The sequence below is a fragment of the Camellia sinensis genome, chromosome 6 (assembly GCF_055761805.1).
Source record: "Camellia sinensis isolate YWXY chromosome 6, ASM5576180v1, whole genome shotgun sequence".
Classification (NCBI taxonomy): Eukaryota; Viridiplantae; Streptophyta; class Magnoliopsida; order Ericales; family Theaceae; genus Camellia; species Camellia sinensis.
Genome location: NC_138966.1, coordinates 120969736 through 121041824, shown reverse-complemented (window position 1 = coordinate 121041824; position 72089 = coordinate 120969736).

Below are 72089 nucleotides of genomic sequence, written 5' to 3'. Positions count from 1 at the left end.
ACCATTTGGGTGGCGTAGACGGCTGTGTATGAAAAGAAGAAAAGAAAAGAAAAGAAAAAGTCAATTGCATGGACAAGAACAAAGTGGAGGAGGGGAAATATGAGAAGCTACGATTGCAAAAAGATCAATTAAGACAAACCTTAGAATAGATATCTCATTGCAGAAGTCTTCGATGTTCTCAACAGTTAAATCTTGTTCGAGAAAAACTTTAATGGCAACATCTGTCCCATTCCAAATGCCACAAAAAACTTCTCCAAAAAACCCTTGAAGATTCAGGAATTTTTTTTTTCTCTAAAAGTCAAGTACCTAACACAAATGTCGCATTTTGATGTTTATAGGTTGCCAAAAATCTATTTATGGGGTTAATGTGGCAGCCGCCAGGCTGTCTTAATATATATGATGTACAAGTATTCTAGAATAAAAACATGGACAAAACTAGAATACAAACATGGACATAAATGTGAAGTTCTCCATTAAATTTACTTGGTATAGTATGATTACAACTTTATTAACAGAAGGTGATTTAAAATTGAAATGTGAAGTGGAAAGGTGGTCTTCGTAAAAATAATGCATGAGTTTCTAAAATGCATTTTTGTGTGCAGTATGAAGTATAATGTAGTCTCATCAGTTGTACACTATACAATAATAACAAAAACAGTGTATTTAATATAAGTGTTTTCTCAAATTTTAGATTTTCTTTGTGGACTTTTGATAGGCAGTGCATACCAAATTTTTGTGTCTGATAAATAATGAATAAGTGGCATTTGAAGCACATACATGCTATTAGCAATGAACTGCTCACACTGGAGAACCAAAACAAAGTAAATAACATGACAGTATTTATAATCATTGAGAACACATATAAATGGTTGCCGTAGGTTTTTAGCATGGAATATATCCAAGAAAAGCTATTCTTACTAGTATAACATATCATTTTCTTTGGGCCAAAACTTATTCTGTTTTCATAGCATTATCCAAAATGAACCACCTCATCTATAATGTACATTTCTGAATCATACTGGGAATTTAACATATATAGCAATGAACTGTTTAGGTGCATAGAAAACCAATCAATAATTTATAATTTGTTTAGGTGCATAGAAAACCACCTCATCTATAATGTACATTTCTTAATTTCTGTTTTCATAGTATTCAGTTTCAGCTTTAGGCACAAAGAGATGAGAAAGCGAGAAGGAATAATTGTCATAGTGTAAATTTATAATTTAAGGCATAAAACTCTTATATTGATAGCATACCTCTTCACAACCTGATTCCATCATCACTTTAATAGATCTGGTCACAAGTTAGACAGACAAAATAACATTCAGAAAAAAGCGGAGAAAAAACAAACCCCAAAAATAGAGAGATGGTTGGGAGGTGGAGGGAGAGTGGTGATTAATGATGTGTTTCACTCAAGTAATGGCATGATCGAGATAAATTAGTTGGATATTTCAAACTTACTCTTCAGTAACCTTGGCAAATGCAGGTAAATCAGATTTTCCCAAGTGCTTTGCATACTGAGCTGCTATTTCCTGACGGGTCTGCTGATCTAGTAAGCCAAAGGTGATCATAGAATCAAACCGACTGACAGAAATGAATGAAACGTATGTTAGTAAACCTTGAATCAATTCTGCATATAACCGTCATATAAGAAAATGTGCACTGGTATACCTAATCAAAGCAGGATCAAGGTCTTGCTTTCTGTGGGTTGCAGCAATGACCACCACTTTTTTCTCCTGCTTAAATCCATCTATCTGCACCAGAAGAGTAAAATTTACTAAGGCCACAACAAAAACTGTCTAATGCAGCTATATCCTATTTAGTTTAACACATGCTACCAGAGAATGATTACATCTATCATTTCTCCAAAGTATTCAAAGAACATGACAAACAACGAAATTTGAGAAAAAGACAGCACAATCCCACTTTTGAAGGGAATAGTAGGCAGTAAGTTGCAAGGTGTTCGAGGTTCCTTGGATAGTATGAACTGGGAGAATAACATTTTAGACAGAATAGTGAAAACTTCAGTGACAATAATATCATTCAGGAAAATTTAGAAAAATTGTTATACCTGCCGTAATAACACTGATAAGATTCTACGCGTAGCTTCATGCATTTCATTGTCATGAGCAACAACAAAAGAATCAATCTGTAAATCAGAATGAAAAAGAAGTAGCAAGGTAATTTCATTTGCAAGAAACTTAAGTTAAACCAGAATAGGATGCATAAGAATCAACCTGTAAATCAGAATAAAAACCCTAACCTTGAGCCCTAGATCGATTTAGATCATAGGGATTCTAACAATCACGGAGATATACGCTCATTTTCAATCAAAGTTTGGGTTCAAAACAACAATGATACATCCCTCTAAAATTAGAGCTCTAATTGAGCTCTAGTGAGGTCGAAAGTCAAAAAAAAAAAAAAAAAAAAAAAAGGCCAAACATCACATCAAATGGGCCTCACATACACATTAGAGCTATTAGAGCTCACAAATTAGAGCTCCAAAACATTTTTTGATTGAAGAAATAGAAGATAAACAAAAGAAGAATGGACAATGGAAACAACATAACTTAGCACACAGATATTAGCTACTTATGTTACTTCCAGCTTGTTAGTCATGGACAAACATCATGACTCTCTGACATTAGCAAATTGTCATACCACATAAGTTGAAGTAATACATATGAAAGCGATTAGATACAATGGACCATTGACTTGGACTGAAGCAAAGCCCTGCCCAACCACCCTCTCCAACACCACAATCTCGAGGTGATACTGAAAATGTGAGCCTATCAACATCTGAAATAAGTAGGGAGAAGCGCAAATCAAACGTTAACCCAGAAAAGAAATCTGAGGGAAGCTACTAAGGCACAAAACTTTAGCTATTGTGTTGTAATTCAATTTCTAACATGGTACAGATGTCCATGAATATACATTAGATATTGAAAGATGAAGGTAATACAGGACAAAGGTAGTCGGCTTATTAGCTGTGTCCCTAGTGGACTAATGGAGACATATATTGCATGAGCATTACATTTCTTTTGATTCACCAATAAGGGGATTAGTTGTGCGGACAGATTAATACTCCCTCAAAACCATGGGTTAAATTTCTCAGTGCCTCGGCATAATTAATTTCGTACAGGTACTCGTCGGATTAACTTTCCTCTATCCCAACTCTTACTAAACATAGTACTGTAATTTCATAATAAATATAAATCCATCCAACATCCCATGGTATGAAAAAAAATCGGATCCACGGTATTAGCTAGACCATTATCCTTTCCCTTAAGAGTAAACATGACTGTGAACTTGCTAGCACAATGGGAAAAGAAACTTCAAACTGAAAAATGATGAGCATACAAGGTAAGTCCAACTTGGCTAAAATAAGATGTGCTACCCTGTCTCTTCATAAAAAATCAACTCCAACTTCTAAAGGATGGTATATACGGTAAGTCCTTGTACAGCTTGTGGCTCCTTTAAGGGTACTTTAAAAATCTCAGGAATTTATAATCTATTAACCAACTAATTTGTTCGGAAATCAAATTCCAAATAACTTACAAAAGCACCCAAAGAAATTTTATTCTCATTAAGTATATTTCCCAATATAAACAGGGATACTTAAAAGAAATAGGAGCAAAAAAACACTACAAGAACATCACAGATTGGGGAACTTCACAAACAACATAACGAAATCCTATAATCCACATATCCCAGTAGCAAACATCAACACAAACATTGACAGGGAGAGGGAGACACAGGCAGAGACTGAGTTCATGAGAGTGATACAGAGGATTTATACCTGAAATTGATTTTAGGGCGAGTTGAAGATGCTCCGACAAATCGCGATGGTGAGGGCCCTGGTGGGTGAGACATTGTAGAACAAGACGAGTATGAGGAATCAAAGAGAAAATGAGACAGAGATATAAACGGAGAGAAACTATTATAAGTTGCAAAAAATACCTAGATGAATCAGAAATCCCCAAGGGTTTGTGACAGAAATGGCGAAGAGGGACGGAGGCGCAGACGGTGGAGAGGCGCTGACGGCGGACGGCAAGGTTAATGGTAAGGTCAGATGATTGGCGCGAATGAGCTTTTGATCGAATTCGCCTGAGGTCTGAAAGAGGCGCGTAAGCATTTCTTATGTGTGTTTGAATTAGTAAAGTTATCCCCTACGAAACTGATGGTCGGCTAATGAATTTTGATACCAAAACGACGTCGTTTTGGTATCAGCGACCAAATTTTTTTAGTCGCAAAAATAACATACACAGCTCCCTTTTAAATGTCATTCTCCTGCCCATATTTTTGGCTACCAATTCGGTAATTTGGTCGCAAAAAATTACTTAGTTGCGACCAAAAATTTTGGTCGGTAATAGTATTAATTTTTAGCTACAACATTTACTTTTGGTCGGCAAATGGCATTTTTTTGCGACCAAAATTTTTTTGGTCGGCAAAAGTGGTCGGCAAATGTGTAGATTCTTGTAGTGCCTACATCCACAATATTGATGGATTTTTATATAGACTAAATGATTAAAGGTTCCAAAATTAGATCCACCACTTGATTTTAAAGTTGAAGAACCCATGATGACTATAGTTAAGATACTTAACCGCCATTATTAATGAACACAGCTTGGAAGCTCAGGAACAAATTGAAAATGTGTTAGACATAGTCTATATCTGTCTAACACAAGATCAGCTCCACTCATCATCCATTTGAATCACTTTTTCAAAAATTATTAAGTGAGATATATGAAGATAATTTATACAATAATAATAAGATAACCTAAATGAGAGTTTATTTGTTTCAAATAAAATATTTTTATGAAAAGTGATTATTTTTGTTTAATTAAAGAGAAGTCCCAAAATTCAAAAAAGAAGAAAAGAAGAGAGAGAGAGAGAGAGAGAGTTCTCATTAATTAAACACAAAAATGGCATTGAAACTCTTTTTTTGGATCCTATTTTCATGGAACTTTCTCTTTGGTAAAACACAAAAACAAGTAAGAAACATTTTTTTTTTGAACGCAAGAAGGAAACATTCATCATAGAAGAAAAACCACTCTCATCAAAAAAGTGAAGCTGTGTAATGTGCTCATCTTATTATAATTAAGGTGGTATTTGATGCAATTGAAAACTAAAAATTGAAAATTGAAGATTGAAGATTGAGAATTAAGTATTGAAAATTGAATGTTAAATTTTTTAAGTTGAAAAGCTATTTGATAAAAATTTAAGTACTGAACTAAAAATAAGTTGTTTGATATGTATAATATTAATTTAAAATTTATTAGTTTTAAATGATATATTTTAATTTTTATATTGTGATGGTGATGGTGATGGTGATGGTGATGGTATGATGATGGTGGTGGTAGTGGTGGTAATAGTAGCGATAGTAAAATAATAGTGGTGTTTCTGGTAACAACAATTATAGTAATGAAGGTGGTGATAGTTGTGGTGGTGGTGGTGGCAGCGACATAATGGTGACAGTAGTGGTAGTGGAGGTAGTGAGATAGTGGTGATTGTTGTGGTATTGGTAAGCATTAATAGTGGTGGTGTGGCGTCGTGGTGGTGGTAGCAGTAACAATTATAGTGGTAGTAAAATGATGTTGGTGCTTAATAATAATGATAAAGATAGTGATAGTGATAGTAGTGGTGGTGGTGATGGCGGTAATAATGATAGCGATGGAGGTAGTAGTAGTGATGGTGGTAATAGTGGCGGCGGCAGCGGTAGCATGGTGGTGGTGATGGGTTTGTAATAGTGTATATTTTTTAACGTTTTGTAATAATGTATATTGATACTTATATTTAATATTTATACATTCAGTTAGAATTAAATAAATTTTATATGACTTAATTTTTTTTAAAAAAATTTAGTCTATATTTTAAGAGACATTTAAATTTTTCATTGATATCAATTATGATTATTAAATAGACTTAATCGATTATCACTTAATATATTCATTTTAAATACTGAACATCAAACATTCCCTAAAGCAACTTATTAATCCAAAACTTCATATTTCAAAGATTTTGTTCATTGGAAAGAGACGACTTAACTAACGCTAGCCTAACAATTGGTGTTTGGAAAAGCTATGAAACAATATTGGAAAAAGAAAGAAAAACACAAAAGAAAAAGGAAAAATAATGGGGTGATTTAGTGCATGTCACAATAGGTAGATTTATATTTTTCAATAGGTCTTATGTTAGTTAGTGGCGTTTTCATAAAAGATAAATAAATAAATAAATAAATAAATAAGTTGCTAATTATTAGTTTTTAATGACAATTTGAAAAATTCATCACAGAAAAACGTCGTTAATTATCAATTTTTAGCGACAGATTTAGAAAATCATCACAAAAATGTCATCAATTGTTAGTTCTTTGCAACAAATTCAAAAAATCATCATAAATATTTTTTTAGTGACAATTATGGTAGGACCAACTTTTAGCGACGAATTAATAGGGACTTAATTAAGTCCAACTATTAGAATTTATTGATAATTTATCTTATTTAATTGTCACGTATTAAATGTCTCCTATTTAATTGAACATTTACTTATTTATTTATTTTTTAAAAAGATGATAAAAAGATGAAGAATAAGATAAACGATAATCATATCTTATCCAAAGTAAAAATCTTCCTTACTTTTTTATAATTTATTGATTTTTGCTTATTTTTCATGCTAATCAAATGAAGAAATAATGTCCTCCACATTCCCAAACAAAAGGCCTAAGATAAGTTTCACGATGTTTTTCTTTCTAATTTGCATTTGAATTACAATGAAGCTGCAATAACCAAAAATAAGAGAGAAACGAAATAATAAAACAAATCATTAACCACTGTGTCACGGTTTCAACTTACACAATTTCAATTATTCAAATTAGATATATTATTAATAGGTACTTTTAGAACTTATTACCTATTAAGTTTTATTGATAAATTTATTTATTAGACTCTATTGTTTTTATGAATAAATTTATAGTGACAAATTTATCAATCAGAAACTGTAGATAATTAAGTCTAATTAATTAGACTGATTGATAAGTATTTCTTACAAATTTTTGTTGGCAAAGAGACGAAAGTAGTGGCGGAGGCATAGAAGGTCCAGGGAAGTCATGTGCCCCTCCAGGGTTTTGGAATAATTTTTTTTTTTTTTTTTTTTTTTTTTTTTTTTTTGTAAACATAAGAAAATATTTTAAATAAAAATATTATAAAATAGTATTTAAAGTGAAATGTCAATGACATTTTAAAATTATAAGAATTGAAAATAAAGATATTACGATAAGTCATATTATTATTTATAAAAATTTCAATATAATGATAATTTGATGGTAGGAGGTGGTAGTAGTGAAATAAAGAAATATGTGATATTTAACATATAAATTGTTGAATGAGTGATATGTATCACATTTTAATAGATAGTTAGCTTGATGAATTTTAATAAATAAATTGATTTTAACATATAATTGTAATTTTGGACAAATAATATCATTATGATCCAAAGAAACTAGAATTTAACCCTAATAATCCAAAAAAATTTAGAAATAAATTTATGACCTGAATGCTCTATCATTTAAACCCAAATATTTTTAAGCTTCACAAGAGTCAAATATGAGACTTTTTATAAAAAAATGTTGGAAAATTGGTTTTATATAGGCTTATTTTGGGTTATCTTTGAGTCCAAAATTAAGTAGGGTCCACACGTCTTTTGATGTGGATCCAAAAAGGTGACGTGTTCTTTGCCGCATGGCAAGCCACACGATGAAGACGGTTCGTCAAAATCATTTATGAGTGAATGGAAAGTTAACGTTGTTTTCGGGCTCGTGGAATGAACATTTAAAGAATTAAAAAGGCTTGTCCCATATTGAAAACTTAAGAAAACTTATATGTGTATATGAGTTCTAGGTGACAATACTTGGGTTGGGCCTGAGAGGCACCCCAAGTTTGTAGAAAGGAAGAGTTATGGACAAAGTGAACCTTAGCCCAAACCACCACATACGCGCGCGCCGCCGTCCGTCTAACCGGCCAGCCGAGCCGTGCCGGTTGTGGGTCGGTTCTAATATTAATTTTTTGGACAAGATTTATTTGAATTTTTTTCCAAATTTCTTGCTGAAAAAATTAATATAAATTTTGCACCAATATAATTTGAATTTGAATTTGAATTCAAATTTTGTGTCCAAATATTGTGCCTCTTTCCAAATCCGAATTCCATAATAATTCAATCAGTCCAAACAATTTTTCACCCAGACAGATTCAAAACTACTAAACAGATTCAAATCTGCCAGCAATTTTCCAACAGATAGAAACTGCCCAACAGTTATCTGTTGCACCTGTTCATTCAAAAAACCCACATGTTCTGTTTGTTTTTCAGACCTGTTTGGGTTTATTTATACCAAGGCATTCCAGCAGATTTTCCATTATGAGAATTCATTTTCTGTGCCTTCATTTTTCTCTCTTGCATTATTATTCTTCATACTGGTTTTAGAGAAAAATTCAGAGAGTATTAGAACAAAGGTTTTTTGTTCGCCATATAAATTGTATGGAGTGCTACTACAATTTGTGAAGATCATTGTATGCTGTGAGATAGACGCCATTAGTTCGTAAGCACTGAAGCGGGGCCGAATCTGTCTTAAGGACAAAGTGTTGCAAACTAAACTTGATCTTTTAAATATTCATTCAGTTCGGTAAAATAAATCCAGTAAGTTATTTATTTTATTTGTTTGATTTGGTTTTAATTTATTTATTTTACACAGAAGATTGTTCCAACAATTTTAAGATAGAATCGAATTATTCTGTTTATAGAATTTTTCGTTTGTTTCTTTTTCTCTTTTTTCTTCTTACAAAAATTATTTTCTATGATCTTACAAAATAATATTATGGTTGAAAAAAAAAAGTAGTAATATACTGTTTGACATATAGGAGTAATATACTAGTGTCATTAATAATTCAGAATATTTATTTGTGGAGCTTTTCAGAAATTAATTTTGGTTTTCAGAAATAATTTTTGAGTGTTCATTAATTAAAATTCTGTTTCAGCATTTTAATTATTGAAGTGTTACAGAAATTTAATTTTCTGTGTGGAATTAATTTGGTTAAAATAAAATTTTATTTTATTTCCAAATTAATTAAAAATAAAAGTTACAATTCTTGTTTCTTTATTTTTATAGAATTTAATTATGTGGCTTTGATTTAAATTTTCGGTGTTGTATAAAATTCTAATTATAATTTTATTTTATAATTTAGAATTCATGGCTACTGAAATTGGTCAAACTAATGCTCAAACAAGTACTAGTGTGATGGCTGCAATTGCTCAAACCCCTATTGTTATTGTGACTATGCCAGTCAATCACGGGAGAAGCTAGAGAAGTTCTCATGAATTGATTTTAAAAGATGGTAGTAGAAAATGCTGTTCTATTTTACAACTCTGAACTTGACTCGTTTTCTCCGTGAGAATGCTCTTACTCTGAACAAGGATGAAATTGACCGGCAACTGGTTACTGCGGTCGATGCCTGGAAACATGCTGATTTCATTTGCCGGAACTACATCTTAAACGGACTTGACAACACATTATACAACGTCTACAGTCCTATCAAGACAACAAAGGAACTTTGGGAGTCTTTGGAGAAAAAGTACAAAATAGAAGATGCTGGCTCAAATAAATTTGTGGTTGGCAAATTCTTGGACTTTGTGATGGTTGATTCTAAGACTGTGTTCAGTTAAGTTTAAGATCTCTAACTCATTCTGCATGACATTCACACAGAAGGCGTGTCTCTTAATGAATCCTTCTATGCTGCTGCCTTAATTGAAAAATTACCACAAGGCTGGAAGGAATTTAAGAACTACCTTAAACACAAGCGCAAAGAAATGTCTTCAGAGTTTGAGGATTGAAGAGAACAACCGCAATTTTGAAAAGTGGGCTGGTAAGCATTCAATGGAGTCTAAGGCAAATGTGGTGGAACATGCTCCAAAAGCAAAGAAACGGAAGTTTTCTGGAAAAAGTTCATCACAAGGCTCTAAAGGAGGGAAAACTAAAAAGTACAAGTTTAATGGCAACTGTTACATTTGTGACAAAGAGGGACATCGGGCTAAAGATTGCCATAGCAAACGCAAAGGCAAAGGAAGATCAAGTAAGAAGCCTGCTCAAGCCCATATGACCGACGTGGGCAATATTTTCAATGGTGTAGATGCCATAAATCTTTCTGCAGTTGTTTCTAAGGCAAACCTTGTCGGAAATCCTAAAGAATGGTAGGTGGACACTGGTGCTACTAGCCATATTTGTGCCAATGAAAAGATGTTCACATCTTATTCAGTGGTGGACAATAGTGAACAATTTTTTATGGGTAACTCTTCGACTTCTAAAGTTGAAGGACAAAGAAAGACTATTTTGAAGATGATATCTGGAAAGAAACTCACTCTCAACAGTGTGCTGCATGTACCGGACATTCGCAAGAATCTTGTTTCCGGATCTTTGTTGAGTAAAAATGGGTTTATGCTAGTTTTTAAAAGTGGCAAGTTTGTACTTACCAAAAATGGGATGTATGTAGGAAAATGTTACATGTCTGATGGCCTTTTCAAAATCAATATAATGACTGTTACACCCTCTGTTATTAATAAAAATACATCTTATTCTTACTTGTATGAGTCTTCAAATTTATGGCAGGGTAGATTTGGACATATTAATTATGGATCTTTGCGTAGGTTAATTAATATGAAATGTTTACCTAAATTTGACATTGATTTAAATTATAAATGTGAAATTTGGGTTGAGCCAAAATTATCCAAAACTTCTTTTTATTCAATTGAAAAAAGTATGGAACCACTTGAATTAATTCATAGTGACATTTATGATTTTATATCAATTCAAGCTAGAGGTGGGAAAATGTATTTTATCACTTTTATACATGACTCTATTAGATATAGTTATGCTTATTTAATTCGAACCAATGATGAAGCTTTGGAAACTTTCATTCAATACAAGAATGAAGTTGAAAATCAACTTGGTAAGAAAATTTAAAAAAAAAAAAAACTTAGAAGTGATAGAGGTGGTGAATATGAATCACCTTTTGATGAATTTTGTAAAGAACATAGAATAATTCATCAAACTACCACTCCTTACTCACCTCAGCAAAATGAAATTGCTGAAAGGAAAAATAGGACTTTAAAAGAAATGATGAATGCCATGTTAATAAGTTTTGGATTACCTCAGAATTTGTGGGGAGAAGCAATACTTTCTGTTAATTATATTTTAAATAAAGTACCCCAAAAGAAAGTGAATCAAACACCTTATAAATTGTGGCATGGGAGAGTACCATCTACAAATACTTAAAAGTGTGGGGGTGTTTGGCTAAAGTGGGTATTCCTAGTCCTAAAAAGACTAAGATAGGTCCAAAAACTATTGATTGCATTTTCATTGGTTATGCCATGAATAGTAGTGCATATCGGTTTTTGATTTATAAGTCAAAATATTCCAAAATGCATATAAATACTATTATTGAATCTCGGAATGCATCATTTTTTGAAAATATGTTTCCAAATAAGACTGGACAAGGGACTAGTTCTAATAAAAGATTTTATGATGCCATTACTAGTTATGATCAAGAACAATTAGATCAAAATGAGGAAGAGGAACTTAGGCGTAGTAAACGTGCTAGAACCTCAAAATCTTTTGGTCCAGATTTTCTAACATTTTTGTTAAAAAATGAGCCTTTAGCTTTTAAAGAGGCTATATCCAGTCCTGAAACTCCTTTATAGAAAGAAGCTGTAAACAACAAAGTTGAATCCATCCTGCAAAATCACACTTGGGAATTAGTAGATTTGCCACTAGGTTATAAACCTCTTGGATACAAGTGGATTTTCAAAAGAAAAATGAAAGTGAATGGATCAATTGACAAATACAAGGCAAGACTTGTGGTAAAAAATTTTAGACAAAAAGAAGGTCTTGATTACTTTGACAAATACTCACCGGTTACTAGAATAACATCCATTAGAATGCTAATTGCTATTGCATCGTTGTACAATCTAGAAATTCATCAAATGGATATGAAAACCGCTTTCTTAAATGATGAGTAAGATGAAGAAATTTATATGGAACAACCAGAAGGATTTTTTGTTCCAGGAAAAGAAAAGAAAGTGTGTAAACTGGTTAAATCATTATATGGTTTAATACAGGCGCCAAAGCAATGGCATGAGAAATTTGACAAGGCAATGATGTCAAATGAATTTAAAATTAATGAGTGTGACAAAATGTGTTTATATTAAAAACATAGACAAAGATTATGTCATTGTATGTCTTTATGTGAATGATATGCTCATCATAGGTAGTAATAATGAAATGATTAAAACTACCAAGAAAATGTTGAATAAACATTTTGACATGAAGGACATGGGCATTGCTGATGTAATTTTTGGTATGAAAATTACCAAAACATCAGAAGGTTATGCTTTGTCACAATCTCATTACATTGAGAAAATACTTGACAAATTTAACAAAGATGATGATCATCTTGCTAGAACACCTGTTGATGTTAATTTGTTTCTTTCTAAGAATGTACAGGAAAGTATTTCTCAATTAGAGTATGCCCAAATTATTGGAAGCTTAATGTACTTAATGAACTGCATTCGCCCAGATATAGCTTATGCAGTAAATAAATTAAGTAGATATACGAGTAATCTAGGAGTAAAACACTGGAAAACAATTATAAGGGTTCTAAGATACCTCAGATTTACTCGTAACATTGGGCTTAATTATACTAGATATCCAGCAGTACTTGAAGGATACTACGATGCAAATTAGATATCGGATACTAGAGACACAAAATCCACCAGTGGGAATGTCTTTACTCTTGGTGGGGCAGCTGTATCTTGGAAATCTTCCAAATAGACTTGCATAACTAGGTCTACTATGGAATCAGAATTCATAACTTTAGATAAAGCTGGGAATAAGCAGAATGCCTTCACTACTTCCTTGAAGATATTTCAATGTGACCAAAACCGGTGCCTGCTATATGCATACATTACGATAGTCAATTAGCAATAGGTAGAGCACAGAGTTATACGTATAACGGTAAGTCACGACACATTCGTTGTCGACATAACACCGTAAGACAACTACTCTCTAATGGACTTATTTTCATTGAATATGTGAAGTCTAAAGACAACATAGTGGATCCACCAACTAAACGGTTAGCAAGAGAGTTAGTTGAGAGTTCATTGAGGGGAATGAGACCTAAGCCTATTAAATAAGAGTTATCACCATGGAAACCCAACCTAGTTGACTGGAGATCCCAAGATCTAGGTTCAAAGGGACAACCGAGTTGTGTATGACTCATAAGGATCATTGGAGAGTCAAACTCCTACCCATTAATTCTATGATGAAATAGTGATGTCTGCAGCGTTTTAGGTTACGTAATACTTTTAATGATTCTTATATCTAGGCACACCTCGTGGAGTATGGTAGAATACTCTTCATAAGAATCACCTATATGAGTGTGAACTGGGCCGGTTCTATGAGATTTGTGAAGGGCTACAATTCTCTAGAGCACTCATGAAAGACCAGGTTGTTCAGGGCCAAAATGAACACAATAGTGAGAATTAAATTGTGTCTGGTAATATACTGTGTGAGTTCTATTGTTTTGGTTTACACAAACGGCTGAACAGTTCAAGACATCATGTTCACTAGTTAGCTAGTAAATCCGATAGTGTCTCACAAGGGAAGGTTCAAAGCCAAAAGCTACCTATTATTTTCAGAATATTTCCAATTTATGTACTCTTGTAATTAGATCATGTTGCATTTTCTCTCCGTCAAATTCCATTCATGTGGGGAATTGTTGGAAAATTGATTTTATATAGGCTTATTTTGGTCTATCTTTGAACCCAAAATTGAGTGGGGTCCACACGTCTTTTGAGGTGGGTCCAAAAAGGTGACGTGTTCCTTGATGCATGGTATGTCACACAGTGAAGACGGTTCGTTAAAACCATTTATGAGTAAATGAGAAGTTGATGTCGTTTTTCGGGTTCGTGGAATGAACATTTAAAGAATTAAATGTGGGTTTCCTTGTAAGGCTTGTCCCACATTGGAAACTTAAGAGAACTTATGTGTGTATATAAGTTCTAGGTGGCAACACTTGGGTTAGACCCCATGGGGCACCCCAAGTTTGTAAAAGGAAAGAGTTATAGACAAAGTGAACCTTAGCCTAAACCCCCACACACACGCGCGCGCCACCATCGCCGTCCAGCAGGCCGAGCCAAGCTGTGCCGAGCGTGGGTGTGGGTTGTGGGTCAGGTCGATTCTAATATTAATTTGAATTTTTTTCCAAATTTCTTGAGGGAAAAATTAATTTAAATTTTGCACAACTATAATTTGAATTTGAATTCAAATTTTGTGTTCAAATATTCCAAATTCCACAACAGTTCAATTAGTCCGAATAGTTTTTCACCCAAACAAATTCAGAATTGCTAGACAGATTCAAATCTGCCAACAGTTTTCCAACAGCAGTTATTTGTTGCACCTGTTCATTCAAAAAACCCACCTATTTTTTGTTTTTCAGACTTGTTTGGGTGTATTTATACCAACGCATTCCAGTAGATTTTCCATTCCGAAAATTCATTTTCTATGCTTTCATTTTGCTCTCTTGCATTATTATTCTTCATACTAGTTTTAGAGAAAAATTCATTGGAACACAGGTTTTTTGTTCGCCGTACAAATTGTTTGGAGTGCTACTACAATTTCTGAAGATCATTGTATCCTGGGAGATAGACGCCATTAGTCCATAAGCATCGAAGCGGGGCGAATCTGTCTTAAGGACAGAGTGTCACACACTCGACATGATCTTTTAAATATTCATTCGGTTTAGTAAATATAAATCTTGCAAGTTATTTATTTTATTTGTTTGATTTGGTTTCAATTTATTTATTTTACACAAAAAATTGTTCTAACAAAAATAACAATACTGACACAGATAATAATATTGAAGTTCTTAACCACACCGTGCGGGTTGTCCTAAATCAGTCGACAAAGGGATGAAGAGGGCCCAACACGTCTCTGGTTCATTCCAACTAGTAATAATTAAATAGGTTGAAAAAGCAAATCTTAATTTGTTGGATCAATTAATATTATCTTACTTCAGTCGATTTCATATAATCAGTATAGCTCCATTGGTTTGTTTATCGATCTTAAGTTCAGATCGAAAATTAATTTAGTGTGAGTTACACTCAACTAGTTAATACTAATCATGTTTGTGTACGGTTTGAAAATTGATAACAAAAAGCAAAAAATTTGGGTCAATAATCAAAGTCAGTTATCTTATTAAATATTATTTTATATTAAATATATAAGACATTGTATATTATTTAAAAATCTAAATAAAACAGTTATCCAATTACTTAAATAAATAATTAACGAGTTGAGTTTTACAAGCTGAGTTTATCTTAACTTGAACTTGACTCATTTATTGAATGAGCCTAGAAGTCTAGTCCATGTTTGATTATATATGTAATGAAATGAACTGAGCCGTCCCAAACTCGCAAAGAGTTCGATTCATTCGCAACTCTATCAATGACAATTGTATATTCTAGTGTCCCAAGAATATGCTTCTCAAGGAAATAAAAAAAGTTCTTGTTTTCTTTGAAATTTCCAAACCATTCATTAAGGTCCATTGAGTGAATCATCCATGAAAAAAAAAAAATTTAAGTTGATCAAACATTGTTAGCCACATGATTGGATTAGATTTTTCTTTTAAAAAAATTGACAGCAAGTTTGATTTATGGAACAAATTGTCCGTTACTTTTTAGATAAATTTTTTTTGATCATATTATTACCAATATATCCGATTAATTTGATTTTTCTAACTGTTTAAATGAAAGGTTTTAAATCATCATAATGAGATGATGGTGGATCCCACATATCAGAAGAATAATTTGTGTTGTCTCATCTGACACAACAGACAACTCGTACTCATTATATTGTATTCTAGTATAATAATACGGTAAAAAATATTGCAATTCAAAATTATCATTTTACCACACAAATGATACCGAGATTTTGATGCAAATGACCATTTGAGGAAGTCCAGGGGCAAAGGATGTGAATACGATTCTTCTTTTCAATTGTCATTTGATTCCATCGTGACCATTGACCATGACTATCATATATAACCTTTTGATGTCAGATATCCTATGATTATTATTAATTGTGGTCTGTCAAAATAATTTGGATATAATTTTCATGAGGTTGTTGATTGTAAACAGAATCAGTCCATACCACACCTTAACTAATCTGCAATTTCACTTTATTCTTTTCTCTTGCTGGGCTTATGCAATTTCACTTTATTCTTTTCGGTCCATACAAATGACCATTTGAGGAAGTCCATACCCCACACACCCCATAATTGAACGCCAATAGTTCTTCTAAAAACATAAAATATAAATGAATGCATTAGATCTTACGAAATTTATTAGTGGGTCCAATTTTTGTAAATTTATGTATATTTTATGTTTAATTTTGTAATTAACTTTGTGTCCTTAAACTTGGGAAATTTTATAAAGGATTGGATTCTCTGAAGTTGATCATCTAATTTGAGAAGGTGTTTGGATTCGGTGGACTCATTTGAGGCTCACTTAAATTACAAATTAAGTGGGGTGTGAGAGAAAAAGTAATTAATTGATGTATAGAATGTGGGAAAAGAAGTGATGAGAGAGAAAAATACTAATTGATGGATGTGCAGTAGAGACAAAAGTGATTTTAGAATTATTATTATTATTATTATTATTATTATTATTATTGTGTGTGTGTGTGTGTAAATTTCAACCAAACAAATTTTTGAAATTTTTTCTCAAAATTTGTCTCTCAAGAGACAAACCAAACAAGTTCATAGTCATTGATATCCGATTATTTTAATTTTTTGTATGAATATTCTATTCAACAAGTATTAAAAAGTAAATGGTTCGACTCACCAAAGGGAGCCTCAAATGAGTCCACATTCTATACATCAATTAATTTTATTTTTAGTATCAAAATTGGACATTTAGTGATGAATTACTAACCTTTTGGAATTAAAAGTTTTGTCTAAAAAAATAAGGGTAAATGACATACACACCCTCAGAGATTTACTTAAATTACAAATCATCCCCTGTGGTTCCAGAAATTACATTATGCCCTCTAAGGTTTCTAATTTCATAACAAATAGGTCTTTTTATTAATAAATCATCAAGTTAATTAACAGATTTTAATAATGTTAAAATTTTGTTTCAATTAATAATTCAGATAATTTTATTATTGTATAGGTGAACAGTTAGAAATTTCATTTTTTAAATTTATTCTGTTAAATAAAAAATTCTGACAATGAGGTATTTGTAATTTTTCAAACCATATGGGACAATTTGTATTTTAAGCAAACCTCAGAGGGTGTATTTGAAATTTATCCAAAAAATAAATCTTTTCGTGACCAAGTTATTTTATCTCTAAAAGTAAATTTATTAGTGACATTTTAAAAATTGTCTCCAAAAGCCCATTTTTTTTACTTTTGGGGATGATCTTTTAGTGATTGTCTTTGCTACAATTGAAATTAGTTCCTAAATTTTTTGTGCAACAAAATTTATACTTTTAGAGAAAAAAAAAAAACTTGGTCTTTAAAACTCTTATATCTTGTAGTGCCCATCTATTCAACTATAAAAAAAAAATAAAAAAATCCCAAACTTCAAAATTATTTTCAAAACATACAACCAAATAAAATTTTAAATTTTATAAACTCTTTCCAAAAATTATTTTTCAAAATTATTTCACAAATACAAACCAAACATGTCTATTTTTTTTTTTTTTTGGTTAATTATTGCATTACACTTTGCCCCATCCACTAGTCAACCATTAGTTGACTTCGTCGACAATACTATTTTATAAAATGCCAATTTTACCAGTATTGGATTGTTTATTTCTTGGGAAAATTTTAATTTATTGTATGCTTTTAAAAAAAATAGAGAAATGATAAATTTCATGCACATTAAAAATTAAAATTATAAGTTTTTTTCATGAATTTGTAATATTTTTTTTTGATAATATGACTGACTGATGATTTTTCCCTTATTTTTTCTTCTCTTCAATTGAAAATTCATCAGCTAGGAAAGAACTAACAAGCATTGAAAATATTTGAATTACATTTGTTTTAAAAAAATGAAAGACAATTATAATTTAAAAAATAGTTATTTATTTTTTATAATACAAATGTGATTCAAACATATAATTTTTGATATTTGATCATCTTAATTTTTTTCTTGAAAATAGAGAGAGAAAAAAAAAAGAGAGAACGAAAGATGAAAAAAATCTGCATAAATATATGTGCTAGTGAGAACAAAGATATACTCTTATGTATTTAGATTTTAAATTTGAGGAGGCATTTGTAGAGAAAAAAGAAAAAAAAAAGAAAAAGAAAAAGAAAAGCATAGTTAAAGAAAAAGTGAATGAAATAAAAATAATTTTTTATTTTTTATTTTCTTTTTTCTTTTTTCTTTTCTTTTGTAAATCCTTACATAAATTTAAGAATTAAAAACATAAGTAGGTATTTTAATAATAAAAAATTATTCACAAATTGAATTCGTATATAAAAAAAATCATATGATATTATGTATTTATAATATTTTTAAAATTATGAATCATAATAATGAATGTTTTGATATGAAATGAAAACATTACAAAAGATAAAAAAAAAAAAAAGAAAAAAAAGGAAAAAAAAAGGTATTCACATTAGGGAAAAGTGGTTACTAGTTAAATTATTATACAAAAATGTGTTAGTGGTATTTTTAAAATTATGAGCGAAATATTTTAATTTTAAATTAAATCACATAAGACATAATTTTGTATTGGAAGATGGCATATATTTGATCTTTTTCAAAGAAATTGCGGGCTCAAGTCGTATGAAATTTTATACTTTTTCATTATTTTTTTTCGCATTATGAGAGTGGTGTTGAGTAATTATGGGACTTAGTAGTTCTTTCTGTGATGATTGTTGGGTTGGGCCAGGTAATATTGTTCAAGTATAAGTATCAAGTTTCATGTAATTATTTCTATATTTATAATTAATTTTGAGTAAATTACAAATATACCTTTTGAGATTTGTTTAAAATATAATTTGCCTACTGTAGTTTGAAAAATTACATCATACCTCTTGAAATTTCTAATTTCATAACAAATGGCTAAATTTTATTAATAAATTATCAAGCCTATTAACAATTTTTAATGATGTTAGAAATTTATTTAAATTAATAATTCAAGTAAATTTATCAATGTATCGGAGAACAGTTAGAAATTTCATATGGATTGGAAATTTTTGGATTGGGTTGCCTTGTAGTTACTCATATGGATTGGAAAGTATTGTTCGGGCCTATGAAGTTTTGATCATTCAAATTGTTAATTTTGTAAAATTGTTTGTGTATATCATTTATTAAAAAAAATTAGATCGATCTGATAATGGTAACTTATTCAATTTATTGTGTTTTATCACCAAAAAAAAAAAAAAAAAAAGATAGTGTATTTGTTATCTATTCCTATGATACTTAGGATTCTTGTATTCTTGTACATTTAGATTTCTTATACACCTAGGTTTCTGGGCCTATATATATAGCTTCTTTTATTGTATTGATTGATTGATTATATACAATACATATTATTTTCTTTCTCTCTACTATTCTAACAACACTTATCATTCATTTTTTGGGAGGTAAATATTATAAATTGAATATGTTACTATTATTAGATCTATTTAATTTTTCTTTTTTGTAAATGATATATAGGAAAAAATTTATAAAATAAATTGTTTGGATCTTCAAAACTAAATCCATAGTAAACCTTATGGACCTAGACACCACCTTCCGGTCTGGAGTGTGAAAATAGCCCGTACGCCGCCAAAAGCCCGCGGCTTGGGCCCTAGGTCTAGGCTCTTTGTTTGGATGCCCAGACTAAAAAATTTTGTGCCTTGCAGGCAGCCTGACGTGACTTGACCCATGGCCCACCCCTTCAAACGGCTCTTTGTCTCTTAATGGTCAGAAAATTCAAAACAAAAAAAAAAAAGAAAAAAGAAAAAAGAAAATTCAAATAGTCATTTGATTGTTTAACACATCCAACGGTCAATTTTTTATTTTTTATTATTTATTATATAAATTCACCTCCTCATCCCAAACTCCAATAAATACCACCATTCTCCTCTCTCACAACACCCAACTTTCTCAATTTTTTGAAGTCTCATACCTAAGTGACAATTACAATTATGCAAGAAGAAATTTTTATCAGAAGAAACTAATTTTTGTATCACATTCACCAATCGATAACATTAATTATTTGAATTAAATTTATTATTTACACATTTTGTTACGTTAATTATTTCTTAACATATATTAGTTGTTACTGTTTACTCATTATTTAAATTAATTGTTAGTTTTATATATTATTTTACTTACATTACTATGGATTCTAATATTCTTAATATTTATATTGATATTGATGCATATACTGCACAATATGAATTTGTTAATTCTTTTTCTAATATACCTAATATCCTTCTTTTAACAACTAGATCATCATCTAGGGGCATGACTAGTAGTGTTTGGGATCGTTTCGAAAAAATATCTGTAAATAATTCTAATGGTACAAGTATATTTAAAGCAAAATATAAATATTGTGCATATTTACTTAGTGTTGCATCTACAGGGGTACCAGTTATCTAAAAAGGTATGTTAACAAACATTTACAAAGTCAACAACCTGATATTAGAAGTCAAATGCAATTAGAGGTTTTATCAACTGATCATTTGCAAACATTTTTATATAATCCTATATTTACACAAAATTCTATAGTTGATTGTATTATTAAAAAAGAACAACATTTTACTACTAGTGAATGTCCCAATTTTTTACAAATTCACGAAAGTTTTGCACCGCAATATCAAAGTCTTTGAAGAAATACTACTAGAAACAGAGTTTTAAAGAAATTTGAGAATATTAAAAGTAAATTATTTGACATATTAAAAAAATTGAATGGAAGAATTCGTTTAACATCTGATCTATGGTCAAATAATGATTTAGAATATTAATGTATCACTTCATATTTTATTGATAATGATTGAAAATTAAATAAAAGAGTTATTTCATTTAGATTAGTTGAACTTTCATACATTGGTCATTCGCTTAGTGTAGAAATACGAAATGTATTATATGAGTGGGGTTTGCAAAATAAAATATTTACTATTAGTTCAGATAATGCAACTATTACAATCAGACTATAATCCATTTGAAATCAACTTTACAATTACTTATTGATAGTGATTTATTTCATGTTCATTATTGTGTTTATATTTTAAATTTGGCTGTTACAGAAATTATGCATGTATATGAAGCTTCTGTACTGGTAATAAAAAATACAATTGTTGCTATTATGTCTTCTGCTAATTGAATTTTGAAATATAGAAAAATTTATCAACGAGAAGGTATGCCATTTAAAATATTAATTTTAGATATAAACAATAGGTGGAATTCAATGTATAATATGTTAAAGATAGTTCGTAACCCTAGAACTGAATTGGCGCCAAGTAGCCTTAAATAAAGATTTCTAAAATTTTTTAATACTGCAACAAATTTATTTTCTTATATATATATATATATATATATATATATAGCTGTGCAAAATATCGCACAATTCGTTAAAACTGTACCGATCCGCATCAATCCGCACTGCTCTAATTGCTAACCACAGTTAAACTTTAAAATGTATAATCCGCCAACCAAACCGCTCTGCTATAGTTAATACATATACATTTTTTAACTTCTAAAGAAATATCAATGTAAAAATAAGTGTGAGAGAGATTTAAGACATAAAATTTATTATAAATTAGTGGTTATATATATGAAACATATTATGTAAAATTACTTTGTGTTATATATCTAAAAAATATTATACAAATTAGTGTTATATATTATGCAAATGTATGATAATTAGTTAGAATATTTTTCAATCCGCCAAAAACCGCCCAAACCACAATTTGTCAATCTGCTAACCCGTCATTCGGTTTGTAATTTTACTCTCAAATCGCCCGAACCGCGCACACACACCCCTATATATATATATATATATATATATTCCTATTTCACAATTTGTTTTACATATGTTAGCAGAAATAATGAAAGTTATTATAAAATATATAGGTAATGAATATTATGTAACTATTATTGCTAAAATGAAAGAAAATTTTAAAAAATATTTTGATCTATTACCTCATCTTTTATGTTTAGCCATAATAATTGATCATATGATGTAAAGAAATTGATTTATAATAATTTTTAGAACATATTTTCGATGAATCAAGAACAATTTGCCCTTATTATGAAAATATGCAAAAAATTATTTGAAGAATACAAATACACTTACACACACTACATCGGCCTTATCTCGAGGCAGAAGATTAAGTGTTTTTTCAACAATAAAAACTAAAAGAATATCTCAATATATAAGTATAAGTAGTTCTGAGTTTTAACATTATTTGTATAGCCCGCCAGTGGATGATACGGAAAATTTTGATATTTTAGATTGGTGGAAACAAAATGAACCTATGTGGCCTATCCTTTCATAATATACTAACAATTCCTATTTCTACAGTTATTTTTGAAACAGCTTTTATTGCAATTGGATGGGTGCTGAGCTATTACTGCAGCAGGCTTTCACTGCAAATGGTTGAGGCATTTATTATATCTAGAGATCATATGCATACGCGTACGAGAAGATAAAATTATAATGAAAATGAGAGAATTCAAACCCATTTTATTGACATATTCTCAGGCAACGAGAGTGAATTGTCTACATCCTCCGATGATTCAACAATTTATTTTTCACTATTTCATTTCGTTATTTTTCTGTATTAGATTATTGAGGTGGAGTATAATGCAAATGATTGACAGGATAGTAGATGCTAACCTAGTTGGGATATACTTGACTTATAGTGATACAATTGTTCTACAATCATCAATAATCTACATGTATTTTATTTAATAATATAAATTTTTGTAATATTTTATTTCATTTTGAAATAAAAATAATTCATTCAATAAATGTTATCTATTTAATTTAATGATTGTAATATTAAAAGTTTCATTTTGATATATATAAAATTATTCATTTCAAAAGAAGAAAATTACATAATTTCATACTTTGTTAGTCATAACCCCAAAAACATAAAACATATATAATTAAATTTAAATACCACTACATGAAACATAATCAAATATCTCATTAATTTTAACTAAAATACTCTAGTATAATTTTTCTTTTTTTATCCCTCATACATAATCTATATTTATAATATATTTATTGTTTATTTTTCACAAAAAGCTCGGCTCATAGTCCAAGCCTAGTTCCTCTGGCCCGGCCCTAGACCCTAATCTGAGTAGGCTTGAGCCTGGGCCTAGGCCCCACTTTTCGGCCCGTGGCCCTGCTCGGCCCGTAAAAAGATAGGAGCCCGTGCGGCCTAGTGGCGGGTCGACTGGCTCGGATGGGCTGGGCTGAAATTACACCCCTACTCCAATCTAGATGGAGGGGAGCCTAATCTGAAAAGTTTTGTCAAGGGAACACCCACACCCACTGCATTACACAACATTGTGACACACTGAATTATACACTAGATTGGACGTGGGAGTGTGTAACTGTTAATTTAACTAGAATTCAAACACACACATATATGCAGAGCCGCAGAGGTGGGTTTCAAAATTTAGGTGTTAGAAATTAATGTACATGTAACCATAATAATAATGTGCAACTCAAGAATAAAACGAACATACCTTTGTTAGCCATTAAATTAGAGAAGTTGAGAAAATACCCCTAATAGTTGAACCTTGAATTCTTGGCTCACCTTCTTCTCTCCATCTCTCTTAATTAGGATGACTATAGAACTTAGAGTGATGGAAAAATACTCATATCATGTGAGGGGAGTCACCCATCCTTATATAAAAGAGATAAGAGGGCCAGATAAACTCTATCAGAAGAATTCTTGTCCATCAAGGTTTCCTTTTTATCTTAGAAGAGTAATTATCCTATATTTAAAATTCTAATTATTGAACTTTGTCAAATATTGGCTTTATCTAGTTGAGGAGTCCAAATAAAATAAAAATGTAAAAGATATATAGGCTATTGGGCCACACCAGAAAATAAATCCAACATTCTTTCACTTGGCCCATTAAGCCGATTATGATGCAACTATGAGGTTTTTACAAAATATGCAATTTATAAAAAAAATTCCTCATTGGATTCCACACTAAAAACTTTGACACGTAATCATGAAATTTAAAAAATAGCCAATAAGTTCAAATATATTAGAAACTATAATACTGTGATTACTTCATGTCGCCAATGTGAGTCACAGAGGTTACATAACATTTATGTCATATTTCCTTCTATGCACCACACTAGCGATAACCTTCACTAACCTAGTCCATTATCGGCATATGTAATTATTTGCCTGAAAGGCCCCTGTAATTTGTCTTGTTAAGACATTTCCTGATGATCAATATTCAAATTAATGTGTACACACACTTTTAGAACAGGAAAAATAGAAACAAAATTATTATTGCGCAAATAGTGTCAAAATAAAAATAAGCACTCAAGATTATCCATACACATCATGGGTTGCTGTAGACATCCCATTTTTGACCGACCTTAAGACTCAGATGTCATCGATTGAGCGCTCAGTGATTGTGCATGTTGTGCTCGTTTCGAGGTTTCGGGGTTCTTAGCTGAGAGCCTCACCTTCGGACCTCGGGACTCTTTTCTACTTTGGCTCGGTCTGCGGACTAAGTCTTGTTTTCTCTTCCCGGAGGGAGGGAGAGGTCTTGTAGACCATCTCTCAGTGGTCGTGGAGTACTTTTCATGGTCGTAGGCCACTGTTCCCGTTTGGAGACTAGTTTTCGATTTTCGGAGCCATCAGCCGTGCGCCACGGTTCAGGACCGCTTAACATTCTCCGTTTGGCACGGTTTTTGGAACACACCTTGTTTCCTCTGTTTAGAGGGACACTGTGGTCCGGGAGACCACTTTTGTGGTCGTACGCCACTTTTTGTGCTCAACAGCCAGTTTTCGAGGCCTCCGGCCGCGCGCTTTGCCTCCCGAACTCTTGTTTTGCATCCGTATTGGTTCATTTTTGGCATGAACCTTGTTTTCCTTGTTTGGGAGGTGGTACAAGGGTGGGAGACCACCTTTTCTCCTTGGAGACCACTTTCTTCCCGCCAGCTGATTTTCTTGTCAAGAAGCTGGTTTTCTTGGTCTTTGGGCCATATTTGCTGGTCTCTCACCACACCACTAGCTTGCTTTCAATGTGGAGACCACCATTTGCGTTGGTCGACCAGTTTTTATCTGGGAGACCACTTGCCTTGGTCGGCCGACCAGGGAAAGTGGTCGGCCGACCACCTCTTCTGGTTGGCCAGCTTCCTCTTGCTTTGTCTGTCTGAGTGCATGCTAGCTGTGCCAGCTGGAAAGCATAGACTGGATCCTCCATACACGTGTATGGAGGATTTGGAACCAAGTTTTTAGGTTCTTGGAGAAGCTTTGGCTTTGAAACTCTATAAGAGAGGCCCTCCCTTTCCTTATACCATGTTGAAAAATTGCTCTAAGGCAAAGCTTATATCTCTTTCTTTGTCTCTATGTTTTAGGCTTAGAAAGTGCTTAGTTCTTGGCCTATTACACACCACCTCATAACCATACACCTCCACCATTGTTACTGAGTTGCTGGAGGGTTTTGAGAGGTCTCAAAAGCTGGTTTTTGGTCCCAAAGTTGGCTAGTTTTGCTGAGCTCCAAGGGTAATCACTTTTCTCTCTTTTAAGCATTATTTTGATCCTTCTCTTAGCCTCATTTTCATGCTTATTTGAACTTTGTTGTCAACTGAAAAAAGGGTCATGTTTAAGTGATTTTCATGTTTGTTTAAGGCCCTTTTGGTGTTGAGGGCCATCTTCCCTCTTGCATGCCCTATTTGGCCTTGTTTTGTGCCATGCCATAAGGCCTTTGACTTGATCTTTGCACAGCCTTTTAGACACTGAAATCCAGTGGATTTTCAGTGGCTGGCATGTGGTTTTTTGGCCCTAAATTAGAAAGGGGTGACCCTCTTTCTTTTGGTTTTGTTTGCTTGCATTTTTAGCCTGTCAAAGGAGCATATGTTTTCATACTTTCAAGGCTCAGTTCAGGAACTTTTTGGTGACTTTTAGGGCTTGCCTAGACTCTGTCTATGGCTGGTTTGGTCACCTTGGGTTTTCCTCTTGCATGTGTCGAGTAATCCCTTTTGTGGCTTATCAAAGTGGCATGTCATTCTTGCATGTATGGACTCCATTTCAGTAGGTTTTTGGCCATAATTTGGCATTCCTTAGATCTGTTTTTACTAGGTTTTGTCACTCCATGCATGTATAATATACTTGTAGTGTAAATCTCTTAAACTAGTCTTGTATGCTTCATGTTTGAGCATGTCATTCTAGCTTGTTTTCTTTCCATTTCAGTATGTTTTTGGTGATGTTTTACCATGTCATGACTCTATTTTGATTTGGTTTGGTTGGCACTTGCATGCTCCATGCACTTGTAGTGCAATTCCATAAAATAGCCTAATGTGTCTCATGCTCTAACATGTCATTTTAGCATGTTTTTGACTTAGCTCTGAGAACATTTTGTTCATGTTTTAACATGTTTAAGGTCTGATTTGTATTGTCTTGGCCATCCATGACTTGTTTTGCATAGCTTCGGTTCAATCTTGCTTGTAAGCTTTGTGTATTGAGTCATCTAGCATGCTCTACTTGGCTTATTTCAATGATTTGGCATCATTCATAATGTGATTTCAGTCCATTTTTCATGGCCACGCACTTGCATTTATCACTCAATCAATGCGTCGGAGGGTTCCCCTTTTATGCCTTAACATGAACCATTGTGTATGCATTCATGCCATAGCTTGTGAGCCATCATTTCAGTGATTATTTGGGGTTATTTTGCCATAATACAACTCTGATTTTTGGTGCTTAAGTCATATCAGGTTTGGTCCTAATAGGTGTAGTGTAATTCACCCTATTTGCCTTACATATTCCATGTCTTATGCCCCTTCATGCTAGCACATTTTGGCTTCTATCCATACATGTTTTAGACTCATTTTAACATGTTCTAGGACTGTTTTGGGTCGCCTTTGTCATATGCCTCATGCTTTGTATAGCTATAGTGCAATTGGCCTTGCTAGCTTTGCGTTTCGATGCTTCACGCATGCTATCTTTGAGCTATTTGGATGATTTGGCATCATTTAATACTTGATTTCAGAGCATATAGACTTGCCATGTCCTCACTTCATTCATGCTTTGAATGCCTCTAAGTGTTGTGCATTATTGCCTAGTTTATGGCTTAGCTTGTATGCCTGCATGCCTAGGTATTTGAGCCATCATCTCAGCATGTTTGGGTCCTTATTTTGACCTACTTGAGCTCTGTCCATACTTAATTCATGCATTTGTGCCATGCATTGCATGCCTCCTTTGTAGTCCTCTTTGCTAGCTTCCATGCCTTAGGGTCCTAGCATGTCATAAGCCCCGTTTGGTGTAGCTGTTAAAACAACTTATAGATTATAGCTTAACAGATTATAGATTATGACTTTAATCAGAAGTTGTTAATCTGTTTGGTGTAACTGTTGGATTATAGATATAAGTTACCGAGTAGTGTTTGTTAAATAAGCTGTGAAATAGCTTTTTCAATTAATTTTTATTTTTTGTTTGTCTACATTTCTCATAAATAATAATAATAATAATCTATACCCCATTTGAGTCTTTTTCTATTTTTTAAAAAATAAAAAATAAAAAAATTTAAGAGTATAACCATAAATTAACATGTCCACAGCAGAAGCTGATAATCAGAAGCAAGGGGTGAGCAGCTTCTCAGAATTAGCTTTTTTGAGTTAAAATAAACTGTTAGAATCAGAAGCTGTTTGAAATAAGTTTAACCAAACAGTCCAAAATAACTTTTTCAAAGCTAAAAGCCATAAGTTGGCTCTGAAAAGCTGAAACAAACACCCCCATACTTGTGTTGTTTGAATGATTTAGCATCATTTCTTACTTCATTTCAGTGCACTTAGCGTTGTTACACTTCCACTTTTATCACTCCTTGAGCACTCTTGAGAGTTGTGCTCTTTGGCCTACTTGATTGGCCATTAATGCATCGTGCATGCATGCTTTACATTTCGGTACTTTTATCTTGGTGTTATGGCCACTGATTTGGGTGTGGCTGAGGCCTATCCATTTTGGTTTCAGTCCATTTTGCATCGAGTATGCCATTGTAGTTCATAGCATTGAGTATGCCAAGTTGTCATATGATTGATCATTGCATTGTGCATGCCTTGTTCATCTCATTGTGCATGTTAGTTTCTATGTGCATTGTGTATGCTAAGTGTCATGTGCATTGAGTATGCCATTTTTAGTTCATAGCATTGTGCATGCTAGTTGCATGTTTGCATGTTATCCCTTGCATGTTTGCATGACTTAGTCGCATTGCATTTAGATTACATGCTAGAGTCGTATTGGTGCATACAATGTTATGTGTTGCATTGTGTTTGGAATAGGAGTTAGTCCAAACATGGGAAGCGAGGGATGTTTCATACTTGAAGTGATGAAACGTGCCTCAATTCCCGATCGCCGACACTCTTGACTACTCATGACGGAGTCGTTGGCTTTAGGTGCTTGTGTGTGCATTCATTTCACATTGAGTCGTGCAATTCGGCCCTTCGGTCATCAGGCATCGAGATGTGTGATTGGTGGCCTGAGGGTCGAGAACTACACTCCCTTGAGCTTATGTAATGATAGGGAGGGTGGTTGTGCATACACGAGTAGCAAATACTTTGCCATGCCCTCTTCTTGCTCTCTGTGCAACAAACCAGAAATCAGCAGTAGCAACTGGTTGACCGACCAAATTAAGTTGTAGGCCGACCACTTTTTCTGGTTTTCACCACAGAAAGTGGTCGGCAGGTGGTCTCCATTGACAAAAACTGGTTGGCAGCCCTTCTTCAGATTCCCTTAGTGGACTTTCAGCCTTTTGGAGCTTTTTGCAGTGTTCTGAGACCAGTTGCAAACAGAGGCCAGTTGGGGGCATCGCGATGGATTTCTGAGTGAGGCGATTCGAGCATGCATGCATCCTTTATCATCCAATGCAGAGTTGAGGCAGCCCACTTCATGTAGTTTGCATCCTTATTTAATTGCTAATTTAGTTAATTTGTTAATTAGTTAGTGTTGTGTAATAATTAGCTATAGCTTATTATTCATTTCGTTGTGTAATAACTAGTTTTTAGATTAGTTTAGATTAGCTAGTTGGTTCTGTATTATTCATTTGGACCCTCCGTCAAGAGGGCACAACTGTTGTAAATAAGTGTGCGTGTGTGCGATGCATGTCTTCCAACTCCCATTTCTTTCTCCCTTTTAATTACTAACTTACGATGGTTAGTTTTACGGCATGTTTCAATTAGCATCTTATGCTTGCATGTTCGCATTCATTCATCTGTCTTGCATGCACCGGGCTCGGTGTATCATACTAACTGCATTGTATTTCAATTCCGAGTTGAATACATGTTATATGTAGCATCTCATATGCCATCTTAGAATAGCCGAGACTATCTTAGTTGCATTTTGCATGTGTTGCATTAGCCATCTTAACATGAACTAAGATCATGCATTGATTACTAACTAGTTTCTGTTTTGGCTTGGAGTACTCGGTGAGTGTTTATGCTTTAGCATCCTTGCATGTGTGTGAGTGACAGCCATGATAACATGTTTGCCATGGGGCTAACTGTTTATGTGATATAACTACCTGAATGTCTATGGGTGAAGGTTGGATTACTTGAATTGGGATGATTCATTGAAATTCGTGTTTTAGCCTACTTGCGAGTAGCAAACTTCAAGCCATTCCCAAACAAACGGACATACAATGTTTTGTTCCAAATTAGGCGATCTAGTCTATACTTGTATTTTGTGCGCATCACGTAGCAATTCTAGGCTAATAAACCGAAATAAGAGCACATATGTTTTCAAAAACAAGATATCATGTTTAGTAGTGGCCGATCTTTGATCGGGCGAGCGGGGGTGCTCATTGCATGACCTTCCCCAATCATACCCAAGTTCCCGAGCCGAGGCAACTTTGGTGATGATGGACACGTAGCCTTAGGCACGAGTCACGGTTTCCTAAATTTCCCCAAAAAAAAAAAATATTTAGGTGGTGACTCTGTATCTGGCAAAGCAGTCCATGTTTGACACTTCTTTCTAAAAATCAGTTTTTCAAAACGATTTGCCGGATTTGTACTCTTTGGTGATTTATCAATCTCATATTGCACTTTGCAAGATCAGATTAAGAACCGTGACATGGAGTCTGAACTGTAGTGAGCCCAATGAACAAAACGGGATTTTCTCAAGACGTTTGGGGACGTCTACAGTTTTTGGCGACTCCGCTGAGGAGTTAGAGAACTTAACTCGAACTCATGATATCTTGTTTTGATTACACTTATGTGTTTCTTTGCATTGCATCTTGCATTGGTGCGCCTAGGACACCGTGTTTGCTATCTGCTATTCCTGAACGGTTTGCCGGAGGCTCGCTTTGAGAAGCGTGCCATAAGGCTAACTGGTTATGGGCTCTGCCACGATGGGAACACAAACCCCGGTTTTTACCGTGGCACCCTTTTTGACCATTCGACCTAGTGCATATCGGAATCCATAGTGACTAGCCCAAACTAGGACAGGTTGCACACCCGATTATAGGTTGTTTGAAACCGCTGCGTGCGTAGTGAAACCCTAGCTCCTGACAAAATAGGACAGGGAAACCCTACCCCAACATAGGGGTGTTTTGGATCTCATTTGCTTGCTATGTGCTGTCAAAGTGTATCTTTACAGGTTGTATATATCAGTTTACAAGTCTGGGTATCAGGCCTACGGGCATCAGTATTTTGAGAATTGGTTATATCTGCAGGTATCAGATACAGTTTTGGGGCAGTAATTTGGGGAACAGTGATCAGTGGTCAAATACAGTTATTCAGCTATTGATGAAATTGAGCTGAGATGCTCCATGTTTTCTCTTTCAAGGTTCAGAGATTCAGCTCAGAGCAACCAATGTTCTCCTTTGCCGAGGCAAAAAAGGAAAAAGGCTAGTCAAGGCTCACCGGTTCATCAGATTCGTTAGTCACCAGTCACATCACCTCTGTTCGATTCAACGAATTTATGATGACACAGAATTCGGAGGAAATCGTGGTTATGACAGCGGCATTAAACCAGGGAATCACCATGCACAGTGAAACTGATGTTGAAATGCAGGACCCTCCTAGGTCACCGGCCGCACATCTAATCTGGGAACCCCAGCTATTTCAAACCCATGAGCCCACTACTTTTGAGCTGATGGGAATGATTGGCGATCTTCAGAGATTTGTGGCTGATTTAGCCTACGAAATGTTGGCTCCACCACCGACTGCATCGTATGCCAGGAATTTCATGCCAGAAAAGCCCTCGCTATTGGGGTGAATTGTAATTGAACTCAGCCAACCTGAAGCCATCCCAATGACAGGTCGACAATAACCAGGCTTCGCTTCGATGTAGCAACCCAAACTTTCAACCAAGCTGAGGCTAGTGGTAAGAACAAGGTGGAGGCAGACACTGATCCCTATGAACAACTTCTGCAGGCTGTTGAGACTCTGAAAGCCGGAGGATTGAACAGACAACAAGTGCTTGCAGTCACCGCAAAGAATGTGGATGATACTTTTCCCACTCAGAACGAGGGTAGTTCGAGCCAAGGGGAAAATCGGGAGAAGGACTGTCGTATCAGAACTGCTCCTTTTAACCCTAATTCTGCACCCGGGAAAGATCAGCATGCCAAACCTGCACCTGCCGATCCTTTTGCTAGTGCATCCAGTAAAAATGCACAAAACTCGAAGTATCTACCCCGAGGTCGTAGGGTTTTCCATGCCTTCTACATGCCTTTGTCCAAGGCTCTTCAAATCCTTGCTGAAAAGGGGCATTTCAAACCCCTCGAGCCTTGGCCTCTCCCTAGTCATCTTCTAACTAGTCATGATGCTACCCAGTACTGTGCATACCATCAACAGACCGGTCACACCACAGACAATTGTTTCTGTCTTTGCCATGAAGTACAAGATTTGTTTGACAACGGGGTCGTCCTCCCACCTAGCTCAGCAAAGTCTATCGTCATTAGATCAGTGAATCTAGAGGATAATTTGATGTGATCAGGGGATGAACCACCTGCAGGCGGCATTCAGTTTACTTTAGATGTGGCGTATGGCATGCACTATTTTGAGTATTTGCGAATGCTAGTTTTAGTACTTTCTGACTTGGGTATCAGTCAGTTATGTTGTCTTGTATATAGTCAGTCTTTTTGTACTATATCAGTCGGGTCTGTCTTGTTGTATCGAGTCAGTTCCGTTGCGCAGAAGTTGGGAGATTCCGGGGGTGTTACCTCGGACATCACTCTCTTGTTTTGTGTTTGTCTTTTACACTCTTTTGAGTCTGTTTTTGCCTTGGAGCCAGTTACACCAAAAGATCTAAATGAAACAACAGTGATTTTCACACTCTTGTGTTTGCTTCTGCCTTGCACCAGTTGTGCCAGAAGTCTTGAATGAAACGGCAGTCCATTTCACCTGCTCTTTTGTGCTTTGAAATCATTGCATTGACCTAAGTTTTTTTCAAAACTTTTTTCAAACACTGTGGTGAAAACAAAGAGGGAGGAATTCCTCAGGTTTTGTAAAATTTGATCAATTGAAAGAAAGAGAGACACGCTAAGCCCTTAATGAATGAGATCACACTTGTTAGTGTGAGTACTGAGAAGGATCCTGGCTTGATCTAGATTGGTTCTACATTGTCTTCCGCGCGAGCGATTAGTTGCTTTCTTAAAAGATTTCAAAAAATGTTTTACACCGTCCTGCGAAGACCTGTGTGGAATCACTCTTGAGATTGTGCAGCCTAGGATCGCTCTCAGCCTCGAGATTCAACCCCTTTGCTCTCAAAACCCTGAACTTGGGTTCAGAATGCTCAACGGTCAACCACAATGTGAGGCCTGTGTGGCCAGATTTGATGCAACCCTCGAACTAAGGGCAAGAAAGTCAGATCAAGAAGGTCAGACGTTGTCAAAAGAAGCTTGCAAAGTTAGATCAAAAGCACCCCTCGAACTAGGGGCAAAAAATATCAGACGTGCTCGAAGAGCCGAAGATGGATCATTCTGCAAATCAATGAAGACTGGCAAGAATGCCAAATCCCAGAAGGGAGGAAAGAAGAAAGTTTGTGCTGAAGGACAACTGAGTTCCTATCCACAACACTAGGGGCAAATTCAGCCCCCATTGGATGGACTCCTATATCATCGATGAACATCAGCCATTCTCCTGGATTCAGACGGCTTCAGGATCTCAAAACCATTTTACATGGACAAAGCTACACTTTTACCCTTGAGAGGCTCGCTGGGCCGAAAACCCGGAAGGGCAACCCAGGCACAAGTTAGAGCAAGAAAAAAAGAAAAGAGAAAAGAAAAAAAAATACAAAGAATGAAAAAGAAAAGATGAAAAAACATGAAAAGAAATGAAAAGAATTGAAAAGAAAAGAAAAACATAGCTTGCAAGGTTGAAAACCCAGAAGGGCGGCCTTGGCAAAAGTTAGAGCGTAAAAGGTGAGGGTTAATACACGAGTGTACCTTACCCTGAACTACGTAAGGTTTGATTTCCATCTTTGGGATACGTAGGCAACTTCATTCTGAAGTCCAGCCGTAAAACACTTCAAATTTGACTGTGTCCATGCGATGGTTCTGGTCATCTTTGTCTTCTCTGTATCCGAGAATTTTGTTGTAATTGTCACTGTGAGGATTGGTTACCACGTGCTGTGGCGCTATTCAGACTAGGGCAACTTTCCATTGCCGTGCAGTGCTGAGGTGCTATTCAGACTAGGGGCAACTTTTAGTTGCCATGCAATGCCGTTCAGACAAGGGGCAATTTTCCATTGTCTTGGATTTGAGGTTGTGCATCTCAAGAGTAAATCTGGCGTTGCTCGAGCAATGGCCATTTGCAAAAATAGTTTTTGAGAATTTTTAATGAGGTTGACTAATTCTCTTGAAAATTATTCCATTTTTCTAAAACTGGACCATTTCTTGGACCCAAAAAAAGAAAATTTTCAGTGCTCATAGCCTGACTTGCATGATTTCAAATAAAAAAGTTGGACAAGTATGTTAATATAACTCTCATATTGGTCAAATTTGGTTTAGTAAAAACCAAAACAAAAAATGGTCAAAATAATGAACTAGGGGCACAGTTGAGTCAGGTGTTCTGTCTTTTCCCTGTTGTCAACATACTTGCCAAAAAAGGGCACTCTACCTGCCAGAAAAGGGCATAACTGAAGCTAACAACAATGGGTTGAAAGCTCTCAACATCCTCCAAGCAACGAGGTATCGAGCCAAGTACGAAGCATGAACTGGAATGGATCAAGATACTCCATTCCCTTATCTGGGGCATCGACTAGACGTCGCCTGAAAAAATAGCTGTGAGTTGAATATGCTGGGCATGAGTCTACAATCTTCAATTTATCCATCAACCATTTTTGGGAAGGGATTAAAAATGAGAGATTGAAGAATAGAGAGATGTGTGTTGAGAGAAAAAGTGAGAAAAGTATTTTTGAAAGAAAAACAAAGCTTGAGGGCCGTGTGATGTGAGAACCTCAAATAAGAAAGGGTGGGAAACAATACTCGAAGAAACTGGCTCCCTGTGAACTGAGAGGTCTCCGGCCTTTGTGTTACGTCTGTGTGTCGTATCTTTTATTTTGTTCGTCTCAATTCTTGCCTCGACTCGTTTTGAGCATCAATACATGTGTTTAGGTTGTGTACCTTTTGGTTTTCTTCGTTGAGTCGTTTTAACTGTGATCTGTCATAGGCTCAATACCCGGTCGAGAACTCATTTCTCCATTTCAAAATGATTTGTTTTGTGCTCAGAATGCTATGCCATTCTCCACATTTGCGCAAAACAGGATTTGTTCTTTCATAGAACCGCAGGGGTTCAATCCAGGTCATGTCAGAATAGTAAAACCAGGACCTATCTGAAGCTACATGTGTTCCAGGATGTGACGCGAAAGAAAAGAGGGAAAATTTGGAACACCTGAGTTTTTCTCAACTTCTGCATGTTCCGTTATTGCATCACGTATGTTCAGATTAAACTGTTTATTCAGAATAAGCATGTAGACGTCCCCGAACGTCGCGGGAGGAATGAATCCCCCCGTCTTGTTCATTTGGGCTCACTACAGTACGGACTCAATGTCATGGTCCTGTATCTAATCTCGCAGAGTGCAATGCAAGACCGATGAATCATCAAAGAGTCCAAATCCGGCAAATCGTTTTGAGAAAACAATTTTTTAGAAAGAAGTGCCGAACATGGCCTGCTTTGCCAAATACAGAGTCGCCACCTAAATATTTTTTTATGTGGGAATTTAGGAAACCCTGACTCGTTTGCCTAAGGCCACGTGTCCGTCATCACCAAAGTTGCCTCTGCTCGGGAACTTGGGTATGATTGGGGAAGGTCAGCTATGAGCACCCCCGCTCGCCCGATCCGAAGATCGGCCTCTACTAACCATGATATCTAGTTTTGAAAACGTTATGTGTTCTTATTCCGATTAATTAGCTAATCTTACTATGTGATACGCACAACACAAAAGTATAGACTAGATCGCCTAATTTGGAACAAAGCATTGCATATCCGTTTGTTCGGAAAATGGTTTGAAATTTGCTACTCGCAAGTAGGCTAAAATACGGATTTCAACGAGTTGTTCCAAGTCAAGCAATCCAACCTTCACCCACAGGCATTCAGGCAGTAATATCACATAAGCACATAGCCAAATATAGAGTCGGCACCTAAATATTTTTTTTATGGGGGAATTTAGGAAACCCTAACTCGTTTGCCTAAGGCCACGTGTCCGTCATCACCAAAGTTGCCTCTGCTCGGGAACTTGGGTACGATTGGGGAAGGTCAGCTATGAGCACCCCCCGCTCGCCCGATCCGAAGATCGGCCTCTACTAACCATGATATCTAGTTTTGAAAACGTTATGTGTTCTTATTCCGATTAATTAGCTAATCTTACTATGTGATGCGCACAACACAAAAGCATAAACTAGATCGCCTAATTTGGAACAAAGCATTGCATATCCGTTTGTTCGGAAAATGGTTTGAAATTTGCTACTCGCAAGTAGGCTAAAATACGAATTTCAACGAGTTGTTCCAACTCATGCAATCCAACCTTCACCCACAGGCATTCAGGCAGTAATATCACATAAGCACATAGCCACATGGTAAGCATGCTGTCATGTTAACATTCACACTCATGAGAGATGCTAAAGCATAAATACTTACAGCGTACTCCGAGCCAAAACAAAGATCATATTAGTAATCAAACGTATGGTCCAAGTCCATGTTAAATGGCTAATGCATCACAGGCAAAATGCAATCTAGAATAGGCTCAGCTAATCCTGGGATGGCATGTGAAATGCAACAAGTAACATGTATTCAAGTTAGATTTGAAATACTATGCAGTTAGCATAATGCGCCGAGCCCGGTGCATGCAATATTGATGAATGAATGCACGCTAGCATAAGGTATGCTAAATTAAATATGCCCTAGTACTAACCATCAAAAGCAGGTAAGTAAAAGGGAGGAAGAAGTGGGGGTTGGTAGACATGCACACACACACCCACACTTATTACACATTCGCCCTCGGTCGGAGGGACCAAAAGAATAATACAAATTAATTAACCTACAAGCTAATTAATTATTACAGACCACTTAACTAGTTAAGCAAATTAACTAAGCTAAGAAAGCAATAAAATAGCATCGGAAAGAGGGTCCAATGCATGCGTGCTAGGGTTTGCTCGAAAATCCGTCACCATGCATAAGCTGCCTCTGTTTACCCTACTCTGCTCTTCTAAAAATTGCACAAGTCCCAAGAAACACTCTCTGAACACTGTGGAGCATCACCGACCAAGGGAAAACATCACCGACCACGGTAGAAGGGTCATCGACCATTGATATGGCTCTCGGCCTCAAATGTTTGGTCGGTCGGCAATAGAGATGGTCGGCCGACCATGTATGCCTGCAGAATCTTGTTTTGATAGCAGCAGAGGGCAAACATGGCATGGCAATGCATTTCAAGCAAATGTGTGCACCAACACCCTCCTTATCATGTTCATGACTCAAAGGAGGATGATCCTCGACCCTCGGGCCACCAATCACGCATTTTAATGCGTGATCGCCAAGGAGGCCAAGTATGCATTTTGATGTCAAAAGTAATGCAAACCAAACAAACAAATGGACCCAACCTCTATCATAATCGATTCAAGAGGCAAGGCATGCATGCCAAATGCAACCTAAGCATATAGGCTAGTATGCAACATGAACATGGAGGCAAGTATGCAAACATGTAATAAGTATGCAAGCTAACAAGCATACAAAATGTAATGCCAACAAACAAACATGCAAGACATGTGACATGTTAAGCAACCAAAGCAAAAGAAATGCATGCCAAATGCACTACCACCTGAGCATGCAACAACAGACAAGGGGGTCAAGTGTGTGACAACATGCAAGGCGAATGCACACACAAACATTCATGCACGCACGGTCCAACACTTATGCATCAAAGAGCAACTTTTAAGCCCAAAACAGTGGCTAATATGCTAAGCACATGAAGGCAAATGTACATACAAGCATACATAGATACATGGTTCAAGACTTAAGCATAAAGAAGCAACTTTTAAGCACACTTAAAAGGGACAAATATGGGCATATGGTAAGCATACCAAGCTTTGAAAATCGTGTTAAGGATGGTGCCAAACCAACTAAACAAGACAAACAAGGCATGCAACTATGTCCAAAACTCAAGGCAAGCCAAGGGGCTTAAACCATGGCTATATGAAGCAAATCCCAAAGGGCCATGGGGACTTAAAACCACCCCAAGGCAGACCAAAACAAGGTCAAAGGCACACCTAGATAGCATCTAAATGGCCTAAGTCTAAAGGCATGCAAAAGGGTTCAAACATGGAGCATGAAACACCAACCTTTTAAAGCATTAAAGGATCATCAAATGCAACAAGGACTGAAATGATGCTATAAGTGGTGCCAAACCACTGAAACAAGCCAAGTAATGCATGCTCAACACTCACACACCCAAGGCTAACAAGCCAAAATGCAAGGTGGCTATACAAAGGATGTCATGGATGGCCAAAACAACTCCAAACAGACCTTAAGCATACTAAGACATGCATAAAAGCTTCACAAAGCTAGGCCAAATACATGCTAGAAACAAGGCTCAAAGCACAAAGCATGTTAAGGCAATTCATGGCATTACAAGACAAGTATGCAAAGCAAGCATGATGTGTCTAAACCAACTTAAAACAGTGCTATATAATGGAAAAATAAGCACAAATACTAGCTAAGACATGGCCAACATGAACTTGACAATGGTGCTCACACATGAGGCTAAAATGACAACTTTTGAAGACAACAAGGAGAGGGGATGACCCTCTCCTTCTTAGGACCTCAAAGCACCATCCCCACCACTGAAATCCCTCTAGATTTTAGTGGTGAGGAGGGCCAAACAAGGTGGTCCCAGAGCTCACCAAAATAACACAAAATGGGGGCCAAACAAGGCCTAAGAGGGGTCAAACAACCCCAAACACCAAAGCAACCTTAAACAACTATTTTAAGCACTTAAAATCAGAAATTTTATATGTTATAAGTTAATCTTAAGAATAGATGCAAGGATGACTAAAAGCCTATGCAAAAATAGGAAATAAAGGGATAAAGTTCTTACCCTTGAAGACCTTTTTCACAAGGACCACTCCAGCCCCTTCTCCAAGCTTAAATCCACTCAAAAACTCTAAAATCACTCCTTAGTACCTCAGTAGCCAAAGGAAAGTGTAACTCTAGGTGTTTGTGTGCAAAACTATGAACAAAACACCTTAATACATACACAATATGGAAGAGAGGGAGATATAGAGATAGAATAGATACAACTATGCTAACCCTAATCTAGAGCTCTGGAACTCAACCCTCTAACACTTGAGGAGGGAGGAGAAGGCCTCCCTTTATAGAGGATCACTCTTGCAAAGCTTACAAAACAAACTAGGCAAGAGTGAAATCCCTCCATACACGTGTATGGAGGGGGTGCAAAGTGGGTGCCAGCTAGCACAGCTGGCACAAAATATCTGCCAAAAGCAGATGCACAGTGGTCGGCCAGCAAAAAATATCAAATTGACCAAATAAATGGTCGACCGACCAAACAGAGTGCCAACCGACCAAACATTTGGCCGATGGAAACAAAACAATGGCCGGTGGCCTTAAGCCATGGCCGGTGAGATGTGGGGATGGCCAACAAGCCTTTCCCTGCTCCTCAAAAGAAAAACACAAGTGTTTGGTGCAAAACCAAACACAAAACAGGCAAGTCGAGAGGTCTTGAGGTAAGGCGCGTGGCCGAGACCTCCGAGAACTCAAGACGAACACGAACATGGATGATTACCGAGTGTTCAAACGATGACATCCAAGTCTTGACGACGGTCAAAAATGGGGTGTCTACAGTTGCCCCTCTTTGACAGAACTCGAAAGTCATAACAATGACGGGAGTGAATGTCAAAGCCCAGAGACGACCCATTTTCGACAAGGCCGAAGACTTAGGCAAACATGCAAGACAATAAAGATATGCGCCCGAAGGCGGGGGCAAAATGCAACTGACAATGCAAGAAGCCGAACATAACTCGTGATCATGCAAAGAAAGCTGTAACGAAGCATAACATGCAACAGTTTTAAGCAAGAACCAAGCTACATTACAATGTAGAAAGGATGTAAGAGAATTATTCAATTCTCGATACGTCTCACACGGAGAATACAATACCTGTGCGGCTCGTCTGGTTGCACCAGCTTCAAATGAACCGTACATACAATATCGCGCCTGAAAGAGAAAGAAAACTTAACAGGTACGATATCGTTAGCAACATGCATAACAATGCAATCTAAGCTGCGTAACAACGCAAGTGAAGGAGTGCATGACAATGCAACCTATGTGTGGCAACGCATAACAATGCGGAATGGATGCAAAATGATAATGCATTATATACAAAACTATGTATAAACAATGCAAATGATATGCAATGCAATTGAAAAATGATCAAACCATAAGCAGTTCAAAACCACACAAATATCATAAAGATGATGGAGATGCAAAGTCCGTCTACCATAGAAAAGGTGTTGACACCCTCAAACCACAATACCAGCAGTGGAATAGGCGCATACACATGCAAAACTATGAGTGTGTAGACGGAACACAAGATACAAGTAATTGGGTAGGATGATATAAGTGAGGCATGCTCTGCTCAGGAGAGATCGTGATCCTAAATGCTGGATGCAAAACACTACACTACAATGTAATGAATGAAATGGATATGGCACGCGACCAAAACATATCTTGCCTAGGAAAGGCATGGACACAAATAAACCACGTTTAACACAAAAACGGTGCCGTCACCCTCAACACTAGGTGCGTACACATAATATCATAACTGTGTTTCAACGCGAAAAGTATGGACACATACCAGACCAAGCTCAACATGGAAAGGCGTAAGCCGTAAATGGAGGTGATGCAATGAATGCATGCAACTACAATGCAGTATATACAATATGCAATGTAATGTAATATTTACAATGAAACCTACATACTAAATGATGCAGTAGGGAAATGCATGACAATGCAAAGTAAGGAAAAATGCACTACAATGACAATGCAAGCTATGTACAATGCAATATTTACTAGCTAAAATGCAATGGATGCAGTGGATAAGGCCTGCGGCCAAACCGTATCTTGCCTAGGAAAGGCATGGACACATACAGGCCACGTTTAACACGGAAACGGTGCCGTCACCCACAACACTAGGTGCGTACACATAATATCATAACCGTGCTTCAACACGAAGAGTACGGGCACATACCAGACCAAGCTCAACATGGAAAGGCGCAAGCCGTAAATGGAGGTGATGCAATAAATGCGTGCAAGCTACAATGCAATATATACAATATGCAATGGAATGTAATATTTACAATGGATAAGGCCCGCGGCCGAACCGTATCTTGCCTAGAAAAGGCATGGACACATACAAACCACGTTTAACACAGAAACAGTGTCGTCACCCACAACACTAGGTGCGTACACATAATATCATAACCGTGCGTCAACGCGAAGAGTACGGGCACATACCAGACCAGGCTCAATATGGAAAGGCGCAAGCCGTAGATGGGGGTGATGCAGTGAATGCATGCAAGCCACAATGCAATATATACAATATGCAATGGAATGTATGTAAATGCAATATTTACAGTGAGATGCATGACATATGCACTATATATAGTGTAATGCATGACATATGCACTATTTACAATGTATGCATGACATATGCACTATTTACTGTGTAATGCATGACATATGCATGTTTGTTTTTTGTTTTGTTTTTTTTTTTGAAAATGCATGATAATGCAGATGAAATTGAACGCGCGACAACGCATGTCTTTTGAAATGCATGACAATGCACATGAGTGGCGCATAACAATGCGAGCGAGGGATGCATGGCAATGCAACCTAGGATGAAACCCACCAAGTGTCGTTCGGGCACGACAAACACCAAAGGACTTGCACCTTTAGAGGATTTAAGGTCTCCTAGATCGATATTAAAATGCATAACAATGCAAGTAAGATAAGCATGACAATGCATGATAGAGAAAATGCATGACAATGCAACTGGAATGTGCATGACGATGCAAAGGGGACTCAAATGCGCGACAACGCATGTTCTCTTTGAAATGCATAATAAATGCATGTGAGGTACGCATGATGATGCGTGACAAGGACCATGCATGACAATGCGTGTAAGGTGCGCCTGACGATGCGGCCTAAGATGAAACCTACCAAAAGTCATTCGGGCACGACAAACACCAAAGGACTTGCACCTTCAAAGGATTTAAGGTCTCCTAGACCGAAATTAAAATGCATAACAATGCAAATAAGATAAGCATGACAATGCAACCTACCAAAAGCCGTTCGGGCACGACAAACACCAAAGGTCTTGCACCTTCAGAGGATTTAAGGTCTCCTAGATCGATATTAAAATGCATAACAATGCAAGTAAGATAAGCATGACAATGCAACCTATGTATGCTAACCGTTAACAAGGTAAAACATTGTAATGCGACGCATTCAAAGCAGTTACTGAATCTCGTAAGATATCAAAGGATACGAAAAGGATACGCCTCGCACGTATTCGAGTGCTACGTATAGAAGACACGGCATAAAGACCGGTTAAGCTTCGGAAATGTATTTTCTTGCACTGTGTTGAGAAATGGAGGCCCCAAACCACATCAAAGACACAAAAAAAGGTGTAGGAGGTTCACCGGCCATTGGGGGAGGTCACCGGCCATACACCGGCCACAAAACAAGGCCATCGGCCAACAATGTGGCCGACCGGCCAAATATGCCCGAATCGGGGCAGTTTGGTCAATTCGGCACGGGTCTTTAAATATAGGGCTTCTAGCCCTATATTTCTCACTTCCTCTTGCTCGAAAAATCCTTCCCTCTTTCTCTAGGTTATTTCCCAACCCTCATTTCCCCATTTTCCTCGATTTTCGAGCCCGTTTCAACGTTTGATTTGCGAAACCCTTGCCGTTTCGAACATTTTGAACCGAACAAATCTTTGTTTCAGTGTCTTTTTCTCGATTTCCACCACTCAGGGTTTGTTTCCCTTGAGTTTTCCTTGATCTCTGTGCCTTTTTCGCACCCCGACTTTTTCGGCCATTTTTCACCGTCCCGGGGTTGACTTTTTTAATTGACTTTTCATATTCTCGCCCAGTTTTCACATTTTCGGCCGTTTTCACGCTACCCTTGAGATGGAAGACGATATTCCAGGCGGTGGGGCTCCCCCGTAGATGGATGTGCACCCAGAGGCCGAGCTCTTACCTCTTCACATCCGACCGTTCGATCCGAAGGCCTACAGGCCAATGATTCATGTGCTACCTCCTGATGGTCTTTGCCAGTTCAGGACTTTTGATAGGGGCGTGCCACGAGAGCTTCTTCTGCGCGAGCCAGAGTCACATCTGTCTTACGGCACTTCTGAGGTTCAGTCTTCCCTCTGTTTTATTTTCTGCAATGTAGAACATAACTGCAATAGTTGATTCTGTTCTTTAACTGCTTAGCCCGGATACATCGATATATTACACACTGTAATTCATCTGTGAGCACACTAATACCCAATATTTGTTTGAACTTGAAAACGTGCACACACGCTGTATTTACGCTGAACCACTTGAACACACTAATACATCATATGTTGTAGTTCACTTCGAGCATACCGGCACCCACCCGATATCTGTTTGAATCTGAAAATGTGCACATACGCTGTATTTACATCAATTTTGATTGTTCTTCAAAACTGTACATTTAATATTGCTTCGCAACTGTTTGCTTTTGAATACAGGGGGATTCCCACGCCTTCTGGGGGTATGGAAATGTTGCCGCCAGAGGATGGTATATGGAGCTACCAGACGCGGTCCGTCATATCGTTGACCAGGCCGGCTTCGGCACTTTCTGCAGGGGACTGTCGCGCCTTACTGGGAGCAGGCCTTTGCTTGCCGCTCTGGTGGAGAGGTGGTGGGACACCACCGATTCCTTCCACTTTTCCGCCACGGGAGAGATGACGATGACTCCCTTCGACTTCTCGATGCTCACCGGCATCGGGGTAGGGGGTGATCTGATCCCCTTCGACACAGACATGGACGAGTGGGAGGCCGCTTAGATGTACTTGCTTGGCGACCTATCGCCTCTTGCCCGTCCAGGATTTGTCAGATATTCGTGGTTCGAGGACCACTTCAGGATTCAGCCAGCCTTAGCTGAGGAGGCGCCGATGGCTTAGGAGGAGGCGGAGCAGTATGGACGCGACTTCCTTATGTTCTTGTTGGGGACGACCCTCTTCGCCAATCGGGTGAACACTGTGCCCCTCTGTCTGCTGAGCGCTTTAGTGGACGTCACACGGATCCGCCTTTACGACTGGGTTGGTGCTGGCTTGGCCATCCTGTACGGCTGCCTGAGTTCATCCTCTCGCCTTAGCGGACAGTTGCTCGGACGCTACTCGCGAGCTTGGGAGGTACATTTTCTTTCTCTGTTTTACATTTTTGCTTTACATTTTATGTACTCTGTACACTGCACACACTACGGTCTGCCTCACGTTGACTATATACTGCACACACGGCACACATATAATCTGCTTTACACTGACTGTATACTGCACAATCTGCTGCCAACTGACTGCACACTGCAAACATGCAATCTGCTTTACACTGACTGTATACTGCACAAACTGTACACTCTGTACAATACACTGCACAATACACGATTCTGTAATTTCTGCTTTATCCTGCATTCTGCTTCGTTTGCATTCTGCTTTATCTGATAAGCATACTGATATTTGCTTTGCAGTTGTGGGTCTACGCCTACTTCCCGAGGCTTACCCCAGTGCCAGAGGAGGAGACCTCCCTCGGCGTTCCATTCTCCCGTTGCTTTGACGTGAGATGCGTGCGGAGACCCTGGGAGTCGTTTATATTCTTCCGCCGCTACTTCGACACCATCACCGTCGTAGAGGTATTTTAGAATTTGCAGTTCATTTAAGCTTTGCTTTACATTATTCTTTCGATAACAGTAGATAACAAACTGCATATCATTTGCAGATCACCTGGCAGCCTTGGGCTCCATTGCCAGCCGCAATTCGGGAGCGGTATGCAGGCGCTGAGGAGTCTGCCTGATTCAGGCTTTTGTTGGAGGGCTCGGTCTGTCGGGCTTGGTACCTAGGTGAGCGCTTCCTGCGCCAGACCTTAGGTTTACCAGAGCAGATAGTTCCAGGTTCGCCTCCTATCGACATGAGGCAGACAGAGAGATACCCCCCACATGAGATAGCCGATTACACGATCGAATGGGAGGCGGAGGGCTTTAGAGGTGAGGGTGACTATGCAGAGTATGTCCAGACCTTCATCATGCAGCCCCTGAGTAGTGGCCGTCGAGTTGAGAGAGAGAGGTCTGCGGCGCCAGCGGCTAGAGCGAGAGTGGGAACAGGGGCAGGAGCACCTAGGATGGCTCGGGCCCATGACAGGAGTGGGGCCCGGAGAGGACGGGGGGCTAGTTGCCAGCACTGCCCACGACGATGACATGCAGAGGGCTGGGTGGGGAGACTTACCAGATCCCCATCGCTCCCTCTCCGGCCGATCACGAGCTAGTCGGTTTCTACGACTTGCCTCCGGTAAGTATTATTGCATTTTGTATTTTGCATCGTCATTTCATTTCATTTCGTTTGATATTCCGTAGAATACTGATGCTTCTAACACTTTTGCAGGCTTCCTCCGAGTACACTCGCCAGTCTTTGGAGTTGACCGCCTCCGTGATGGGGGTGTTCCAGTGGAGCCTCGACCTGCTGGCTATCTACGGTATCCCGATAGGCTCTCTTTCAACCACAATCTCAAACTGTGCATAATCTGTTTCACACATAATCTGATGCATCACACTACCAACATGGCACTTGATACACGGCCCTCACGGCATTTGATACGTTGTATCCCACATACTGTTCACAGCGTTACTCACGGCATTCATACACTGCACTCAGTCACTGCATTTTGTATTCATACATTGCTCACAGCATTCATACACGACATTCATACACTATACTCACACACTGTATTCTGTACTGATACACTGCTCACAGTATTCATACACTGTACTCACACATTGTATTATGTATTTATACTCTGTTTTACGTAGCATACTGATGCGTTTGTCGTTTGTGCTTTTTAGCCTCCATTCCAGATCCCTACTGCAGGAGGTGCTCCAGCTGGGCCTTCTGTTCCTGCTCGAGGAGGAGGGCGAGGTGGCACAGTATTCCCCCGCACCAAAGTGGGGCGCACTCATGTTGGGAGTAGCTCTTAGGCACCAGTTCCCGATGATGATGAGTCCGAGGCAGAGGCAGAGGCAGAGTCATCTGAGGAGGAGATTGGAGACGACTCAGACTCGAGCACAGATGATGGTGCTGACGATGATGCTCCTTGACCTTCGTCCAAGAAGAGGACGAGGACAGACCCTCAGGCCTGAGATGATCGATGTTGATCCATATTTTTGCTGCTTTTCTTCTTTTTGTTTTACTTTTCCTTTTTTTTTTGCTGGTAGCTTGAGTACCTTGTACTACCACAGGCAGGTTTTATTTTCCTCGAAACTTTGTACTTGAAAAGATGATGAAATAAAACAAACTTTTTGCATGAAAAAATGTTACATTTGTGTATTTCATACATCGCATCGCATCATATTACACAACAATGTAAATGAGATTGATCTTTTGTCTGAAAATCAAACACTTTTATTATAATAACCAGGTAGTGAACCAGCTAATGACAAAACAGCTCATACAACCTACTGCTCATTCTGAACACACAGCCCATAACACAGTGCTTGGTTTACTCTGTATACAGCCTATACACACAGTTCGTACAGCGCACTGCTTATTCTGAACACACAGCCTATTCTAAACACTGCTCATTCTGAACTCATAGCCCATAGCAGCATATTACCCATTTTGGATGCATGGTTCATTCTGAACTCTGCAGAAGTTAAAACACACTCAGATGCTCCAAAATTTCTTGCTCCACAATCCGAAACCCAAAAGCTTCAGATAGGTCCAGGTTTTTCTGTTCACACTTATTGGGGGTGTACCCGACAGTTTTATGAAAGAACCAAATCATGTTTTGCACAAATGTGGGGAATAGCACAGCACTCTGAGCACAAAACGATTTGAGGAGAGGGTTTTCAATTGAGTATTGAGCCTACGACTGAACACAGCATACTACGACTCAACCAAAGGTATACAACCTAAACACAATGAGACATGCTCGGAACAGACCCAAAACAAGAGTTAAGGTAAACAAAACAAAAGACACGACACACAGACACGTTATAAAAACAAAAGACTTCTCAGCTCACGAGGAGCCAGTTTCTCCGGGTATTGTTCCCCACCCTTTTCTCATTTGTGATTCTCACATCACTCGGCCCTCAGGCTCGGTTTTTCTCTCAAAACCCCTTTTTGCTCACTTTTCTCTCAACTTACACCTCTCTATTCTTTACTCTCTCATTTTTTTCATCCCTCCCCAGATATTGTCGATGAATAAACAAGAGGTTGTGGATTCATGCCCAACACTGTTAGCTCCCAGCTACTTCTGCCGGCGACGTTTAGTCGATGTTCTTGATAAGGGAGTGGAGTATCTTGATCCATTCCGGTTTGTGCTTCGCACTTGGCTCGATACCTCGTTGCTCGGAGGTCGAGAGAGCTTTCAGGCCTTTAATGACAGCTTCAGCTGTGCCCTTTTCGGCAAGTATGATGGCGATGGGGGAAAGACAGGAAGCCTGACTCAACTGTGCCCCTAGTCCATCATTTTAACCATTTTTTGTTTTGGTTTTCTACTAAAACAATTTTAACCAAAATGAGAGTTAGATTAACATACTTATTTGATTTTTGATTTAAAATCATGCAAGTCAGGCTATGAGCATTGAAAATTTTTCTTTTTTAGGTCCAAGAAAATGGTCCAGTTTTGGAAAAGATGGAATAATTTTCGAGAAAATAGTCAACCTCAGTAAAAAATTCTCAAAAACTATTTTCGCAAACAGCCACTGCTCAACGAGCACATAACTTACTCTCGAGATGCACAACCTCAGATCGGAGGCAATGGAAAATTGCCCCTTATTCTAAAGGGCACAGCACGGCAACGGAAAGTTGCCCCTGGTTTGGATGGCGACTCATGGCAATGGAAAGTTGCCCCTTGTCTGGATAACGCCGCAGCATACTGTAGTCAGTCCTCATCAGTGATGATCGCAATCGAACTCTTAGATACAGAGAAAACGAAGATGGTCAAAACTAATATATGGACACAGTCACTTTGAAAGTGTGTGGGGTTGGACTTCAGGATGAAGTTGCCTACGTATCCCAAACATGGGAGTCAAGCCTTACGTAGTTCCGGTTTGGGTTCACTCGTGTATTAACCCTCACCTTCTATGCTCTAACTTTTGCTAAGGCCGCCCTTTGCGGGTTTTCAACCTTGTGAACTTTATTCTTCTTTTCTTTTCAATTATTTTTTTTTTCATTTTCGTCTTTTCTTTTTCAAATCTTTTCATTCTCTTTTTTTTTTTTGCATTTTTTGTATTCTTTTCTTTTCTTTTCTTTTTTCTTGCTCTAACTTTTGCCTCGGTCGCCCTTTCGGGTTTTCGACCCAGCGAGCCTCCCAAAGGGTAAAAGTGTAACAAGTCCATGCCAAATGGTTTTTAGGATCTCGAAGCCATCCGTATCTGGGAGGGTGGCTGTTGTGTTGACTTGCAGAAGGATCCATCTTCGGCTCTTCGAGCACATTGGACATTTTTGCCCCTAGTTCGAGGGGTGCTTCTGTTCTAGCTTTACAAGCTTCTTCTGATGAGGTTAGATCTTCTTGATTTGACTTTCTTGGCCTCTTGTTCGAGGGTTGCTTCAAATTTGGCCACGCAGGCCTCATGTTGTAGTTGACCGTTGAACATTCTGAACTAAGGTCCAAGGTTTGAAAGCAAGGGCTCAAGTCTTGAGGCTGAGAGCGATCCTAAGCTGCACAATCTCAAGAGCGATTCCACATAGGTCTTCGCAGGCCTGCGGAAAACATTTTGTTTTTGAAAAATTATTTTAAGAAAGTGACAAATCGCTCGCGTTGAAGATAGTGCAGAACCAATCTGGATCAAGCCAGGGTTCTTCTCAGTACTCATGTTAACTAACATGATTTCAATCATTAAGGGCTTAGCACGCCTCTCTTTCTTTCAAATGATCAAAATTTTGCAAATCCCGAGGAATTCCTTCATCTTCATTTTCATCACCACAGTGTTAAAAAATTTATGAAAAACTTGGGTCAATGTAATGAATTCGAGGTGCAGAAGAGTAAGTGAGATGCTCCGCCGTTTCATTCAAATGCTCTGGCACAACTAGCTCAAAGTTACAATAGGCACAGAAAACATGATAGCCGCAGCTGTTTCATTCAGATTTCCTGGTTGCAACTGGCTCCACAGGAGAGACAGACTCAAAAGAAAACAAAAGGGTAATTACAAAACAAAACGGTGTTCGAGGCAACAACCCCGGAATCACCTGACATTCTATACAATGGGACTGACTCGACACAACAAGACAGACCCTTAAGCAAAAAGACTGACTCAGGACAAAGAGACAGACTCAAAACAAAACAAAGAACTGACTTGACACCCAAGCCAGAAATTACAAAACTGCATTCGCAAATGCTCCCAACAGTGCGTGCCAAACGCCGCATCTGAAATACACCGAGCGCCGCCCGCAGGTGGTCCAACCCCTGATCACATACTTGCAGTATCCTCGAAGTCCAACAACTCAGCGGTGACAGACTTTGCTGAGGTAGGTGGGAGGATGACCTCATTGTCGATCAAATCTTGCACTTCGTGGCGAAGGCAGAAACAACCGTCGGTGCTGTGACCGGTTTACTGGTGGTACGCGTAGTACAAGGCAGCATCATGTGTGAGAGGAAGATTCTTTGAGAGAGGTCGAGGCTCGAGGGGTTTAAGATGCCCATTTTTTGCCAAAATTTGAAATGCCCTAGACAAAGGCATGTAAAGGGCATGAAAGACTCTGCGCCCTCGAGGCAAATACTTCGGAAGTCTGAGGGTTCTTGCTAGACGCACTAGCGAAAGGGTCGGCAGGCACTGCCTTGGCTTTTTGATCTTTTCCTGGTGCAGGGTTGCGAGCAGAAAGAACTGTTCTGGTATGACAGGGCCTATCTCGATTTTTTGCCTGGCTTGAACTGCCTTCGGTTGGAGTGGAAAAAGCATCATCCACAGTCTTAGCCATGACTGTGAGTACTTGTTGCTCATTCATCCCCCCGAATTTTAAAGCCTCGACTGCCCACAGCAGTTGTTCAATGTGATCAGCATCTGTTTCCACTTTGTTCTTATCTCTAGCCTCAGCTTGATCGAGGGTTTGGGTTGCTATATCAGAGCAAAACCCGGTTATTGTTGACACGTCATTGTTATAGCTTGAAACAACCTCAGGTTGGCTGAGCTTGATCATAATTCGCCCCAGTAGCCGGGCTCCTGCGGTACAAAATTCCCGACATATGGTGCATTTGGTGGTGGAGTCGACATTCCGTAAGCGAGATCAGCCACAGACTTCTGAAGGTCACCAATCATTCCCATCAATTCAAACGTGGTGGGCTCACGAGCTTGAAACAACTGGGGCTCGTAGATCAGGCGTGCGGCAGGCGACCTGGGCGAATGTGGTACTTCAACATTGGCCTCATCCCGCAAGATGGTTCCTTGGTCTAATGCAGCTGCCATTACCACGATTTCCTCTGAACTTTGGGTCATCATAAGTCCGCTGGACTTTGAACAGAGATTATGCAACCAGCGATTGACGGATCAGACGTCTGTCTTGCCTCAGCGAAGGAGAACACCAAATCTCTGAACCCAAATCTCTGAACTGAAAGGGAAAACAAACAGTATTTCAGCCCAAACGGAATGGACACAGGCGTAGCTGAATAACTGTATTCTACTACTGATCAATGTTCCCCAAAATCACTGCCCCAAAAAACTGAATCTGATACCCGCATATATAACCGATTCCCCAAAACACTGATACTGATGCCCTCAGGCCTGGTACTAAACTTGCAAACTGATATGTGCGTTCCTGTAGAGATACACTCTAAAAGCACATAGCAGGTAGCCACCTATCCTAGTTTGGAATGTTCACTATGGATTTCGAATATGCATTAGGTCGAATGGTCAAAAGGGTGCCCCGGTAAAATCGGGGTTTGTATTCCCATACTGGCAGAGCCCGTAACCAGTCAACCTTATGGCACGCAACCTTAGGCTAACCGCTCAGGAATAGCAGATGGCAAACACGGTGTCCTAGGCGCACCAATGCACATACAATGCAAAGAAACACATAAGTGTAATCAAAACAAGATATCATGAGTTCGAGTCAAGCTCTCTAAAATCCCCAGCAGAGTCACCAGAAACTGTAGACGTCCCCGAACGTCTCGGGAGGAATGAATCCCCCCGTCCTGTTCATTTGGGCTCACTACAGTTCAGACTAAAAGTCACAGTCTTGTATCTAATCTCGCAGAGTGCAATGCAAGACCGATGAATCATCAAAGAGTCCAAATCTGACAAATCGTTTTGAGAAAATAGATTTTTAGAAAGAAGTGCCAAATATGGACTGCTTTTCCAGATACAGAGTTGCTACATAAATATTTTTTTTATGGGGGAATTTAGGAAACCCTGACTCGTTTGCCTAAGGCCACGTGTCCGTCATCACCAAAGTTGCCTCGACTCGGGAACTTGGGTACGATTGGGGAAGGTCAGCTATGAGCACCCCCGCTCCCCCGATCCGAAGATCGACCTGTACTAACCATGATATCTAGTTTTGAAAATGTTATGTGTTCTTATTCCGATTAATTAGCTAATCTTACTATGTGATACGCACAGCACAAAAGTATAGACTAGATCGCCTAATTTGGAACAAAGCATTGCATATCCGTTTGTTCGGAAAATGACTTGAAATTTGCTACTCGTAAGTAGGCTAAAATACGGATTTCAATGAGTTGTTCCAACTCAAGCAATCTAACCTTCACCCACAGGCATTCAGGCAGTAATATCACATAAGCATATAGCCACATGGTAAGCATGCTGCCATGTTAACATTCACACTCATGCGAGATGCTAAAGCATAAATACTTACAGTGTACTCCGAGCCAAAACAAAGAACAAGTTAGCAATCAAACGTATGATCCAAGTCCATGTCAAATGGCTAATGCATCACAGGCAAAATGCAATCTAGAATAGGCTCGGCTAATCCTAAGATGGCATGTGAAATGAAACAAGTAACATGTATTCAAGTTAGATTTGAAATACTATGCAGTTAGCATGATGCGCCGAGCCCGGTGCATGCAATACTGATGAATGAATGCACGCATGCATAGCATAAGGTATGCTAAATTAAATATGCCCTAGTACTAACCATCAAAAGCAGGTAAGTAAAACGGAGGAAGAAGTGGGGGTTGGAAGACATGCATACACACACCCACACTTATTACACATTCGCCTTCGCTCGGAGGGACCAAAAGAATAATACAAATTAATTAACCTACAAGCTAATTAATTATTACAGACCACTTAACTAGTTAAGCAAATTAACTAAGCTAAGAAAGCAATAAAACAGCCTCGGGAAGAGGGTCCAATGCATGCGTGCTCGGGTTTGCTCGGAAATTCGTCACCATGCACAAGCTGCCTCTGTTTACACTGCTCTGTTCTTCTGAAAATTGCACAAGTCCTAAGGAACACTCTCTGAACACTGTGGAACATCACCGACCAAGGGGAAACATCACCGACCATAGTAGAAGGGTCATTGACCATTGATATGGCTCTCGGCCTCAAATGTTTGGTCGGTCGGCAATAGAGATGGTCGGCCGACCATGTATGCCTGCAGAATCTTGTGTTGATAGCAGTAGAGGGAAAACATGGCATGGCAATGCATTTCAAGCAAATGTGTGCACCAACACCCTTCTTATCATGTTCATGACTCAAAGGAGGATGATCCTCGACCCTCGGGCCACCAATCGCGCATTTCAATGCGTGATGGCCAAGGAAGCCAAGTATGCATTTTGATGTCAAAAGTAATGCAAACCAAACAAACAAATGGACCCAACCTCTATCATAATCGATTTAAGAGGCAAGACATGCATGCCAAATGCAACCTAAGCATATAGGCTAGTATGCAACATGAACATGAAGGCAAGTATGCAAACATGTAACAAGTATGCAAGCTAACAAGCACGCAAACTGTAATGCCAACAAACAAACATGCAAGACATGTGACATGTTAAGCAACCAAAGCAAAAGAAATGCATCCCAAATGCACTACCACCTATGCATGCAACAACATACAAAGGGGTCAAGTGTGTGACAACATGCAAGGCGAATGTACACACAAACATTCATGCACACAAGGTCCAACACTTATGCGTCAAAGACCAACTTTTAAGCCCAAAACAGTGGCTAATATGCTAAGCACATGAAGGCAAATGTACATACAAGCATACATAGATACATGGTTCAAGACTTAAGCATAAAGAAGCAACTTTTAAGCACACTTAAAAGAGACAAATATGGGCATATGGCAAGCATACCAAGCTCTGAAAATCATGTTAAGGATGGTGCCAAACCGACTAAACAAGACAAACAAGTCATGCAACTATGTCCAAAACTCAAGGCAAGCCAAGGGGCTTAAACCATGGCTATATGAAGCAAGTCCCAAAGGGCCACGGGGACTCAAAACCACCCCAAGGCAGACCAAAACAAGGTCAAAGGCACACCTAGATGGCATCTAAATGGCCTAAGTCTAAAGGCATGCAAAAGGGTTCAAACATGGAGCATGAAACACCAACCTTTTAAAGCATTAAAGGAGCATCAAATGCAAGCATACAAGCATGCCACAAGGACTGAAATGATGCTATAAGTGGTGCCAAACCACTGAAACAAGCCAAGTAATGCATGCTCAACACTCACACACCCAAGGCTAACAAGCCAAAATGCAAGGTGGCTATACAAAGGATGTCATGGATGGCCAAAACAACTCCAAACAGACCTTAAGCATACTAAGACATGCATAAAATCTTCACAAAGCTAGGCCAAATACATGCTAGAAACAAGGCTTAAAGCACAAAGCATGTTAAGGCAATTCATGGCATTACAAGACAAGTATGCAAAGCAAGCATGGTGTGTCTAAACCAACTTAAAATAGTGCTATATCATGGAAAAATAAGCATAAATACTAGCTAAGACATGGCCAACATGAACTCAACAATGGTGCTCACACATGAGGCTAAAATGACAACTTTTGAAGACAACAAAGAGAGGGGATGGCCCTCTCCTTCTTAGGACCTCAAAGCACCATCCCCACCACTGAAATCCCTCTGGATTTCAGTGGTGAGGAGGCCCAAACAAGGTGGTCCCGGAGCTCTCCAAAATAGCACAAAATGGGGGCCAAACAAGGCCTAAGAGGGGTCAAACAACCCCAAACACCAAAGTAACCTGAAACAACTATTTTAAGCACTTAAAATTAGAAATTTTATATGTTATAAGTTAAGCTTAAAACCAGATGCAAGGATGGCTAAAAGCCTATGCAAAAATGGGGAATAAAGGGGTAAAGTTCTTACCCTTGAAGACCTTCTTCACAAGGACCACTCCAGCCCCTTCTCCAAGCTTAAATCCACTCAAAAACTCTAAAAATCACTCCTTAGTACCTCAGTAGCCAAAGGAAAGTGTAACTCTAGGTGTTTGTGTGCAAAACTATGAACAAAACACCTTAATACACACACAATATGGAAGAGAGAGAGATATAGAGATAGAATAGATACAACTATGCTAACCCTAATCCAGAGCTCTGGAACTCAACCCTCTAACCCTTGAGGAGGGAGGAGAAGGCCTTCCTTTATAGAGGATCACTCTTGCAAAGCTTACAAAACAAGCTAAGCAAGAGTGAAATCCCTCCATACACGTGTATGGAGGGGGTGCAAAGTGGGTGCCAGCTAGCACAGCTGCCACAAAATATCTGCCAAAAGCAAATGCACAGTGGTCGGCCAGGCAAAAATGCCAAATTGACCAAATAAATGGTCGACTGACCAAACAGAGTGCCGACCGACCAAACATTTGGCCGATGGCAACAAAACAATGGCCGGTGGCCTCAAGCCATGGCCGATGAGATATGGGGATGGCCAACAAGCCATTCCCTGCTCCTCAAAAGAAAAACACAAGTGTTTGGTGCAAAACCAAACACAAAACAGGCAAGTCAAGAGGTCTTGAGGCAAGGCGCGTAGCCGAGACCTCCGAGAACTCAAGACGAACAGGAACATGGATGATCACCGAGTGTTCAAGCGGTGAAATCCAAGTCTTGAGGACAGTGAAAAATGGGGTGTCTACAAAGCAGTGTTTGAAATGATCTATGTGTTCAGAATAAGCTGTGTGCCCGGAATGAGCTGTGTGCTCGAAATGAACTGTATGTTCAGAATAAGCCATGTGCCCCAAACGAGCCGTGTGCCCAAAATGTGTTGTGTGCCTGAAATGAACTGTGTGTTTAGAATAAGCTGTGTGCCCCAAACGAGCCGTGTGCCCGAAATGAGTTGTGTGCCCAAAATGAGCCGTGCACCTGAAAAATGAGCTGTGTGCCCGAAAAATGAGCTGTGCGCCCGAGAATGAGCTGTGTGCCCGAAGATGAGCCATGTGCTTGAAGAATGAGTCGTGTGCCCGAAAATGAGCTGTGTGCCCGAAATGAGCTGTGTGCTCGAAGAATGAGCCGTGTACCCGAAATGAGCTGTGTGCCCGAAATGAGCCGTGTGCCCAAAAAATGTGCTGTGTGCCCGAAATGAACTGTGTGTTCAGAATAAGTTGTGTGCCCCAAACGAGCCGTGTGCCCGAAATGAGCTGTGTGCTCGAAAAATGAGCTGTGTGCCTGAAATGAGCCGTGTGCCCGAAAAATGAGCTGTGCGCCCGAGAATGAGCGGTGTGCTCCAAGATAAGCTGTGCGCCCGAGATCTGCTATGTGCCCGAAATGTGCTGTGTGCCCCGAAATGTGCTGCGTGCCCGAAATGTGCTGTGTGCCCGAAATGAGCTGTGTGCCCAAAATGAGCTGCATGCCCAAAATGAGCTGTGTGCCCAGATAAATAGAGTGCTGTGTTTCGAGCTGCATGCCAAATGAATAGAATATTGTGTTGTAATCCACGTGCCAAACAAACAAAGTGTTGTGTTGTAAGCTGTGTGCCAAATGAATGGAATGCTATATCGTAAGCTGTGTGCCCAGTCTTGTATTGTGTATGCATTTTATCGCGCTATTTTGCGCATCGCGCTGTTTTGTGCACCTTTACTTGCATAGAAGATGCATTTTCTATTTTGCACATCGCACTATTTTGTGCACCTTACCTGCATTGTGCATGCATTTCACTCGCACTGTCTTGTGCACCTGTATAGCACTGTTTTGTGCATTCCCTCTGCATCGCACTGTTTTGTGCACTCTCTGGTCCAGGAAACCTTAAATCCTCTAAATGTGCAATTCCTTTGGTGTTTGTTGTGCCCAAACGACTTCCGGTTGTTTGGTGTAGCCACCTGCTTGTGTTTGCGGTGAGTTCCTAGAAGACCAACTGAGACAGTGGAAACTAGAGTTCAAATGGCTCATGCCTAGAACGCAAAGGTTCAGGATTTCCGAGACTAAAGTCAGGTTTAAATACCCAGGGGTATATCCTCGGCTTGAAATCTGTATGGCAGCCCCATAGATTGAGATAGCATGTGTATGCACCTCAATTCTGGATACTGAACCAACCTAGTCTGTCACCCTGTTGGAGAATAGGGAAAGCTGCGACCATAGTCAGGGAGAAAAGTAGTACCTGCAGTTCAACCGAGAAGAATGAGAATGTTCCCAGCCGCATGAGGTAGGTCATTGCCAATTGCCCCTGTAAGGTACCTTCGCTTCCTAACTACTACATCATCTAGTATGTCTATTGCATTGCATATAGAATATATTGCATGCATTTACTGCATATCCATTATATCACTTGTGCCTTTCCATGTTAAGCTTAGTCTGGCATGTGCCCATACTTTTCACGTTAAAGCATGGTTATGTGATTATGTGTACGCGCCTAGTGTTGAGGGTGATGGCACCATTTCTGTGTTAGACGTGGTTTGTTTGTGTCCATGCCTTTTCTAGGCAAAATGTGGTTTGGTTGCGCGCTTTACTCAATTCATCCATTGCATCCATTTCATCGTGTTTTAGTTTGCTACATTCAGCATTTAGGATCACGATCATTCCTCAGCAGATCATTCCCCACTTATATCATGCCACTCAATTACTTGTACTTTGTGGTCTCTCTGTGAAACACATAGTTTTGCATGTGCTCACACCCCTTTCACGTTGAAACACGGTTCTGTTATGTGTAGGCAACCATGCTGAGTTGTGGCCAGTACTAGGATATAGGCACTTAGCTTGTGTTAAGCATCGTTCGGTTTGTGCCCACTGCCTTTTCTATGTTAAAAGTAGTTTGTTTTTGCATCTCCATCCCTTTATGATATTTGTGTGGTTTTGTACTGCTTGTGGTTTGATCATCTCACATACATTGCATATCATTTGCATTGTTTCGTTACATTGTATATTATTACATTGTTTTCTAATATTGCATATCATTCGCGCTATTTTGCGCATCGCGCTATCTTGCGCATCTCATCTGCACTTGTTAGTGCATTGCATTGTTTTGCATCCCTTCCGCATTGTTATGCGCCACTCTTAGGTTGCATTGTCTTGCATCCCTTCCGCATTGTTATGCGTTACACTTAGGTTGCATTGTCGTGCACCCCTTCCTACATTGCTATGCATCATACTTAGGTTGTATTGTGATGCACCCACACTTCGCTTGCGTCGTCATGCACTTTTCATTTGCATTGCCATGCATATCTCTAACGAATATTGTACCTGTTGAGTTTCTTTCTTTTACAAGCATGATATTGTTATGTATGGTTCATTTGAAGCTAGTGCGACCAGACGAACCGGACGGTATTGTATTCTCCGTGTGAGACGTGACGAGAATTGTATAATTCTCTTACATCTTTTATGCATGAAATATAGTTTCATTTCTATTCGTTCAAAACTGTCACATTCATTGTGTAAGATTGCTTCGCTACAGCTGTCTTTGCATAATCATAAGTTATGTTCGGCTTCTTGCATTGTCACTTGCATTTTGGCCCTGTCTGCGGGCACATTTCTTTGTTATCTTGCATGTTTGTCTAAGTTTTCGGCCTTATCCAAAACGGGTCATCTCTAGGCTTTGACATTCACTCCCGTTTGTTATGACTTTCGAGTTCTGTCAAAGGGGGGCAACTGTAGACACCCCATTTTTGACCGACCTTAAGACTCAGACGTCATCGATTGAGCGCTCGGTGATTGCGCATGTTGTGCTCATTTCAAGGTTTCGGGGTTCTTGGCTGAGAGCCTCACCTTCGGACCTTGGGATTCTTTTCTACTTTGACTCGGTCGGCGGACTAAGACTTGTTTTCTCTTCCCAGAGGGAGGGAGAGGTCTTGTAGACCATCTCTTAGTGGTCGTAGACTACTTTTCGTGGTCGTAGGCCACTGTTCCCTTTTGGAGACTAGTTTTCGGTTTTTGAAGTCGTTGGCCGTGCGCCTCGGTTCAGGACCGCTTAACATTCTCCGTTTGGCACAGTTTTTGGAACACGCCTTGTTTCCTCTATTTAGAGGGACACTGTGGTCCGGGAGACCATTTTTGTACACCACTTTTTGTGCTCAACAGCCTGTTTTTGAGGCCCCCGGCCGCGCGCTTTGCCTCCCGAACTCTCGTTTTTCATCCGTGTTGGTTCATTTTTAGCATGAACCTTGTTTTCCTTGTTTGGGAGGTGGTACAAGGGTGGGAGACCACATTTTCCCCTTGGAGACCATTTTCTCCCCGCCAGCCGATTTTCTTGTCAGGAAGCTAGTTTTCTTGGTCTTTGGGCCACATTTGCTAGTCTCCCACCACACCACTAACTTGCTTTCAATGTGGAGACCACCATTTGCATTGGCCGACCAATTTTTATCTGGGAGACCACTTGCCCTGGTCGGCCGACCAGGGAAAGTAGTCAGCCGACCACCTCTTCTGGTCGGCGGGCTTCCTCTTACTTTGTCTGTCTGAGTGCATGCCAGCTGTGCCAGCTGGAAGGCACAGACTGGATCCTCCATACACGTGTATGAAGGATTTGGAACCAAGTTTTTAGCTCCTTGGAGAAGCTTTGGTTTTGAAACTCTATAACAGAGGCCCTCCATCTCCTTATACCAGGTTGAAAAATTGCTCTAAAGCAAAGCTTATATCTCTCTCTGTCTCTATATTTTAAGCTTAGAAAGTGCTTAGTTCTTGGCTTATTGCACACCACCTCATAACCATACACCTCCACCATTGTTACTGAGTTGCTGGAGGGTTTTGAGAGGTCTCAAGAGCTGGTTTTTGGTCCCAAAGTTGGATGGTTTTGCTGAGCTCCAAGGGTAATCACTTTTCCCTCTTTTAAGCATTATTTTGATCCTTCTCTTAGCCTCATTTGCTTGCTTATTTGAGCTTTGTTTTCAACTGAAAAAAGGGTCATATTTAAGTGATTTTCATTTTTATTTAAGGCCCTTTTGGTGTTGAGGGCCATCTTTCCTCTTGCATGCCGTATTTGGCCTTGTTTTGTGCCATGCCATAAGGCCTTTGACTTGATCTTTGCACGGCATTTTAGCCATTGAAATCCAGTGGATTTTCAGTGGTTGGCATATGGTTTTGAGGCCCTAAATTAGAGAGGGGTGACCCTCTCTCTTTTGGTTTTGTTTGCTTGCATTTTTGGCCTATCAAAGGAGCATATGTTTTCATACTTTCAAGGCTCGGTTCAGGCACTTTTTGGTGACTTTTAGGGCCTGCCTAGACTCTGTCTATGGCTGGTTTGGTCACCTTGGGTTTGCCTCTTGCATGTGTAGAGTAATCCCTTTTGTGGCTTATCAAAGTGGCATGTCATTCTTGCATGTATGGACTCAATTTCAGTAGGTTTTTGGCCATAATTTGACATTCCTTAGATCTTTTTTTGCTTGGCTTTGTCACTCCATGCATGTATAATACACTTGTAGTGTAAATCTCTTAAACTAGTCTTGTATGCTTCATGTTTGAGCATGTCATTCTAGCTTGTTTTATTTCCATTTTAACATGTTTTTGGTGATGTTTTACCATGTCATGACTCTATTTTGGTTTGGTTTGGTTGGCCCTTGCATGCTCCATGCACTTGTAGTGCAATTCCATGAAATAGCCTAATGTGTCTCATGCTTTAACATGTCATTTTAGCATGTTTTTGACTTAGCTCTAAGAACATTTTGTTCATGTTTTAGCATGTTTAAGGTCCAATTTGTATTGTCTTGCCCATCCATAACTTGTTTTGTATAGCTTCGGTTCAATCTTGCTTGTAAGCTTTGTGTATTGAGTCATCTAGCATGCTCTACTTGGCTTATTTCAATGATTTGGCATCATTCATAATGTGATTTCAGGTCATTTTTCATGGCCACGCACTTGCATTTATCACTCAATCAATGTGTCAGAGGGTTCCCCCTTTATGCCTTAACATGAGCCATTGTGTATGCATTCATGTCATAGCTTGCGAGCCATCATTTTAGTTATTATTTGGGGTTATTTTGCCATAATACAACTCTGATTTTTGGTGCTTAAGTCATATCAGGTTTGGTCCTAATAGGTGTAGTGTAATTCACCCTATTTGCCTTACATATTCCATGTCTTATGCCCCTTCATGCTAGCACATTTTGGCTTCCATCCATACATGTTTTAGACTAATTTTAACATGTTCTAGGACTGTTTTGGGTCGCCTTTGTCATATGCCTCATGCTTTGTATAGCTATAGTGCAATTGGCCTTGCTAGCTTTGCATTTCGATGCTTCACGCATGCTATCTTTGAGCTATTTGGATGATTTGGCATCATTTAATACTTAATTTCAGAGCATATAGACTTGCCATGTCCTCATTTCATTCATGCTTTGAATGCCTTTAAGTGTTGTGCATTATTGCCTAGTTTATGGCTTAGCTTGTATGCCTGCATGCCTAGGTATTTGAGCCATCATCTCAGCATGTTTGGGTCCTTATTTTGACCTACTTGAGCTCTGTCCATGCTTAGTTCATGCATTTGTGCCATGCATTGCATGCCTCCTTTGCAGTCCTCTTTGCTAGCTTCCATGCCTTAGGGTCCTAGCATGTCATACTTGTGTTGCTTGAATGATTTAGCATCATTTCTTACTTCATTTCAGTGCAATTAGCGTTGTTACACTTCCACTTTTATCACTCCTTGAGCACTCTTGAGAGTTGTGCTCTTTGGCCTACTTGATTGGCCAATGCATTGTGCATGCATGCTTTGCATTTCGGTGCTTTTATCTTGGTGTTATGGCCACTGATTTGGGTGTGGCTGAGGCCCATCCATTTTGGTTTAGGATGCCATTGTAGTTCATAGCATTGAGTATGCCAAGTTGTCATATGGTTGATCATTGCATTGTGCATGCCTTGTTCATCTCATTGTGCATGTTAGTTTCTATGTGCATTGTGTATGCTAAGTGCCATGTGCATTGAGTATGCCATTGTTAGTTTATAGCATTGTGCATACTAGTTGCATGTTTGCATGTTATCCCTTGCATGTTTGCATGACTTAGTCGCATTGCATTTAGATTACATGCTAGAGTCGCATTGGTGCATGCCATGTTATGTGTTGCATTGTGTTTGGAATAGGAGTTAGTCTGAACACGGGAAGCGAGGGACGTTTCATACTTGAAGTGATGAAATGTGTCTCAATTCCCGGTCACCGACACTCTTGACTACCCATGACGGAGTCGTTGGCTTTATGTGCTTGTGTGTGCATTCATTTCACATTGAGTCGTACAATTTGGTCCTTCGGCCATCATGCATCGAGATGCGTGATTGGTGGCCCGAGGGTCGAGAACTACACTCCCTTGAGCTTATGTAATGATAGGGAGGGTGGTTGTGCATACATGAGTTGCAAATACTTTGCCATGCCCTCTTCTTGCTCTCTGTGCAGCAAACCAGAAATCAGCAGCAGCAACTGGTCGACCGACCAGATTAAGTGGTAGGCCGACCACTTTTTCTGGTTTTCACCACAAAAAGTGGTCGGCAGGTGGTCTCCATTGATAAAAACTGGTCGGCAGCCCTCCTTCAGATTCCCTTGGTGGACTTTCAACCTTTTGGAGCTTTTTGCAGTGTTCTGAGACCAGTTGCAAACAGAGCCAAGTTGGGGCATCGCGATGGATTTCTGAATAAGGCGATTCGAGCATGCATGCATCCTTCATCATCCAAGGCAGAGCTGAGGCACCCCACTTTATGTAGTTTGCATCCTTATTTAATTGCTAATTTAGTTAATTTGTTAATTAGTTAGTGTTGTGTAATAATTAGCTATAGCTTATTATTCATTTCGTTGTGTAATAACTAGTTTTTAGATTAGTTTAGATTAGCTAGTTGGTTCTATATTATTCATTCGGACCCTCCGTCAAGAGGGCACAACTGTTGTAAATAAGTGTGCGTGTGTGTGATGCATGTCTTCCAACTCTCATTTCTTTCTCCCTTTTATTTACCAGCTTACGATGGTTACTTTTAGGGCATGTTTCAATTAGCATCTTTATGCTTTGCATGTTCGCATTCATTCATCTGTCTAGCATGCACCGGGCTCGGCGCATCATATTAACTGCATTGTATTTCAATTCCGAGTTGAATACATGTTATCTGTAGCATCTCATATGCCATCTTAGAATAGCCGAGCTTATCTTAGTTGCATTTTGCATGTGTTGCATTAGCCATCTTAACATGAACTAAGATCAGGCATTGATTACTAACTAGTTTCTGTTTTGGCTTGGAATACTCGATGAGTGTTTATGCTTTAGCATCCTTGCATATGTGTGAGTGACCGTCATGATAACATGCTTGCCATGGGGCTAACTGTTTATGTGATATAACTGCCTGAATGCCTATGGGTGAAGGTTGGATTACTTGAATTGGGACGATTCATTGAAATCCATGTTTTAGCCTACTTGTGAGTAGCAAACTTCAAGCCATTCCCAAACAAGCGGATATGCGATGTTTTGTTCCAAATTAGGCGATCTAGTCTATACTTGTATGCTGTGCGCATCACGTAGCAATTCTAGGCTAATAAACCGGAATAAGAGCACATATGTTTTCAAAAACAAGATATCATGTTTAGTAGTGGCCGATCTTTGATCGGGCCAGTGGGGGTGCTCATTGCATGACCTTCCCCAATCGTACCCAAGTTCCCGAGCCGAGGCAACTTTGGTGATGACGGACACATGGCCTTAGGCATGAGCCAGGGTTTCCTAAATTTTCTAAAAAAAAAATATTTATGTGGCGACTCTGTATTTGGCAAAGCAGTCCATGTTTGGCACTTCTTTCTAAAAATCAGTTTTTCAAAACGATTTGTCGGGTTTGGACTCTTTGGTGATTTATCAATCTCGCATTGCACTTTGCAAGATCAGATTAAGAACCGTGACATGGAGTCCGAACTGTAGTGAGCCCAATGAACAAAACGGAATTTTCCCGGGACGTTCGAGGACGTCTACAGTTTCTTAAAAAACTCATCTTGGTAGCATGCTCTTTGTATGTCTTTGGTGGCAATCTCTTTGTGAATGGATCAACAATCATAAGAGAGGTACTTAAATTTTTAATTAACACTTGTTGTTTTTGGACTCCTTCTCTAACAACTAAGTACTTTACGTCTATGTGTTTGGAACCACTGGAGTACTTTCCATTCTTAGAGAAGAAAACTATTGTGGTATTGTCGCAATATATCTTCAGCAGCTTGGCAATTAAGTCAACAATACCAAGTCCTAAGATAAAATTACATAACCATAAAGCATGATTCGTAGCCTCGAAGCATGCCGCAAACTCAACCTCCATAGTAGATGAAGCAATAGTGAACTACTTCACACTCTTCCATAAAATTGCTCCACTAGCTAGCAAGAAAAAGAAAAAGAAAAAAGAAACACTTGAGTTTGAGTATCCGGTCACTTCTAATTGTTCTGATCTCCTATAGGTGAGCATATAGTCCTTTGTTCCCTGAAGATATTTCATAACCTTCTTTAGTGCTTTCCAATGTTCCATTCCAGATTACTTTGGAATCTTCCCAACATTCCAACTGCAAAACTAATATCTGGCCTGGTACATATATGGGCATACATCAAGCTCCCTACAGTTGATGCATACAGAATGTCCTTCATTTGTTTTTTTTTCCAAGTCATTCCTTGGACACTGTTTTTCACTTAATTTATCACCCTTCATGATGGGTGCATCACCTGTTGAACAAAACTACTTATTGAATCTCTCTAAAACACGATCAATATATCCTTTTAGAGATAGTCCTAGCAATCCTCGAGATCGATCCCTAAAGATCTCTATGCCAATAACATAGTTTGCCTCAACCATATCGACAATTTGAGAGATATTCATTTGTTTTATAAAATAAGCCAAGGTCATTACTAGCTAACAAAATGTCATTCACATATAGCACCAAAATAATGAACTTACTCCTACTAACCTTCAAATATATGCACTGATCAACTGCATTTTCCTTAAATCCGATAGAGGTAATGATATCTGTAGACTGCTCGAACTCTCTCCGCGCGCTCTCCCTTTCGAAGAGGGCGCGAATTGGGTCCTGCTACTACAGTTCGGACTCCTGTCACGGTTCTAAATCTAATCTCACAAAGTGCAATGTGAGACTGATAAACACCAAAGAGTCCAAATCCGGCAATTGGTTTTGAAAAATCAATTTTGAATTAAAAAGCGCCAAACATAGACTGCTTTGCCAGATTAGAGAGTCACTACCTAAATATTTTGTTTTTGAGAAATTTAGGAAACCCTGACTTGTGCCAAAGGCCACGTGTCCGTCATCACCAAAGTTGCCTCGGCTTGGAAACTTAGGTACGAGAGGGGAAGGTTCTGAAATAAGCATCCCCACTCGCCCGATCAAAGAATCGACCTCTACTACGCATGATATGTTGTTTTATAAACACATGTGTTCTAGTTCTGATTATTAGCTAACTTACTATGTGATGCACACAGCATACAAGTATAGACTCAATCACGAGAATTGGAACAAAACGATTCATGTTTGTTTTTGAAAATGGTTTGAAAGTGTTACTCGCAAATAGGCTAAAGCGCGGATTTTGCCACCCTCAAGTGGGCTTAAAACATAATTTGCCACTTCTCAAAGTGGGCTTAAAACTCATATTTGATGAATTGTCCCAATTCAAGTAATAAAGGCTCTATCCACAGGCATTCACGCAATTTATCAAGTAAGTACATAGCCTCATGGCAAGCATGTGAAATATGACAACACGTACACTCATGCAAGGATGCTAAAGCATAAAACTTACAATGTATTCCAAGCCAAAATAGAAGTTAGTTAGAAATATGCATGATCCTGACTATGCTAAATGCCTAATGCAACACATGCAAAGAATGCAACTAAATAGGCTCGGCTGTCTAAGATGGCACATGAATGCAACGATTTGATACATGTATTCAAATAAGTATTGAAATACAATACAGGTTGAATGATGCGTCGAGCCTAGTGCATGCAAGACAAATGAATGATGCAATCATGCAAGCATATGGTATGCTAATCGAAATATGCCCTAATCTAACAATTGAAAGCGGTTAAATAAAAAAGAGAAAGAAGTGGGTTTGGAAGACATGCACACACACACACGCACCGGTATTACAACAATACGCCCTCTTGAAGGAGGGTCCGAATGAATACGCTAAACTTATCTAAGCTAAGCTAACCAACTAATCTAATTAAACTAATTAGACTAATTATTACAAACCAAACGAATAACTAGTAAACTACTTACTAATTATTACAACAACTAACTAACTAACAAATTAATTAATTTGCAAATTCAAGCTAACTAATGAGTAAAGCTTTAAAACTACGCTACCTCGGCTTTGTTTGAAGAAGTAGAAGATGCATGCTCGGTTTTTCCCCGAAAATCTCTCTGGTTTGCTCTTTAGAGGCTCTGTTTGCAGGGTGTCCCCAAGAACTTTTGACGAACCTTACCAAAACAATGCTGAGGAGTGCACCAGTGACCTGCCGGCCATGAATGGTGGCTGCCGGCCATCTATCGGCCAAGAATGTGCCTCTGCCGACCAACAATGAAAGGGTGCCAGCCACTGGTGTGCTATGACACCAAACTGCAATAGAGCACAAAATAGAGGAAAATTGAGGGTCTGTCAAGGACATGTATGTACTATGCCACTCCTTATCATCTTAAGACATCAAGGGAGAGGCACTATTGGATCCAAAACCATCAACCAAGCATACAATGCATGATGGCCAAAGATCTAACTTGCACAAATTCAAATAAATGCAAGGCAAACAAGACTCTAGGCCCATCACCTTATCATGAAGGATCAAAGGCAATGGAGACAAAGGAATTGGCTCATTTTCATCACTTTGAGTATGAAATGGACCAATTCACCTTATGTTCAATATAACGTCCGATTGAACACAATTCAATGCAAATGCAACATGCTTATCTTGACATGTTTTACTTGATTCAATTCTTGTTTACACATTTTAAGTTACCAAACCATTCCTTAATTGATTTGTCCAAATGTGAGTCCTCTAATGTGAGGAAGGTCAATCAAAAGATGACTTAAGACATGAGAGAAGCCAAGCCTTTGACTAGTAGAAACCCCTAAGAGAGGATTAAAGCCATTTAAGCATAAGCCTTAATCCCATGGCTTAAGCACAACTTAAGACCAACCAAGCCTCAAAGCAAATCAAAAGTGAAGAAATGGGGGAGGGGGGGAGGGTGGCAAAATTTCAGTGCTAAAATGGCATGAAACATGAGACGCTAACATGCAAACAACTCATGTACAACATGTTAGGAGACTTAAGCATTGAGACTAGTGAAGGTCACAACACTAGGACCATGTAACACAATGCTCAAATGGTCAAACCAGCTATGGATAAACATCGAACATGCTAAAATAGTGGCCACAAAGTGCTGAGATGGTAGCATGGAAAGCAAGAAAATGATACTCATGCATTGGCTCATGAACAAGGCATAAGGCATAACCCCCAAACACAATGAAAGAGTGATACATGTGAGAGTGTGACAGAGCAATATGCTCTGAAATCACATGCTAAATGATGCCAAAACATGCAAACATCACAAACAAAGCATGCTAATGGCCTTAAAACTCAAAGCTGGTAAGGGCCAACAACATTATAGCTATACAAATCAAGGCATGCATGACCAGAGCTATTCAAAATAGAGCTAGAGCATGCTAAATAGAGGCCAAAAACATGCTGGAGTAGAACCAACACATGCTAGGATAACGAGCTAAAACATGAAGCATGCAAGGTTAGTGAGCAAGATTACACTACAAGTGTAAGAAGCATGCAAGAAGTGGCCAAGCCAGCCAAAAATATGTTGAGATCAAGTCAAGAGATGGTAGAAACACATGCTCAACTACTAAGCCATCAACACATGCAAACAAGATATGAGGAAGGGGGACCACACCCTCCTATTTTGGTCCTCAAAACCAACTTTCTGCCACTGAAATTCCTCTGAGTTTCAGTGGTAGAAAGGCTAAGAAAAGGGTGTTTCAAAAAGTTTTGAAAGAAGGCTCAAAGGCTTTTCAAGCCAAAAAGCAAAGGGCGGTAACCACCCCCCAACCGCACAAGGCTCAAGTCAACATTTTTAAGCCTTAAAAACAGAACTTTTTTTATACTAAAACCAGCTTCAAAGTAGCATACAAAGATGGCCAAGCTATGAACTAGAACAAAGCTTAAAAGGGTGAAATCCTTATCCTTGTAGCACAGCAACAAATCAGCAAACTTCTGAGCCAAAACCACTCCAAGGAGCTCAAATAAGGCCTCCAAGATTCTCAACACTAAGGTGAAGGTGTTTGGCTAAGGGTGCTAGTGCAAAGGTGAAGAGAAAATACACTTTCAAGCACAAAATATAGAGAGAGAGTATTCTAGAGAGAGAGAGAGACATAATTCTAACTCAGCTCAAACTTTTGTAACCCTTTGCATGCATGTAGAAGACCTCTATATATAGGAGATACAAGGAGCCTTCAAACAAATCCAGCCCTCCACGTGCATGCAGATGAGCTAATCTGGAGCATTCCGTCACGAAAGTCGAACACTTGACGAGCAATCAAACTTGTTGCTGGATGAACCTACAAGAACATCCAAGTCTTGAGGACGGTCAATAATGGGGTGTCTACAATTGTCCCTCTTTGATAGAATTTGAAAGTCATGAAATGACGGGAGTGAATGTCAAAGCCCAGAGACAACTCATTTTTGACTAGGCCTGAGACTTAGACAAACATACAAGATAACAATATAGATGCGCCTGCAGGCTGGGGCAAAATGCAAATGACATGCACATTGCAAGAGCATAACTTATGATCATGCAAAGAGAGCTGTAATGAAGCATTTATGCAAAATGAATACAACAATTTAAGCAAACCTACAAGTTACAACAGTCTCACACATTTCAATAGAAAGGATGTAAGAAAATTATACAAGCTCAACTATGCAGTACGCAGGAAAGGCTAAAAGTGACTGTTGAGGATACCCAAAGCCTCAAATGAAACACCTCTCAGCGTATCACATGCGAGAGAGGGAAAGGCAACACATCTCTGCATATCACACGCGGGAGAGGGAAGTTAAACACCTCTCAGCGTATCACACATGGGAGAGGGAAGGGCAACACCTCTCAGCGTATCACACGTAAGAGAGAGAAGGTAAACACCTCTGAGCGTATCACACGCAAGAGAGGGAAGGTAACACCTCTCAGCATATCACACGTGAGAGAGGGAAAGGTAACACCTCTCAGCATATCACAGAGGGAAGGGCAACACCTCTCAGCATATCACGCGAGAGAGGGAAAGGCAACACCTCTCAGCGTATCATAAGCGAGAGAGGGAAGCGAAACACCTCTCAGCGTATCACACGCGGGAGAGGGAAAGGCAACACCTCTTAGCGTATCACACGCGAGAGAGGGAAAGGCAACACCTCTCAGTGTATCACACGCGGGAGAGTGAAAGCAACACCTCTTAGCATATCACATGCGAGCAAGGGAAGGGCAACACCTCTCAGCGTATCACATGCGAGAAAGGGAAGGGCAACACCTCTCAACATATCACATGCGGGAGAGGGAAGAGCAACACCTCTCAGCGTATCACACGCGAGAGAGGGAAAGTAAACAAACGTCGGGCATACGACCCAAACGCTTTCATCAGGGTGCTAGTGTAAACATCGGGCATACCCGGGTGTTTCTAACCAACGAAAAGTCGGTGTAGACATCGGCTATACCCAAATGTCTCTAACCAACGAAATGAGGGGCGGAGGAATGGTTTTTACCCGAAATTCCTCTGAATGAACCATACATACAATATCGTGCATGTATGAGAAGGAAAGTTGATAGATACAATGCAATACAATGCATGTCTCACGCAAGACGAACGATCATAACATGATGTTCAAGGTATGCTCCATGCACAGCATGCAAGAAATGAAACCGAAGCATATTCTATGCGAGATAATTAATGACGCATATTCGATGCAAGATGCATGCCTTATGTAAACATGGTAATGCATGTTCAATGCAACAATTCAAAATGCATGTTCAATGTAACGTGCAAATCCTATGCGACGACAAAAGCATGTTTGATAAAGACGATTCTAAAACAATTTCCGACTTACCTCCCGGAGAATTGAAATACATTTAAAAAGGATACTCCTTGTTTGAGTTGATGGCCGATGACCCTCGCGCACTGCGAACGTGATTATGGGCTTCCGCGGAGGCATTTTGAATCAAACTTTGAGCATACCCTGCATTTCTTGGAACCCAAGGACACATATCAAGGTAAAAGAGGCAAGGGAAGTTGGCGGAGGCCTGCCGGCCATCAGGGGAAGCTGCCGGCCCCCTGCCGGCCCCCTGCTGGCCATCAATGTAAGATGCTAGCCAACAATTACACACTGCCGGCCATCGATGGCAGATTGGTCTTTTTAGCCGTGGCTCTTCAACTACAAGCAAAATCACTTCATTTCCACACAAACCCTTGCACGAAATACCTCTCTTTTGCTCTCTAGTTACTCATTCTCTCTAGATCCGCGCATTCTACGTGTTTCCCAACACCCTAAGAACATTTTCTTCACAAAAACCCTCTTGTTCTCTTCGATTTGAACCAATCAAAATTTGATTTCGACAGTTCTTCCATCATTTCCACCATTCAAGGATCATTTCCCTCGAGTTTCTTCCAAGGTTAGTTCACTTTTCCAGGGTTTTAACTTTCTTTGACTTTTCTCTCTCCTAGGGTTTGACTTTTGCAAAGTTTCACCATTTTATCCATTTTTACTCATTTTGCATCTATTTCAGATGGCAGACGATATCCCTTATGACGGGGGCTTCCCTGCGCTCCCTCGAGTAGAGTTTGCAGCCGACTTCGAGGCCGAACCTGAGGTCGAGCCCAAGCCATTGTCGCCGAGCATACGCCATTTTGATCCGATGAGGTATCACCCCAAGACACACATTATACCTGTTGCGGGAGGCATCAGAACCTTCGCTGATTTTGTCGAGGACGCCCCAGACGACCTTTTATTGAGAGAGCCTGCGTCTCACCTATCAGCCATCGCTGTGGAGGTACGAACTTTGCTTTTTTGCATCACTACTTTCAATTATTTGCCTTTCTTGCACTGTTTCAATCTGATTGCATCACATGCCTTGATCTGACTGTGTTTCATACATCACTGTTGTGTATTCAACTGTAATTCATACATCACTGCTTTGCATTCAACTGTACTTGCAACTGTGCTTGATTTGATTGCATCTCATGCATTACTACAGGACGAATCCCACTTTTTTAGAGGCTATGACACGACGACAGCCTGGGACTGGTATGGCGAGCTCCCAGCCAGGGTCCATGACCTCATCGATGAGACTAGCTTTGGTTTGTTTTGCTCCAGCTTGACGCGGGTTGGAGCGAGTCACCCCCTCTTAGGGGCTCTTATGGAGAGGTGGTGGGATACCACCAACTCTTTCTATTTCTCCACCACGAGGGAGATGATGATGACTCCCTACGACTTTGCCATGATCACCGGCATAACTGTAGGGGGTGATCCGATCCCTCTAGATCCTGACATGGGGGAATGGGAGGCTACATGGACTGCACTGCTTGAGGCACACCCACCGACACTCCGGACGAGCATGGTCCATTATAGCTGGTTCGAGGAGCAATTTAGAGGAGCTGAGCCCGAGACAGTTGAGGAGGTCGAGCAGTATGCCAGGGGCTTCCTCATGTTCCTCTTCGGTACCACCTTGTTCTCAAACAGGTGGAACACCGTGGGTTTGTACTTTCTGAACGCATTGGTAGTACTCCAAAGAGTTCAGTTCTACAATTGGGGTGGAGCCGGCCTCGCCACTCTGTACGGGTACATGAGCTCGACTTCTCGGATGAGTGGGACCTTGATCAGCGGCTACTAGCAGGCTTGGGAGGTACACAACTTAGTTCTCCCTTTTCACTTTACAGTTTCTGCTTAGCATTTCTTGCTTTACACTTGTTCAGCACATATACTTTCTGCCTTGCATCTTCTGTACCTGCTCATACACTGCATGTTTTCTGCTTTGCATTTTTTATATCCTGTTCATACCCTGTATCGATCACATTTTCTTTACAACTGTAGGTGTATGCATACTTCCCAGCTCTTGCTCCAGAGCCCGTAGAGGAGACCCCAGCGACGATCCCGTTCTTTCAGGTATACGACGGCCAGCTACGCCATAGGACCCGGGAGAACTTCATGTTCTTCCGACAGTACTTCGACATAGTCACGGCGCGCGAGGTAACCCAAAACAAAGTTATTTCAATTAACTTGATACACCTATTAATCAATTGATGGCGACTAATCACTTGTTCATTCTTTTATTCTCATATCACATGGCAGCCATGGGATGCAATACCATCAGGGCTCCGAGACCAGTACAACCCAGCCAGGGTCGTCGCACGCTATCATATTCTTCTCGAGGGCCCAATCTACCGCGTTTGGTTCTTGAGTGAGCGCTTCGCACGCCAGACTCTAGGATTGCCTGCCCCATTCGTACTGACAGCACCTCCAGCATCTATGAGAGAGACACACAGACTTTCTGCTGAGCAGGTGATTAAATTTATGGTAGGACTGAAGACGGAGTACTTTCGTGCAGAGGACGACTACGCGACCTTTATCCAGACTGATCTGATACTGCCTCGGACTGGCGTTCGCGGAGGTGAGGGAGGAAGAGCTCCAGCTGCGAGAGAGAGAGGCAGAGGAGCCAGAGTGACCAGGTCTC